The 70146-nt window shown below is 46.5% G+C and overlaps 2 protein-coding genes and 8 gene segments (V, D, J or C); all 10 read right to left on the reverse strand.

The window, feature by feature from the left end:
- Positions 1 to 4982: 4982 nt before the first annotated feature.
- Positions 4983 to 5984, reverse strand: LOC133373465 (immunoglobulin lambda variable 5-37-like). The segment is given in 2 exon segments: positions 4983 to 5371; positions 5909 to 5984. Coding segments are annotated over 2 exon segments (435 nt in total).
- Positions 5985 to 8463: 2479 nt separating this feature from the next.
- On the reverse strand, positions 8464 to 10358 carry LOC133373466 (immunoglobulin lambda variable 5-52-like). The segment is given in 4 exon segments: positions 8464 to 8489; positions 9299 to 9598; positions 9820 to 10152; positions 10277 to 10358. Coding segments are annotated over 4 exon segments (735 nt in total).
- A 1081-nt stretch (positions 10359 to 11439) lies between these two features.
- On the reverse strand, positions 11440 to 15827 carry LOC133373467 (immunoglobulin lambda variable 2-14-like). The segment is given in 3 exon segments: positions 11440 to 11498; positions 15233 to 15541; positions 15675 to 15827. Coding segments are annotated over 3 exon segments (414 nt in total).
- Positions 15828 to 16745: 918 nt separating this feature from the next.
- Positions 16746 to 17348, reverse strand: LOC133373468 (immunoglobulin lambda variable 8-61-like). The segment is given in 2 exon segments: positions 16746 to 17125; positions 17274 to 17348. Coding segments are annotated over 2 exon segments (423 nt in total).
- An 8007-nt stretch (positions 17349 to 25355) lies between these two features.
- LOC133373187 (immunoglobulin lambda variable 8-61-like) lies at positions 25356 to 26033 on the reverse strand. The segment is given in 2 exon segments: positions 25356 to 25813; positions 25962 to 26033. Coding segments are annotated over 2 exon segments (486 nt in total).
- Positions 26034 to 28516: 2483 nt separating this feature from the next.
- On the reverse strand, positions 28517 to 29260 carry LOC133373469 (immunoglobulin lambda variable 3-21-like). The segment is given in 2 exon segments: positions 28517 to 29061; positions 29195 to 29260. Coding segments are annotated over 2 exon segments (591 nt in total).
- A 1038-nt stretch (positions 29261 to 30298) lies between these two features.
- LOC133373470 (immunoglobulin lambda variable 8-61-like) lies at positions 30299 to 30929 on the reverse strand. The segment is given in 2 exon segments: positions 30299 to 30678; positions 30826 to 30929. Coding segments are annotated over 2 exon segments (480 nt in total).
- Positions 30930 to 38421: 7492 nt separating this feature from the next.
- On the reverse strand, positions 38422 to 40254 carry LOC133373302 (immunoglobulin lambda variable 5-45-like). The segment is given in 2 exon segments: positions 38422 to 39476; positions 40152 to 40254. Coding segments are annotated over 2 exon segments (375 nt in total).
- Positions 40255 to 51471: 11217 nt separating this feature from the next.
- On the reverse strand, positions 51472 to 59627 carry CHCHD10 (coiled-coil-helix-coiled-coil-helix domain containing 10). Its single transcript, XM_061602573.1, has 4 exons — positions 59376 to 59627; positions 53281 to 53503; positions 52837 to 52987; positions 51472 to 51759 (listed from the first exon to the last, which is right to left on the reverse strand). Exons 1-4 carry the CDS (start codon positions 59420 to 59422, stop codon positions 51740 to 51742), a joined length of 441 nt encoding a protein of 146 aa, XP_061458557.1. The 5' UTR covers positions 59423 to 59627; the 3' UTR covers positions 51472 to 51739.
- A 2381-nt stretch (positions 59628 to 62008) lies between these two features.
- Positions 62009 to 70146, reverse strand: part of LOC133373182 (phosphatidylethanolamine-binding protein 1-like) — an 8484-nt gene continuing 346 nt past the window's right edge. Inside the window, exons 2-4 of the mRNA XM_061602571.1 lie at positions 66117 to 66226; positions 64716 to 64816; positions 62009 to 63960 (exon numbers count right to left, since the gene is read on the reverse strand). Of these exons, the coding sequence (XP_061458555.1) occupies positions 63743 to 63960; positions 64716 to 64816; positions 66117 to 66226 (429 nt within the window). The 3' untranslated portion in view covers positions 62009 to 63742. The remainder of the gene's footprint in view (positions 63961 to 64715; positions 64817 to 66116; positions 66227 to 70146) is intronic.

Here is a 70146-nt window from a genome sequence, read left to right on the forward strand (position 1 = left end):
TCAGTGAGATACATACTTCGACTGTGTTGGTATAAAGATGAATATAATCCAACCTGGATTATATTCATCTTTATACCAATGCAGTCATAAAATATAATATTTAATATTTTTTTATGGAGGAAGGGGCCCACGACGGCAAAAGTGCCTAGGGCACACGAAAGTCATAATGCGGCCCTGATAGGAGGAGTTGTCTGTGGGTTGTGTTAGACTCAGGGTAGACTAATCCAGGTATAGCTAACTTAAGTTCATTGACTTTGATGGGTTTCCTCTGAGTGTGACTTACTAGAAGACAGCCCTGACGTTTTTGCTCTCTGTTTGAGGTGGATACAGGTGTGTTGAGTTCTGTGGCTACTCCTTGGTGAGGGGGTATCATGATCCACAATCTGGGAACCATGCAATTGTGTGGAAGTGGACCCGGTGGAGGGCTCAGCAAAAATGTCCCATCTCCTTCAGGATGCTGGACGTAGCCTTGCCACCTGCCTCTGATTTAGAGGAAGGGTCTCCCACAGTACCCCTATCTCACCAGCTCTGAAGAAGGCAAAGTCTGAAAAATAAGATGAGGAACCTTTAACAACCAGTTCCTCTTAGGACACCCATTGAAATTAATGAAATTTGGTCATGATCATTAAGTTCAATGAGTCTACTCTGAGTAGAATGGATAACAACAAATAATAACAGGATGACAAACAAAACAGGTGACAAACAATTTAACAAGAAAAATAGAAGCCTACTAAAAACAATTAAAAACATCCCAAAATAACAGAGTACCACCCATTGGACTACAGGGGACACCAACGTATCTAAGGCTTCGGTTGGCTCTAGGTGCTTGCAGAGACGACAGCTTGTAGAGCTGCCTTGGCAGAACTGTGGGAACTTTCCAAGGTCCTGAAAGATTCTTTCTTTGGATTTCTGCCTCAGACTATTGACTCAGACACTTAACAGGACACTGCTGGTTTTCCCCTGTGTGCCTTGAACACTCAGAGAACAGGACAGGGAGAAGCATTCTGTGTATGCCTAGAGATATATCTTCATGACCACAGTATCCATTTTAGGGGCAAGCCAAATGACCCTGAATATCTGCAGAGTGTATTTCCCTCAACACCTAGGAACACAGGACAGACTGGCATCAGCAACTGGCACCATTAGGCAGCTGTCTGCTCTGGACCCCCCTTTAAAAAAAATATCTGGCCCAGTACTCTGAGTAGTGCCAGTTGGTCCACCACTATGCCCCTGACGTGGTGGTGTTCTAGAGCATTCTGGGAAATTAAAATGGTGGTGAGACTCAGCTGCCCAGATCTGCTGAGAGCACTGCCAACAAGCCAGAGGAGGCGGCCCACCAGAGGACAATTCCTCCACCCTCAAACCTGGAGATAGCTCTCAACCACACCTATCCAAACATACTGGAGACACTAGAGTAGACAATGGGAGTACTAGACACTAGAGCCAGTGAGGTATGGTGGTAAGACTAGGACTGGGGAGACTAGGGTTCAAATCCCCACTTAGCTATGAAGCTCACTGGGTAACCTTCGGTGAGTTACTGTCTCTCAGCCTGGCCTTCTTCACAGGGTTGTTATGAGAATAAAATGAGAAAGGGGAGAACCATGTAGACCATCTTGAGCTCCTTGAAGGAAAGATGGAATACGAAATAACTAAATAAAACTAGAATCCAGGGTCATCCCATGAAAGTGAACAGGGTAAGATTCAGGGCACACAAGAGGATGCATGTCTGCACACAGCACATGGTTTAAACTATGGCATTTGCTTCCTAAAAATATAATGATGGCCAGCAACTTAGAGGGCTTCACAAGTAGATTTGTGGAGAATAGGGCTGTTGATGGCCATTAGTCAAGATGACTATACGATACCTCCAGGATCAGAGGCTCCATTCCTCTGAATACCAGTTGCTGGGAAACAACAGCCGGAGAGTGATATTGCCTTCATGCCCTCCTCGTGGGCTTCCCAGGGACATCTGGTTGGCCACTGTCAGAATCAAGATGCTGGACCAGATGGTCCTTTGGTCTAATCTAGCACTGCTCTTCTATACTCAATGCATGGCAAATCTGGATCTGAACATAACGGGTGGTATTCAGGTACTCCTACTCAGAGCAGACCAATGGAAGCAAATAGACATGGCTATCTTAGATTCATTGATTTCTATGGGTCTACTCTAAGTAAGAGTTATTTGAATTCAACCCGCTGTTTATTTCCACTAGTTTTCATCTTTCTTTTTGACAGAAATCCAGTTGTCTATAATAAGCTGCAAAACAGACAGAAATCCCGGGGAAAGCTTTCTCCAGGATGGACACAACAGGGATGAAGAAGACAGTATTTTCATCTTGTGCAATTGTTAAAAGTGCGGGACTCTTGCAGGAGAAAAAAAAAAGGGGGGGGGGCTTCCTGGTGTCCACCACTCATGGCTTCTCCACCATTTGGCAAACATGGTAGCAACTCAAGCATCAGTGGTACAATAGCTCCATCTTGTGGCAGGAAGTATAAATTGGTCTGAGGGCTAAGTAAGGTTGTTGAGCTTTTCAGCTTGAATGAATTCAGTGTCCTTTCAGATCAATAGAGTCTCCCTTGGGAGGAAGCAACAGGGTGCAGCAGACAATATCTGACCTTGGTTTCCAGGTGTCTGAATGAGAGTGACAGGTAATAATAATAATGAAAAGCCTAGATATAGTGAGACGCCCTGAGCTTCCCATGGGCATCTGCTGGCTACTATGAGAACAGGATGTTGGACTAGATGGGCCGCAGGCTCTTCTTATTTTCTTAATTTATCAGGACGGACACTAGCACAGCATTTGCACAAGTTGCAAATACAGTTTGCATCCCTGTTATCTCCATACTGGAGAATGCTTTCCTCGGGATTTCTGTCTGCTTTGCAGCTATTACAGGCAACAGGATTCCTGCCTGAATCCCCTGCTGGGTAAACGAATAACAGTATGCTGGTGCAGCAGCTCCCCACTCATGCCATCTGCCTGATGCTGAGCTGCAGAGGTGAGCCAAACAGACCAGAAGAGGCTGGGAGAGGGAGAGAAAGATTGATGCACAACCAGCCACAGGATAAGAGTTTGGCGGGTGGCACATTTCGAGGGGGCTCCGGGGAGGGAGGGAGCAAGGGCAGAGAAGGAGCAACAGAAAAAGAAAAGAGCATAGAGCTAGGCTAGGGCAAGCTTTGTCACAGAGACCTGTTAGGACACAGTGGGGTATGAGGGAAAAGGCAGGGCTTCTGAGGTTAGCCACCCGAGTGGTAAGTCAAGAGCCACATTCATGCCATACAATTCTGCCACTGTCCTAGCTTCCCCCAAAGGATTCTGGGAAGGATAGTTTGTGAAGGGTGCTGAGAGTTGTTAGGAGACCCCTTCTTCCTCTCACAGAGCTACAATTCCCAGAGTGGTTTAACAAGCAATGCCTCTTCCCAGAGAATTCTTTGTGGGAACTTCGCTGCGACTGTTGAACGTAGAATAAGAGCGAAGTAAATGTAAGCTGTGAACGTGGCCAAGGAGAGGCTACTTACACACACCTGATGATAGAGGGATGGATGGGAAAGGCTGCTTAAATAAAGAGGTCTCTGAAAGGCTCTGAGGAGAGAAGGCTCTAAACTCCTCTGAGAGCTCACCAAGGGCTTTCTGAAAGGAAGAGAACCCCAGGGGCTCTGAAGAAGAATTATTTATTTATTTCGTATACCTACATACTGCTTAATAATAGACCAATCTCTAAGCAGTTTGCAAGGACAATACATGCAGTTTATGAAAGTAACAAATTCCACGTGCAACATAAGCTTTCCCAACTGAATGAATAGGTCTCTATTACTTTGCATTGTTTTTAATATTCATCTGCTGTTTTTTTCTGTCCTCTTCACTGCTTTTAGCTGTTATTGTTATGTTGTGCACATCAACCTGAAGCATGTATGTTGATACAGATAGATTTACATTATCCAAACTTTCCTCCAAGGAAAGTCTATAGGAAGCGCTTCTTTGCTGGTTGGGGTATTTGCGAGAGCCAGCTTATTCTTTTCCACTCATGCGCGCAGCTCTGAGCTGAGCCGGCATTGCAACAGCCCAGCAGCTCTTGAACGGCAATGGATGTTGCAGACCTTCCCACTGGCTCTTCTGCTGCTGGGACCCCATCCACCGGCTTCCCTTGAGTTGGATTGCTCTGTCAGGCAGGCCCAGGGCTACCCAATGAGCTTCATGGCTATGTGGGGATTTGAATCCTGGACTTCCAGGTTCTAGCCCAGCACTCTAGCCACTATGCCCACGAGTACAAATACAGGTAGAGAAATAAATATGTAATGACAACACATTATAATACATTACTACAGTTTAATACAGCCTTTTTCAACCTGTGTGCCTCTAGATGCTGTTGGACCACAACTCCCATCAGCCTCAGCCAGCATTGCCAATGGTCAGGAAAGATGGGAATTGTGGTCCAACAACATCTGGAGGCACACTGGTTGGGAAAGGCTGGTTTAATAGTAGTAGTATTTCTTTTTTTAAAAAAAAAAGTGGCAACTGACTCCTGCACTTTGACTTTTCTTTCTTGTTTATTTCTTTATAAAAGTATTTCTATGCCACCCTCTGCACGCCATCAAAGTGGTGTACAGCAACATTATACACACAAAAAAAACCCTTCGAGACCAAAACAGAACAGTCATTAAAACAATTGGCTACTCAAGAAAACATTAGACTATTGCATTGGCCCCTGGTCAGAATCTCCTGCTGATGCACAGCCCTGTGAGGCAAGCTGTTGGTTGTAGTGGTGGTTGTTACACGCTCTTCACCAGCAGGTCTCAGTTCAAGTTACAACACTTTAAAAATCAGTCTTAAAAACAGGTAAAGCAAATTACATCTCTTACTATACTTTTCCTTGATAATTGCTCTGATATTGAATCAGAAACATACACGTATTAGGATCTTGGTTGGAATTTGGTGTTAGCTTTTTCACAGACAGTTTTAATGACAGCGTGATTTTGCAGTGTGTTAAAGAAAACAGAAGTGAGAGGTTCTTCTCTCAGTTCCCCATAAGGATGGATCACAGTGATACACGTTGTACCTGTTGTCCCAAGTGTTGCAGTAATACTCAGCCTCATCTTCAGCTTGAACTCCTGTGATCACTAGATTCCAGAGGTTCTTGGAAGAATCAGCGGAGACACTGAATCTCTCTGGGACCCCTGAGCCCCTGTTTTGGTCGCTACTGGTGTAGTAGTGGTATACAAATCGTGGGGGGCCCTCTGATTTCTGCTGGAACCATCGCACCCTATCTCTACTGATGCTGTAGTCACTGCTCACAGTGCATGAGAGTTTAACTGTCACTCCTGGGAGTGCGTTGATGAAAGGGGGTTGCGTCACAACTAGCTGAGACTCTGAACCTGCAACAAGATCATAGGCAATGTAACTGACCCCTAAGAATGGACAAATCCATTAATTTCAGCTTCTCATTTTTCTAATCTTAAATTCAGTTCCCCACATTTCTAAAGCAATTTGCTATTTTTGTTTTTTAAGAAATCCTTGTGAAAGCTCACCAGCATTTTAATGCAAATTTCTCCTACGTTTGCATATAGTTTTGGCTAAGATACCCATTTTTGCAAAGCAATTTCCCCTAACATTATGCATTTTATACATTCTGATATCTGCATTTTTCTACACACTTTTACCCAACACATGCAATTTTGTAGACATTGTTTGGTTGGAAAACTGCATTGCAAAAGTTGGAGAAATATGATGCATTTTGAAGGATAACTGTGTTCCAATTTGCATATTTGTTGGAGAAATGTGAGTAATGTAGTTTCTCATTAAAATGCAGACAAAACAGATTTCCCCCCATTCCCACTGACCACCTGGGTGAACATTTAAAAAAGACTTCTTTGTCTCAGAATAAGCCTTCACCTAAGAAAAGGTATCCTCACCTGAAAAAAGCGCCCCGAGGAAGAAAATCACAGGAACCCAAAACATTGTGCCAAAAATGCACAGGACTCAATTCTCTTCCCTGCCTTCCTATGAGCTCTTCTCTTAAATCTTCTCCATGGAGGCAAATTCCTTGACTGGTATGCAAATATTGCTAGTTACTATTGACTCTCTGTATCAGAAGGCTGTCTGAAGTCATAGGATGCCATCATCAGCACAATAAATGGTTGTTGGGAAGGCAGAGCTTAGAAATGGGAAGAGTTGCCGTTTGCAATATACTCAGGGTAGACCCCTTGACATCAATGGGCATGGCTAATTTAAGTCCATTGCTTTTAATGGGCCTCCTCTGAGTATGACTTTCTTGGAGACAACCCTGAATTCAGCAACTGGCACCATTAGGCAGCCATCTGCTCTGGACATCTCCTTAAAAAAAGTCTGGCCCAACACTTTGAGTAGTGCCACTTGGCCCGCCCGGTTAATTTCCCACTATGCCCATCACTTGGGGATGTTCTAGAGCATTGTGGGAAATTACAATGCTGGTGAGACTCAGCTGCCCAGGTCTGCTGAGAGCACTGCCAACAAGCCAGAGGAGGAGGCCCACCACAAGAAAATTCTCCCCCTCCCAAACTTAGAGCTGGTCCTCAACCACACCTATCCAAACATACTGGAGACCCTAAAGTGGATACTGGGGGTACAAAACACTAGAGCCAGTATGGTGTGGTGGTGAGTCTGAGGTTCAAATCCCCACTTACAGTAGCTCTGAAGCTCACTGGGTGACCTTGGGTGAGTTACTGTCTCTCAGCCTAACTTTCTTCACAGGGTTGTTGTGAGAATAAAATCAGAATGGGGAGGATCATGTAGGGCATCTGGAGCTCCTTGAAGGGAAGATGGAACACAAAATAACTAAATAAAAATAGAATCCAGGGTCATCCCATGAAAGTGAATAGGGTAAGATTCAGGGCAGACGAGAGGATGCACTTCTTCACACGGCACATGGTTTAAACTATGGCATTTGCTTCCTAAAAATATAATGATGGCCAGCAATCTAGAGGGCTTGCCAAGGAGATTAGTGGAAAATAGGCCTATCGGCCACTAGTCAATATGACTATAGGATAACTCCAGGTTCAGAGGCACCATTCCTCTGAATACCAGTTGCTGTGAAACAACAGGTGGAGAGTGATACTGCCTTAGGTTCATCAATTTTTGTGGGTCTACTGTGAGTAGGGCTTAGGTGTATACAACCCAGTGCTTATTTCTGCTTTGTTTTCACTAGTTTTCATCTTTCTGGCAGGAATCCTGTGGTCTATAATAGCTGCAAAGCAGAAAGAAATTCCAAGGAAACCTTTCTCCAGTATGGACACAACAGGGATGTTGACTATATTTGTATCTTGGCATTTGCGTCCCAAAAATATAATGATGGCCAGCAACTCAGAGGGCTTCACAAGTAGGTTAGTGGAAAATAGGCCTATCGATGACCACTAGTCAAGATGACTATAGGATACTTCCAGAGAAATGATTCCTCTGAATACCAGCGGCTGGGAAGCAAGAGGTGGAGAGTGATCATGCCCTCCTTGTGGGCTTCCCAAGGACATCTGGTTGGCTACTGTGGGAACCAAGATGCTGGACTAGATGGTCCTTTGGTCTGATCTAGCACAACTCTTTCATAGTCAGTGCATGGCAAATCTGGCTCTGAACATAACAGGAGGTATTCCGTGTTAATCCTACTCACAGTAGACCCATTGAAGTTAATAGACATAGCTAACCTAAGTTCATTGATTTCTATGGGTCCACTCTGAGTAGGACTCAGTTGCATGCAATCCAGTGCTTATTTCCATATTGTTTTCATGAGTTTTCATCTTCCTTTCTGGCAGTAATCCTGTTGTTTATAATAAGCTGCAAAACAGACAGAAATCCTGAGGAAAGCTTTCTCCAGTATGGAGATAACAGGGATGTAGACTGTATTTGCATCTTGTGTAAATGTAAAAGCGCAGGAGTCTTTCCAGTGGAAAAGGGGGGCTCCCTGGTGTCCACCACTCTTGGCTCCCCCACCATTTGGCAAACATGGCAGCAACTCAAACATCAGTGGTACAATAGCTCCATCTTGTGGCAGGAAGTATAAATTTAGTTGAGAGCTAAGCAAGTGCAAGGTTGTCGCAGTTTTCAGCTTGAATGAGCCCGGTGTCCTTTCAGATGAAGAGAGTCTCCCTTGGGAGGAAGCAACAGGGTGCAGCAGACAATATCTGACCTTGGTTTCCAGGTGTCTGAATGAGAGTGACAGTTAATAATAATAATGAAAAGCCTAGATATAGTGAGACCCCGAGGGCTTCCCATGGGATCTGATGGTCACTGTGAGAACAGGATGTTGGACTAGATGGGCCACAGGCTCTTCTGATTTTTTTAATTTACCAGGAAGGACACTAGCACAGCAGTGCCCATCTCACATTCATTTGTGCAGGAAGATCTGCCAGGAGATTGTGATCACAGTCTGTTGACCAATTTCTGCCTAGCATTGCCATCTAGAGAGCTCAGATCCATGGTTTCAGAAGTGCCCAGCAGGCTAATGCAGGTAATGCAGGTGAAAAGCTGGACAGGAAAGATGGAACAAACAGGTCACCTTCTCTGGAGAGTATTACAGCTGCTACATTTTGCTGCTCCCACAGCGTATGTGTACACAAATCTTTATAGCAATAAAATAAATAAAATTGGGTTGCCTTGGCTGTTTGACATAAGAACATAAGAACATAAGAAGAGCCTGCTGGATCAGGCCAGTGGCCCATCTAGTCCAGCATCCTGTTCTCACAGTGGCCAACCAGGTGCCTGGGGGAAGCCCGCAAGCAGGACCCCAGTGCAAGAACACTCTCCCCTCCTGAGGCTTCCGGCAACTGGTTTTCAGAAGCATGCTGCCTCTGACTAGGGTGGCAGAGCACAGCCATCACGGCTAGTAGCCATTGATAGCCCTGTCCTCCATGAATTTGTCTAATCTTCTTTTAAAGCCATCCAAGCTGGTGGCCATTACTGCATCTTGTGGGAGCAAATTCCATAGTTTAACTATGTGCTGAGTAAAGAAGTACTTCCTTTTGTCTGTCCTGAATCTTCCAACATTCAGCTTCTTTGAATGTCCACAAGTTCTAGTATTATGAGAGAGGGAGAAGAACTTTTCTCTATCCACTTTCTCAATGCCATGCATAATTTTATACACTTCTATCATGTCTCCTCTGACCCGCCTTTTCTCTAAACTAAAAAGTCCCAAATGCTGCAACCTTTCCTCGTAAGGGAGTCGCTCCATTTCATGTTAGATCCACCTGCTGATGTATGACCCAATAAGGCATTGAGGAGTTTATATCTCAATACCCCCTCAGACTGGGCCACCATGGAACATGCTACCATTGTACCATCACATGGCACAGGGATAATCAGCCTCATCTTCAGCTTGAAGTCCTGGATCACTAAATTCCAGAGGTACTTGGAGGAGACAGGGGCGATGCTGAATCTCTCTGGGACTCCTGAGCCCCTGCCGTGGTCACTGACGGTGTAACAGTGATATAAAAAGTGGGCATCACCCAATTTCTGCTGCCTGACCCCATAGCTGATGAAGCTGTCTCCATCAGGCAAGGTGCAGGAGAGATGGACTGTCTCGCCCAGAGGAAGCAATGCTGAGGACCTCTGGGTCAGCGCTGGTTGGAAAGAAGAACCTGCAAAAAGAGAGAAACCAAGAGAGAGAGAGAGAGATGTACTTGTGCTTCTAGAAAAGGGCCACAGAAACCCTTCATTCCCCTTCATGTCTTTCCCAGCTCTGTGATTTAAACAGTGGTGGGCACACAGACCAAAGTCATTTCTTCAAGCATTCCTCTTTCAGCACTCTGGGGAGGAAGAGAGCAGGTTTTTGCTTCAGTTCCTCATCAGCCTGCACCACCGTGGGACGTCCCACTAGTGCCGTCCCACGCGTTGCAGTAATAATCAGCCTCGTCTTCAGCTCGAACTCCTGTGATCACTAAATTCCAGAGGTTTTTGGAGGAATCAGGGGAGACGCTGAATCTCTCTGGGACCCCTGAGCCTCTGCCTTCACTGCCACTGCTGTAATAGTGGTACAGAAATCGTGGGACGCCACCCGATTTCTGCTGGTACCATCTGACTCTGTAGCTGCTGCTGCTGTATCCAGCGGACAAGGTGCAAGAGAGATGCACTGTCTCACCTGGGGAAAATGAGGCGGAGGGCTTCTGAGTCAGCACTGGCTGCGAGGAGGAACCTAGAAAGCAAAAGAGAGATAAAGAAACTTACTTGCACTAATAGAAAACCACAAGAGAAACGTTTTGACCCCTGCTGAATCTCAGCGCAACATTTGCTCCAGAGAGTCTGGCTGGTTCTGTTACCTGAAGGTTGAGTGAGGAACAAGAGAAGAGCCAGGTACGGCCAGGCCATGGGGAGGGATCCAGGCACACTCTGCATATTGAGGCAAAGGGGGTCTCTGCCAGGGACTCCATGATTTGCTCTTTAAAGCAGAGGAATGCAACTCCTCCACCAATCACCTCCCACCAGGTCCCTCCGCCCTTGCAGAGAGACTCCATATATGGAGATGAAAGAGGGCACGAGCATCAGTTTCCCCAAGGCAAATAGAGAGGGATGGAGTTAAGAAGAGTTTGTCAGAATCAAAGCCCTTATGTTGGAAGGGACAAGCTCATTATTCCCCCCTTGGCGCAAGCAAACAGTACAACAGCAATCCAGCCCCCCACACCCCCAAAAAGGAATGCAACTAATTGTTTAACATGTTTTTTTAATAATGTTTTTAACCCTTTTTTAAAGGTTTTTTTATGTTTTTAATGCTGTTTTGTTTGAATGTATTTTAAGATCTGTTTTTATAATGTTTTAGAGTGTTTTAGTGCTTTGTTTGCCGCCCTGGGCTCCTGCTGGGAGGAAGGGCAGGATACAAATTAAATAAATAAATAAAATAAAATAAACTAGGGCTGCAATCTTGTGCACATTTACATTATAGTCGGCCTCACTGAAATCAATGGGTCTCAGTCCAAAGGAAGCGCATAAAAGATTGAGTTGAACAGGCCCAATCCTGTGCACGTTTACTCATCCCACCGGACAGAGAGGAATATGGGATTTCCGAGACCTGTTTTGCACTGGGCTATACAGTTTGCTACAGCCCATAAAGCTGAAGATGGCCATTTAGTGCGCATGCAGCTGAACAGCACTTTTCCAGGGACTTTTATTAATTTTTCCTATTCATAGAAGGGTTGTCTTGGCATTCGGCCTGTGTGTTTGTGTAAATGTGTTCATCAGGCAGGCAGAAACGGGAGGTCCTTCAGTAGCTCTGCGTGAAAATGTGACAGAAGCACGTGGATCAATCGGGAGCATGTCATGAATACTTGACATTTTGTTTTATTTACAATACGTTTAGGCTGCTTTCCTGGGCAAATGTCCATGCAAAACTCCCGACAATCAAACACAATGAAAGATGCAAAGAACCCTACAAAGGACTTCCACCTGGTCAGTCTCGTTGTGCCGTTCAAAATTCGGACAGAAACAATCAGGACAGAAAATGTTCCTTCTCCATGTTTGCAATGAAGCAGTCTCTGCGGCCCCCTCCTGACGGGGAGGAGAAATTGTGACTCAAAGGCCCTAACAGAGCGATCCAACACAGGGGAAGCCGGGGGAAGGGTTGCCAGCGGAGGAGGAACCAGTGGGAAGCTCCGGGACAGCCATTTCCCATTCTGGAGCTGCTGGATTGGCAGAACGTTGGCTCCACCAGGAGCTGTGCGCGCAAACAAGAAAGAAAAAGACGGCTCTCAGAAACACCCCTACTGGAGAGTAAGCGCTCCCCATCGACTGCCATTGGAATTATTTTCTTTTTCTGACCTTTTTTGCAGTATAAGAGCCAGTGTGGTGTAGCGGTTAAGGTGCTGGACTACGACCTGGGAGACCAGGGTTCGAATCCCCACACAGCCACAAAGCTCCCTATTTTTAGGCTGCTTTCCTGGGCAAATGCCCATCCAAAGCACCTGATGATCAAACACAATGACAGATACAAAGAACACTATAAAGAACTTTCATCTGATTGGTCCCGTTGTGCTGAATGAAATTATTGCAGAGACTATCAGGACAGAAAATGTTCCTTTTCAATAATTGTATTGCAGCAGTCTCGGTGGCCCCTCCTGACATATGAAGGGCAGAGATTGTGAATCAAAGGCACTCAGCCAGCAGTAGTGACAACCTCACGTGACCCATAAGTAACTAACAAGGGGGAATGATGGAAACATCCGCCTACTACTACTGAGCACATCCTGATCTGGGAATCAGCATCTCTGCCATAGTTCATCTTTCCTAAAATGCACTTGCATCTGGTCTAAACTCCCAAGCCTCACTTTCCTGAAACCAGCTCTTTGATCTGAACTTCCCTGGAGGCACCTTGGGTGTGGAATGTATTTTCTGCGGGGCTGACGGGTACATGGTCCTGCTTTACAAAAGGAAAAACTGGAAATGGGCTGCCTTCAAGTCGATTCCGACTTATGGTGACCCTATGAATAAGGTTTTCATGGTAAGCGGTATTCAGTGGGGGTTTCCCATTGCCTTCCTCTGAGGCTGAGAAGCAGTGACTGGCCCAAGGTCACCCAGTGAGCTTCATGGCTGTGTGGGGATTCAAACCCTGGTCTCCCAGGTCGTAGTCCAACACTCTAACCACTATGCCACACTGGCTCTGTGGGACTTCAAATGGCTTTTCCGTCTCTTCCAGTTTTATCCATTGAAGGATTGGCTCAAAACAGCTGCAGACACAGATCATTTTAGATTCTTTTCACTCATTCGTATTTCACCCACCGTGGGGAGGAAGAGGCAAGGTTGTTGTCTCAGTTCCCCATAAGATTTTACCACCGTGAAACGTTCTCCTATTGCCATCCCACTGAAGACAGTAATAAACAGCCTCGTCTTCAGCCTGGACGTTCGTGATGGTCAAATATCCCACGTTCCTGGAGTCAGAAGCAGTGAACCGATCTGGGATCCCTTCTCCCCTGCTGCCCCCAACATAATGGACATAGCGGGGGCTTTCTCCAGATCTCTGTTGATACCAGGACATTGAGTAATAGCTATCAATGGCAGTGCAGGAGATTTTGGCTGTTTCCCCTGACGAAACAGACTCGGAGGCAGGCTGAACCAAAGGTGACTGAGAATTCAAACCTTTTTGGGGGGGGGAGGAACCAGAAGCAAATACTATGACTTGGATACATTTTCTGTGCTCTCACATATCCCCCAAACACTATGTTTCCATGATAAATATAAATAGCTTTCCATCTGGATATGTGACATGCGATCATCTCCACACCCTTACCTGAGCATTAAATGAAAGGGCAAGGATAGACAGAGACCAAGCCATGGTGAGATCTCCAAGGGAGTTTGACATTCTGAAAAAATCTTCCCCCCTCCTCTCTTAAATCCACCAGAGCCAAAGAGTTGCCCCTTCATGCAAATGTGTTTGGCGATCACTGACCCCCTCTACTAGGACTTCATGTTCCTTCAGGGTATTATGGGACATTGAAGCTTAGGACCGCAGGACAAATTTGCATAAGAGACATTTTTAAAAGCAGTAGGGCTGGCCCTCATTCGGTCAGGAAGAGACTGATGGCATAACTCAATGCGGGAAACGGTGATGCAGGGATAATAAGTGTTTTCAAAAGGGATCCTGGGAATGCCTTTCTTAAAGTGTGGAACATGTCACTGGTGAACATTCCTAACATGGGATGGATCCACAGGGGACTATGAAGAAAGGAAGCAAGGCAATTCTCCACTTCTGAGCCCGTTTCAACCAAGGAGTTACATAGGTCAAAAGGCTCTCATTCTCTAGTTCAGAAGAAGGCCATCCACCCACCGGTTTTGCACAAGCTGAGCTGTACACTCAGGGCAGCCCAGACAATATTGTTCTGCAAAGAATGGTATTGATGGGTCCAGATCCTCTGGACATGCTTATACCTCTCTTCTTCCATTTCTCTGCATTGCTCTTCTGTTGTACTAACTTTGAGGCTGGTTCATTCTGTGGGGTTATTTTCTGATTTTAAAGTAGATGGTGTCTATTTCAATTGTGACACTTTTGTAGCCTGCCTGGGCATATTTGGGAAACAGCAGTCTATAAGCACAAGTAGTAAATAAAATAAATTAATCATGGAATCATAGATTGGTGGAAGGGGCCTATAAGGCCATCGAGTCCAACCCGCTGCTCAATGCAGGAATCCAAGAAGAACCCCCATAAGGAGCCATCATGTGTATCCAGGGTGGGCAACTTTAGGCCCAGGGGCCAAATGCAGCCCTCCAGACCCAACTGTCTGGCTCTTGGAACTCTACCCAGGCCACACCCCTCCCTGGCCCTGCTTTGCACCTCGAGGGTTTCTGCATGGCTGAAAAGTGTCCTTAGACCTTGATAATGCCTCTCGCTTGCCTGAAGGGAGGATGAAGAGAGGTGTGTTAGTGTTCTTTGAAACTACCATACTGTTCCATTGAGTGTTCCATTGGGTTTTGCCTCTGGCCCCGGCACGGAGCTCTCAGAAGGTCACCCAGAAGAAATTTCCAAACAAATGAATTCTTCAGGCATCCCACCTTCAAATATGTTATGCACATTTCTTCACTGATTTTTGAACGGTCTTTCTCCAACAGGCCAAGGGAACCTGTGGTGCTGCAGATATCACTGGACATCAGTTCCCACCGTCCCCTTGGGCATGTTGGCTGGGATTTATGGAAACTGGAGTCCAGCAACATCTGACGGGCCAGAGGTTCCCAGCCCTGTGATATAAGACTAGCAAACTTCACATTAATGCAGAATGTATTGGGATTTTTAAAAAGCCACGTTCAATATCTGTAATGATGTGGTCTCTGCTGCCCCCTCCTGACATAAGAGAGGCAGAGACTGTGAATCAAAGGCACTCAGCCTGCAACAGTGGCAAGCTCAGGAATCCATCGGAAACTCATTAACAGGGCAATGACAGGAACAGCCACCTCCAACTGCTCAGCACAGCCGGATCTGGGGATCAGCACGTGGCATCTCTGCCGTGTTTGATATAAAGTCCAAGGCTCTTTGAGCCACCAGTACACTTGCACTCTGAGTCATTGAACTTTCCATGTGTCACTCTGTGGACTGGATTGGTGGCCAATGGTCCTGCTTTGCAGAAGGAGGTGGGAATTCAAGAGGCTTTTCTGGCTCTTCCAGCTCTGTCCATTGTAAGGTTGACCAGAGAACAGCTGCAGAGACAAAGCATATGAAGTTCTTTTCTGTCGATCACGTTCCTCACTCTGGGGAGGAAGAGGCAAGGTTTTTGTCTCAGTTCCCCATAAGGTTTTACCACCGTGTAAGGTGCTGCCACTGCTGTCAAATCTACTGCAGTAATAATCAGCCTCGTCTTCAGCCTGGACATTGGTGATGGTTAAATAACCAGTATTCCCAGAGCGGGTGGCAGTGAACCGGTTAGGGATCCCGGGTCCCCTGCTGCTGCAAGCATCACAGTGCACAAAGCGAGGGGCTTGTCCAGATCTCTGTTGATACCAGGGAATGGCATAATTGCTGTTACCAGCAGTGCAGGAGATTTTAGACGTTTGTCCTGGGGACACCGACTCAGAGGCAGGCTGAATCCCAGTTGCCTGGGAACTGACACCTTTTGAAAAACAGGAGAAGCAAACACTAGGTTACATTTGCAGTTCTCTCACATATCTTCAAAGCACGCTGTTCCTGTGATAGATAGTCTTCTTATTGGCCTCTGTAACATAAGATCACATCCACATGCTTACCTGAGCAGTAAATGAAAAGAGCGAGGATGAACAGAGATGGGGCCATGGTGAAGCCTCTAAAGGAGTCTGACTTTGAAGGAATCTCTCTCACTCCTCTTCTAACGACAGTTAGATTTATATCCCGCCCTTCCTCCCCGTAGGAGTCCAACCTTCCTTACTCCTCTTTTAAATCTCCCAGAGCCAAAGTGTTGCCTCTTCATGCAAATGTGTTCTGTGATCATTGATCCTCTTGCCTAGATCCTCATGTGCTTGCAAAGCATTATGGGGTTTCCAAGCACAGGACAAATTTGCATAAAGGTCCTTTTGTAAAGCAGTTGGACAGGCCCTTGCTTCGGCCTGGATGGGAGCGAGGCAATGATGTCACATTCAAAGGGGTAAAGGCTGGTGCACAGAAGGGATCCTGGAAACATTTTTTTTCTTTAGTGTGGAACACGTCACACATCCACACCTCTCTCCATCCAGACAAGCCACTGGGATTATCAGGGAGACGGTGTGTGGCCTGCAGAGAGTTCCGAGGGCCAGACAGAAAGTCCTGAAGGGCCACATTTGCCTTGTCCTCCCTCGGACCAGAGATTCCATACCCCTGACCTAGGGGTTAATTAATACATTGCAATATTGGGGAACCTCTTACAGTATTTTGGGGTCCACCTAATAATGTAATATATGATGGGGACTAAGGTGTATTTGGAAACCCAGTTTTCAAATAGGTACCCTTGTTCCAAATCAGTCCTGGATCAATAAGCTATAGCTCAGTGATATAATATCCACCCAGCTCACATCCCAGGTTCAATCCCGGCATCCCGAGAAACGGCTGGGAGAGAACCCAGTCTGAAATCCTGACAGGCCACAGCCAGTCAGTGCAGAGATTACTGAGCTTGATGGACCAATGGTTCTTGCAAACAAGTTGGAATGAATGTTCAGTAAAAAACAGGCATTGTCTAAGCATCCTGCAAAATTTGTGCAAGCAAATCAGGATGAATACTCAACAAACCGATCAACTGAAATTGACTTCAGCCTTTATCTGGGGCTTCATTTATAACACACACACAAAACAAGGCTAAGAGAGGTGTTTCAGCTTCTGTTAACGTACAGAGATAACAGAGGGGAGGTTTTTGTCTCACTTCCCCATCTGAATGAACCACTGTGGAACTGACTCCCAGTCCACACAGCACAGTAATAAACAGCTTCATCTTCCAATAGGGCCCCCGTGATGGTCAGGGACATCACATTCCCTGATCGAGACCCAGAGAAACGGGCTGGAACATCAGACGGCCGGGTGCTGGTGGTGTAGATCAACGTCCGGGGTTTACTCTCAGGTTTTTTCTGGACCCACCAAGGATAGTTGCCATCGCCAATGTTTCCACTGTTGAATCTGCAAGACATAGTGACCGTCCCACCCGGAGCCACAAATTCCGGGTCCTTCAGGGTCTGTAGCTGCTGGACACTAAGACCTGGAAGGGAAGAAGGCAGGAAACTGCTTAGGAGAGGGATTGACTGTGGAGCAATAGCAAATATTGTGCTAAGCACAAGATTTTAGAGCACAGAAGACGCCTGTCTTGGTTTCTAGTCAGAGTTGTCTGCTCAGTGAATTTCCCTCACCTATGGAGACCAGGACTGTGAAGAGAAGCAGGTCCCAGGCCATTGTGGAGGAATCTGCTGGGCAACTTTTTCTAAAAGTAGCAGGATATCCCGTTGGCATCCCCCAGCCTCTCTTAAATCCCCAGAGATGGAGGGAGCAGCCCCTTCATGCAAATGGGTAACTTCTTCACTTCTCTCTCTCACTCAAGGACCAACAGAGCAAGCACAGAAAAAGCAGCTGCAACCTGCTGGTCATGGCATGTTTAGGGGCCTGGGAGTCTGAGAAGGAAGAAGCAACAGAAAGTATTTTATTTTATTGCTCCCTCCTTGCATTCAGCCACAGGCAATCTAGTATTCATCATTCTGGTATCCCCTTGTCCATAAATCATGGGATGAACTGGTCTGTTCTTAGCCCAGGGCATTCCGAAAATCCTGGCGAGGTTCATGGAATTGACCTTCCACAAACATTGCAGGTCACACCATCTCTGGAGGCCGCACAAAGACTGTGTTAGCTAAAACCAAACAATCCCCAGGGCCGCAAGATTTGAATTCAATTCAACTTGGATTCAATGAAAGCGATTAGGCTTGAGCCCCCAAACCTGTTTTTGTTCCAGAGGTAGCACCAGGCTATATGAAGCCATGGTGGAGAAAGCTGTTCATCTGAACATGTTTGAAGTACATTTTCCCTAACCAACCATATGTCGCTTCAAATGCATCAAGGGACAGAGAAGATGGCTCCTGACACAAAAACATCCCTCCCAGGGTTCAGCCCCTGCACCTCCCCTTTGAGAAGCACCACCTGGGTGCTAATAAGAATTTGCCCATCGCTCAGTGGCCAGCATTGGCAGGTTACAAGCCAGAGATTCCTCCATTACCTTGCTACCTACTGCTGGGTCAGGAGACAGAGATCCTCCCCCTTGCTTCCTCCTAGTCCCATCATTACCCACTTCCCCCTCCCCACCTGGCACCTGCAACATGAGATGCCCAGGGTCCTTCCACAACCCACGTATTCTACCTTTTCTGGCTCTGAAGAAATGGAAACTGAGCATGAAAGACATGGGAAGAGGAGGTTCTGATTGTGACATTGGGCAGATGACCCTTCAAAAGTGAAGGAAAAAGCACGGATTTTCCATAGTGAATGCCCATTGCAGAATCATCCATAGAGCAGACTTAAAACACTCTAAAGGCATCTTAGGGTCCTGGCTGTCTCCCTAGAAATCCGGCATGGGAGCAGTGGTCTATGGATTTCTACTGGATTCTATATGCGTTGTGCCTCCACCTGTGCTCATCCTGGCTGATGTTGAAGCCACGGAGTTTGCATCTGGCCACAGACTTCAGATGGAATGAGGGAAGAGGTAGCAGTCAGCCAAATGGGGCTCTTTTAGTCAGGGCTGGATTAATCTGAGGAGGGCCCCTAGGCTGATTGGCGTCTGGGCCCCCCATCCCCACTCTTCACCTACCTTTCCCTTGTTCTTTTGCAGCATGCGCAGGTTTGCCATCAATCAAGATGGCGGCCGAGGTTTCCCTAAGGAGCTGAAGCATCTGCCGCCATCTTTGCTGATGGCAGCAACGTGCTACACTCATGCATGCCATCAGCCAAGATGGCGGCAGAGGCTTCAGCCCCTTAAGGAAACCTTGGCCGCCATATTTATTGATGGCAAATCTGAGCGTCGCAAAAAATAACGGAAAGGTATTTAAAGCGGGGGGGATAGCGGGAGGATGGTGGTCCATGGATGCTTCCAAGGATCGCAGAAGGAGAGCGGAGGGCCCCCTGTAGCTCCAGGGGGCCTCGGGCCAGTGCCCCAGGGCCCCCCAAGAGCTCCGGGCCCCTAGGCTTCAGCCTACTAAGCCTAATGGATAATCCGGCCCTGCTTTTAGTTGCTATGCAGAGATTAGTCCTTCTGCAAACCAACTCTCCTACCCTCTCCTCCACCTCTTGTAGACAGAGAAGGCTACGGTTCACAGTAGCAAATTGTGCATGCATTTTTTGTTGTTGTTTCGGATTGCTTTCTTTACGGCAATCTTATGCCACCTCATAACTCAAGCAGCATACATAAAAATGGTTAAAATAACAGAAAGAAAAAAATGCACTTGCAATGTGAAACACGTCACAGCACAGATTAAGCAATACATTACAAACGGGCAACGTTTTGGACTCCGTCAAGGCAGCTCTGAAAGTGCAACAGCGACATCAACTGGCCACTGATGAAATGTATCAGGGATGCCTCAGAAGAGGCAGAGGAAGGACTTTTGTCCTCGGTGCCACATCCAGTGGTGTTTTTGCCGAATAAAGAGGAGGGGCCCCAGATGCAGCCAGCTCTGGTTTATCTCATTGCACACACACAAACTGCCTCTTGCTTGCAATTTACGGAGAAAAAAATAAAGAAATGTATGTAAGGGCAATGCTCTTTGGAAAATAAGGAGTAACAGGTGATTTGTAAAGACTAGAGATGGACCATAGAGAAGGAGATGGCTAGAGAAATCTCTACAGACCACAGTTTGCCAGGAAAGCTATTGCACAAGCTGTGTGATAGGCCAAGTGACATTTTCTAGCTCTAAAGAAATGGAAACTGAACAGTGAAGACATGGGAAGAGGAGGTTCTGATTGTGACATTGGGCAGCTGACCCTTAAAAAGTGAAGGAAAAAGCATGGCTTTTCCGTAGTGAATGCCCATTGCAGAATCATCCATAGCAGACTTAAAACTCTGTAAACGCATCTTAGAGTGCTGGCTGTCTCCCTAGAGATCTGGCACGGGAACAGTGGTCTGGGGCTCTCTGCTAGACTCTTTACGCATTGTGCCTCCACCTATGTTCACCTGTAGATGTGTAAATAAACGCAAGTTATTACACAATGCCAATAAACCCTCAGTATCTTCCTTCCAAAGGAAACCAAACTTGGCTAAGGAACCTTTCACCACTCAGCGAAACGGGGCGAGCGTAACAATATATCTGACGGCTCCTCCATTGCTTTAAAAGGGGTTCCTTCCAGAACTAGTGACAACAGGCTCAGCTTAAAATATCATTTTCAACGATCACATTTTGAATTTAATGCAGGGGAGAGCAATGGCCGTGACTGTAACGCAAGTGGGGCTGGAGGGAAATTGCCAGGAGTGCTCGAACAGCCTCTACCTCTTTGTCTGCCAATTGCAACTAGTGCCCAACTTCTGCAAGGAGGTTTTTGTCTCACTTCCCCATCAACTCCATCGCTGTGTAATACATGTAGTTGCCCTCGTAAGACAAGCAGTAGTGGTCAGCCTCGTCTTCAGATTGCAGACTGGAGATGGCGAAGGTGACGGCGTTGGCAGATTTGTCAACAGAACCCGAAAATCATGAGGGGGTTCCAGAGGTTCTAGTGCCGAACCAGTAGATTAATAAGTTGGGGGCTCTGCCAGGCTTCTGTTGATACCAGGCGACATTGTAGGTGGCGATGCTGCCACTGCTCCTCCGGCAAGAGATCCAGACCGTTTCTCCGAGAGATGCCGATGCCGAGTTTGGCTGAGTCAGTCTAAACTGAGCGAAAGTCCCTGAGAGGAAGACAAAGGGGAGGAGAGAGGCCTTTGCCAGTGAGAGTTTTGTCCCACGCAAGGGAGAGGCGAGAGAGGAATGTTTGCGGGAGAGAGCAATATTGTCGAATGTGGATCAGTAGGAGAAAAAAGGAAGGAATACAGGAAGATGCCTCATCCTAAGTCAGACCATTGATCCGTTCGGCTTGGTACTGCCTACACTAAGGACAGCCAATGTGCTGTCCTCGAGATGTATTGGACACCAACTCCCATCGACCCCAGCCAGCATGGCCAATGATTAAGGAGTATGGGAGTGGTAGTCCAATAACATCTGATGGGTGCCATGTTGGCTAAAGCTGGTCCGCCCTGACCAGCAGTGGCTACCCAGTAGAACCATATTCCAGGTCCACCAGGAGAGGCCAAGGATTGAACCTTGGACCTTGCAACGTAGGTTGATCTGCCACTGAGCTGCACCCCTTCCCCCAGAAAGAGAAAACAAACACTCTCCATTACCAAGGTAGTAAGAGAAGAGGATGAGGAAGAGAGGAGTCCCGGCCATGGCAGAGGAATGAGAGAAAGCTGGCTTCCTGAGGCAACACTTTCTCTGAGCAGAATGCTGCCAGCCTCCTTTAAGCCCACAGAGCTGGGAACATGGAAACACATTCAAATAGGTCCCTGCTTATTAACTGGTTCATAGGAAGCTGCCTTTTACTAAGTCAGATCATCGGTTCATCTAGTATTGCCTGCACTGACCGGCAGTGGCTCTCTAGGGTTTCAGGCAGGGGGTATCTCCCAAACCTATCTGGAGATGCTGAGGACTGAACTGGGACTTTCTGCATGCAAGGAAAATGCTCTGCCACTGATGATGTTTTCGTGTTTTGTTTGCCGCCCTGGGCTCCTACCGGGAGGAAGGATGGGATATAAATTCAATTAATTAGTTAATTGTTGTTGTTGTTGTTAATAATGATAATAATAATAATAATGATTCATTTTCTTTATGTTCTCTTATTCATATTTATGCCCACATTCCCCTAAAATATGCATTTTTGTAAACATGGCCTGGTTGGAGAATTAGAGCTTGGAAAAGTTACTTTTTTGAACTACAACTCCCATCAGCCCCAGCCAGCATGGCCACTGGATTGGGCTGATGGGAGTTGTAGTTCAAAAAAGTAACTTTTCCAAGCTCTGCCCAAAATTCAGATAAAAGCAATTTTTCAAAGGATGGCCGTGTTTCATTACTTACATTGTTTTGGAAAGTGCAAAATTTCTAAATTTACCTTTAAATGCCAACTGAATCAATTTTTCCCCCTATCCAGGTATGAGGTTACACCAAGGTCTGCTGGGAAGTATCAGCATGACAATGGGCCTGTCCCTGACCTCACAAGAACCGGCTTTCATCAAGGTGTCTCCTTTTCTGAATCTTCATTTCAGGTCTAAATCCCATCCGCTTAGCTGCCAATTGCGGTCTCAGCAGTGGTGATATTAATTCATTTAAAGAAACATGGGAAGCTGCCTTATTCTGACTCAGGCCATTGGTCCATCTCACTCAGTATTGTCTAAGTTGACTGGCAAGGCTCTCCAGGGTTCCAGAAGGGGTTCTCTCCCAGCCATACCGGGAGATGCCATTGGGGATTGAACCTGGGACCTTCTGCATGTAAAGCAGATGCCCTACCGCTGAGCCATGGCCCTTCCCTTGAAAGGGAGGTATCCTTAGACGATAATGTGATTGTTTCACTTATTCAAAAATTTGTTAAGCCAGCCCTGCTGTGTTTAGGTGGCCCTTCATTCTCTTGAGTGGGGCCCTGCGCTCCTGCCCTAAAGTCCTGCTCTGATGGCACCACTTTATCTCATGCACTAGATTAGGAACAGAGGCATTTCACCTTCCGCAAACATAGAGAGGGGTTGAGAGAGGAAGCTGGGAGGGTTTTTGTCTTACTTCCCCATCTGACTCATTCACTGTGTCAAACACTCCCAACCCACACAGCACAGTAATAATCGGCTTCATCTTCCACCAGGGCTCCTGTGATGGTCAGGGACATCGTGTTCCCTGATCTAGACCCGGAGAAACGGGCCGGGATGCCGGAGTTTCTGCTGCTGGTCCAGTAAATCAACAACCGCGGTGGATTCCCCAGTTTGTGTTGGACCCAAAAAGGGTAATTGCTGTCAGTGATGGTTCCGCTACTGAATCTGCAAGACAAGGTGACAGTCCCACCTGGAAGCACGACCTCTGAAGGCTTTATGGACTGCAGTTGCTGCGTGCTGGGACCTGAAAGAGAATACCGTAGGAGTAAAACATATTAAACTCTTTGATGCAGAGGAGCAACACCAGATATTTGAGTGGCTGGGGATTAAGCTGATGAAACCATTTGGACTTTGTTTCTGGGAAGATAAGCCCCTTTCTTTCACTCCACGGATTTGTCTTACCAATGGAGGCCAGGATTATGAAGAGAAGAAGGCCCCAGGCCATTGTGGGGAAACAGAACATCTTCCGAAAGCAAAGGGATCTCAGACTGGCCTCTTCTGTGTCTCTCTTAAAACCCCAGAGGCAAGAGAAGCCACCCCCTCATGCAAACACCTTGCTTTTTCAGGGACAGGAGGGCTACAAAAGTAGCAAAGGGTCCTCTGTTGGCCAAAACGCCACACCTCCGAGCTTGCGGCCCAGCAAGGTCTGCACCAGTCACATATTCCTTGCAGCCCCGTCATGCAAATGCCGTGCTCTTTAACTACTGCTTCCATGGAGAGAGTGTCTGCAAAGCAATTAAAGGGAAAGCAACTGTGTCCTCTTAGCAAACCATCAAGTCTCCGGGCTCAGGACCTGAAGGGCAATGTATTTATTTATTGCATTTCTATCCCCCCTTTCCTCCAAGGAGCTCAAGGTGGCATACAAACATGGTTCTCCCCCTCCTCATTTAATCCCCACAACAACCCTGTGAGGTAGGTTAGGCTGAGAAGCAGTGCACTCACTGTCCCAGGTCACCCAGTGAGCTTAATGGCAGAGTGGAGGTTTTGAACCCTGGTCTCCCAGGTCCCAGTTCAACACTCTAACCATTACACTGCACTGGCTCTCAAGCAAGCACACTGGCAAGTAAGGAGTGTATTGGTTAGGCAAATCCCGTCAGCCCCCAGCTTGTGACTTGGAGCTTGAAAGCGAGCCTGAACTCAGCTGATTTTCAGACCTGAGTGCCTCCAGGTAACCTGCTTTCCATCTTAAGAACACCAGAAGAGGCCGGCTAAATCAGGCCAAAGGCCCGTCTAGTCCAGCAATCTGTTCTCAGAGTGGCCAACCAGATTTATTTATTTATTTATTTATTTATTTATTTTATTTCATTTATATACCGCCCTAAACCTGACGGCTCTCTGGGCGGTGTACACCAGAGATAAAAACAGTACAATATATAACTACAATAACACAATAAAGTCAAAAACCAAAAGCAAACAAATAGCAACAAAAGCAAACAGCATCATAATACAACAAAAAAAAGTACAGTTAAAATACACTTTAAAAACAGATTAAAATACACTTTAAAATGCCTGGGAGAATAAAAAGGTTTTCACCTGACGCCGAAAAGATAGCAGCGTCATAGATAGATGCTTCTGGGAAGCCCCCAGGCAGGACAGGAGCACAACAGCAACCTCTCGGGACTCCGTTTAGGAAGCCCCTTTTAGACATTGAGCTCTTCCTGAGCGGTAAGTAAGAAGAACACACACCACTTGGTGGCAACAACTCAGAGATTCTTAATTGGTTTTCAATCTGCTGCTCAATTATTATTCGGGAGGATGGGGTGGCAAGGCCATTGCACTTTATCCCACATATTCCTCCTGTCCTACCAACTTTTCTCTTGTCTCCAGTCTGCACAACTGTCAAAGATACAGAAGACCTCTGGGAGGCCGGGCCTAGCAACCAAGAGGTCTTCTGTATCTTTACAAGTTGTACAGAAGGAAGGGAGAATTCCACCTTGTGGTTTTTCCCATTACAGGGTTGCAAGAACACCTGCACTTGGCTCACTTTCTCTTCTCCTAAAGATACAGGATCAGTCCCAGGCCCTGAACCTGGCAACCCTAGTTAGGATGCTTCCAGTCTGTTGCAATTGTGGGGTGGGATTCAATCACATACCGGATAGTCCAGACTGCCCAATTAAAACTGATTTGGAGCTCTTGCACAACAAACTTGCTTCCTCCAAAATCAGACTTTGTGCAGTAAGGAAAGTTTAACATTTTCTCGGCACAATGGTCACATAGGGCAGAAACACATATAGGGCAGTTCTGGTGGTTCCAATGTGTCTCCAGATCTCTCTTCTGAAAATGGGGGCACACGATGCTAGTCAAACCCCAATCCTTTTTAATGTAAAACCTGGTGGGAGCAGCTTGAATGTTTTTTTTTTTAATTCAGCTTCACAGGGATGTTGCACCTGATTGGCAGATCAACCCATTCCCCCTCCAGGTGTGGCAAATGGAAATGCTTTGTTCCGGCAACTAGTGTGTTTACAGCCATAGGCTCCCTGCAAACAAATCAGAATGAATACTCAGTAAACAGCAGGCATTGTCTAAGCTTCCTTCAAATTTCTGCAAGAAAATCAGGATGAATACTCAACAAACAGGTCAACGTATACTGACTTCAGAATTTTTCTGGGGCTTCATTCATAACACACACACAAAAAAGGATAAAAGAGGCAGTTCGGCTTCTGTTAAGGTACAGAGAGAACAAGGGAGGGGAGGTTTTTGTCTCACTTCCCCATCTGAATGAACCACTGTGGGTCTGACTCCCAGTCCACACAGCACAGTAATAAACAGCTTCATCTTCCAATAGGGCCCCCGTGATGGTCAGGGACATCACATTCCCTGATCGAGACCCAGAGAAACGGGCTGGAACATCAGACGGCCGGGTGCTGGTGGTGTAGATCAACATCCGGGGTTTACTCTCAGGTTTTTTCTGGACCCACCAAGGATAGTTGCCATCGCCAATGTTTCCACTGTTGAATCTGCAAGACATAGTGACCGTCCCACCCGGAGCCACAAATTCCGGGTCCTTCAGGGTCTGTAGCTGCTGGACACTAAGACCTGGAAGGGAAGAAGGCAGGAAACTGCTTAGTAGAGGGATTGACAGTGCAGCAACAGCAAATATTGTGCTAAGCACAAGATTTTGGAGCACAGAAGATGCCTGTCTTGGTTTCTAGTCAGATTTGTCCGCTCAGTGGATTTCCCTCACCTATGGAGACCAGGACTGTGAAGAGAAGCAGGTCCCAGGCCATTGTGGAGGAATCTGCTGGGCAACTTTTTCTAAAAGTAACAGGATATCCCATTGGCATCCCCCAGCCTCTCTTAAATCCCCAGAGATGGAGGGAGCAGCCCCTTCATGCAAATGTGCAACTTCTTCACTTCTCTCTCTCGCTCAAGGACCAGCAGAACAAGCACAGAAAAAGCAGCTGCAACCTGCTGGTCATGGCATGTTTAGGGGCCTGGGAGTCTGCGAAGTAAGAAGCAACAGAAAGTATTTTATTTTATTGCTCCCTCCTTGCATTCAGCCACAGGCACTCTAGTATTCATCATTCCAGTATCCCCTTGTCCATAAATCATGGGGTGGATTAGTCTGTTCTTAGCAGGGCATTCTGAAAATCCTGCATTGAGGACTACATCTCCAAAGGTGGAGAATTACATTTTTTGTATGTTTGTTGGTATAATGAGAGAAATATAATTTTCTAGGTTCGATTCTCCGTAGAAACAGTAGCAGCACAAATAAGAACACCAACAAAAATACAAAAATGTAATTCTCCATCTTTGGAGATGGCAGGTGTTGCCGCCACTCACCATATGCTCAGAGGCACGTATTACCAAATTCTTCCAAGCTACACAGGAAGTGGATTGGACTGCGAAAGACCAACCCAAATTGTGTTTGCATTTTTACAAATTTATAGGGCAGTACAATATCTCAGAGAGAAGGTCAGGTCTCTTGCTTTCCTGGTGCATTCACTATACCTGCTCCATTTCCCTGCATTTGAAAGTTTGACAGAAATATCTGTTGGCTATAGGTATGTTCTTAAACCGCAAGGTTTTTGTTTTTTTTAACCTATTAGTGAATTTCTCTGCTTTTAGATCCGGGAGGTAAGAACTGGGATCCTGTGCAAGTTTGCTGACAATGGATTGATGATTTGCATGCTGATTGAGTTCAATGGGATTTACTCCTCCTCAATCATACTAAGCATAGGTGAAACTGACCACAGGGGAGGAGGAAAAGAGGGAGGGAGGGATGAGGGCTAGAGTAGGCAGGGGAGAAGGAAGAAGAGGGGAGGAGAGGAAGAAGGAAGGAAGGAGGAGGGGAGAGGAGAGGGGAAGGAGGGGAGGGGAGAGGGAGAGGGGGTAGGAGGAGAGGAGAGAGGGGGAGGGAAAGGCAGCAATCGTTTGCCTGCTTATTGAGTTCAGTGGGATTTACTCCCATGCAATCATACTTAGGATAGGTAAAATTGACCATGGGAGATGAGGAGAAATGGGAGGAGAGAGGAGAGAGATGGAGGAGGGCAGGGGGAAGAAGGGGCAAAGGAAGGGGGAAGGGGCAAGAGGGAGGGGATGGGGGTAGGAGGAGGGGAGGGCAGGTTTGATCATGTGCATGCTTTTGAGTTCAATGGGATTTACTCCTATACAATCATGCCTAGGGTAGGTGAAACTGATCTGGGAAGGGGCCTGAGAGGGGGAGAAGGGAAAAGGAGAAAGAAGGGAAGAATAGGGGGAGGGGGAGGAGGGGAGGAGATTGGGTGGGTGGGCACTGGGCAGAGGGAGAGCCCCTTTCCTTTCCAATGGGAAAACATTGTGAACAATGCTGCTGTTCAATGCAGGAATCCAACTATAGATTCATAGAGGAGTAGAGTTGGAAGGGGCTGTAAAGCCATCAAGTCCAACCCGCTGCTCAATGCTGGAATCCAAGAAGAAACCCATAAGGAGCCATCATGTGTATCCAGGGTGGGCAACTTCAGGCCCAGGGGCCAAATGCAGCCCTCCAGACCCCACTGTCTGGCCCTTGGAACTCTCCCCAGGCCACACCCCTCACTGGCCCTGCTTTGCACCCCGAGGGTTTTTGCCTGGCTGAAAAGTGTCCTTAGATATTGCCTCTCGCTTGCCTGGGGAAAGATGAAGAGAGGTGAGTGAGTGTTCATTGAAACTACCATACTGTTCCATTGGGTGTTCCATTTGGTTTTGCCTCTGGCCCCGGCACGGAGCTCTCAGAAGGTCACCCAGAAGAAATGGCCAAAGAATGAATTCTTCAGGCATCCCACCTTCAAATATGTTATGCACATTTCTTCAGTGATATTTGAAAGGTCTTTCTCCAACCTGTGGCCCTGTAGATGTCATTAGACATCAGTTCCCACCATCCCTGACCATTGGGCTTGCTGGCTGGGATTTATGGAAACTGGAGTCCAGCAACATCTGACGGGCCAGAGGTTCCCAGCCCTGTGATATAAGACTAGCAAACTTCACATTAATGCAGAATGTATTGGGATTTTTAAAAAGCCACGTTCAATATCTGTAATGATGTGGTCTCTGCTGCCCCCTCCTGACATAAGAGAGGCAGAGACTGTGAATCAAAGGCACTCGGCCTGCAACAGTGGCAAGCTCAGGAATCCATCGGAAACTCATTAAAAGGGCAATGACAGGAACAGCCACCTCCAACTGCTCAGCACAGCCGGATCTGGGGATCAGCACGTGGCATCTCTGCCGTGTTTGATATAAAGTCCAAGGCTCTTTGAGCCACCAGTAAACTTGCACTCTGAGTCATTGAACTTTCCATGTGTCACTCTGTGGACTGGATTGGTGGCCAATGGTCCTGCTTTGCAGAAGGAGGTGGGAATTCAAGAGGCTTTTCTGGCTCTTCCAGCTCTGTCCATTGTAAGGTTGACCAGAGAACAGCTGCAGAGACGAAGCATATGAAGTTCTTTTCTGTCGATCACGTTCCTCACTCTGGGGAGGAAGAGGCAAGGTTTTTGTCTCAGTTCCCCATAAGGTTTTACCACCGTGTAAGGTGCTGCCACTGCTGTCCCATCTACTGCAGTAATAATCAGCCTCGTCTTCAGCCTGGACATTGGTGATGGTTAAATAACCAGTATTCCCAGAGCGGGTGGCAGTGAACCGGTTAGGGATCCCGGGTCCCCTGCTGCTGCAAGCATCACAGTGCACAAAGCGAGGGGCTTGTCCAGATCTCTGTTGATACCAGGGAATGGCATAATTGCTGTTACCAGCAGTGCAGGAGATTTTAGACGTTTGTCCTGGGGACACCGACTCAGAGGCAGGCTGAATCCCAGTTGCCTGGGAACTGACACCTTTTGAAAAACAGGAGAAGCAAACACTAGGTTACATTTGCAGTTCTCTCACATATCTTCAAAGCACGCTGTTCCTGTGATAGATAGTCTTCTTATTGGCCTCTGTAACATAAGATCACATCCACATGCTTACCTGAGCAGTAAATGAAAAGAGCGAGGATGAACAGAGATGGGGCCATGGTGAAGCCTCTAAAAGACATTTTGAAGCAATCTCTTTCTCCTCTTTTAAATCCCCCAGAGCCAAAGAGTTGCCTCTTCATGCAAATGTGCTCTGTGATCATTGATCATGTTGCCTAGAACTTCATGTGCTTGCAAAGCATTATGGGGAATCCAAGCACAGGACAAATTTGTATAAAGGTCCTTTTTCAAAGCAGTTGGACAGGCCCTTGCTTCGGCCTGGATGGGAGCGAGGCAATGATGGCACAATTCAAAGGGGTAAAGGTTGGTGCTCAAAAGGGATCCAGGGAATTTTTTTTCGTTAGTGTGGAACACGTCACACATCCACACCTCTCTCCATCCAGACAAGCCACTGGGATTATCAGGGTTTAGGGACACATTTGAGCCAGGCAAAAAACACTCAAAGGATGTGAATCAGGCACAGGAAGGGGTATGGTCAAGGGGAGGGTGTGGCCTGGGGAGAGTTCTGAGGGCCAGCCAGAAGGTCCTGAATGGCCACATTTGCCGCCGCCTCCCTCGGACCGGAGATTCCATATCCCTGACCTATGGGTTGACTAATACATTGCAATATTGGTGAACCTCTTACAGTATTTTGGGGTCCACCTAAGAATGTAATATGTGATGGGGACTAATGTGTATTTGGAAACCCAGTTATCAGATAGGTGCCCTTGTTCCAAATCTCAGTTTGGTGTAGTACATAAGAGAATCAGTCCTGGATCATGGAGCCATAGCTCAGTGGTAGAACATCTGCCCAGCTCACATAAGGTCCCAGGTTCAATCCTAGCATCTCAAGAAAGGGCTGGGAGAGAACCCAGTCCGAAATCCTGACAGGCCGCAGCCAGTCAGTGCAGAGATTACTGAGCTTGATGGACCAATGGTTCTTGCAAACAAGTTGGAATGAATGTTCAGTAAAAAGCAGGCATTTTCTAAGATTCCTGCAAGGTTTCTGCAAGCAAATCAGGATGAATACTCAACGAACAGGTCAACTTAAATTGACCTCAGCATTTGTCTGGGGCTTCATTCACGACACGCAGAAAAAAATGAGGCTATAAGAGGCAGTTCAGCTTCTGTTAATGTACAGAGAGAACAGAGGGGAGGTTTTTGTCTCACTTCCCCATCTGAATGAACCACTGTGGAACTGACTCCCAGTCCACACAGCACAGTAATAAACAGCTTCATCTTCCAATAGGGCCCCCGTGATGGTCAGGGACATCACATTCCCTGATCGAGACCCAGAGAAACGGGCTGGAACATCAGACGGCCGGGTGCTGGTGGTGTAGATCAACGTCCGGGGTTTACTCTCAGGTTTTTTCTGGACCCACAAAGGATAGTTGCCATCGCCGATGTTTCCACTGTTGAATCTGCAAGACATTGTGACCATCCCACCCGGAGCCACAAATTCCGGGTCCTTCAGGGTCTGTAGCTGCTGAACACTAAAACCTGGAAGAGAAAAAGCAGGGAACTGCTTAGTAGAGGGATTGACTGTGGAGCAATAGCAAATATTGTGCTAAGCACAAGATTTTAGAGCACAGAAGACGCCTGTCTTGGCTTCTAGTCAGAGTTGTCCGCTCAGTGGAATTCCCTCACCTATAGAGACCAGGACTGTGAAGAGAAGCAGGTCCCAGGCCATTGTGGAGGAATCTGCTGGGCAACTTTTTCTAAAAGTAACAGGATATCCCATTGGCATCCCCCAGCCTCTCTTAAATCCCCAGAGATGGAGGGAGCAGCCCCTTCATGCAAATGTGCAACTTCTTCACTTCTCTCTCTCGCTCAAGGACCAGCAGAGCAAGCACAGAAAAAGCAGCTGCAACCTGCTGGTCATGGCATGTTTAGGGGCCTGGGAGTCTGCGAAGGAAGAATCTGGATTCGGTGCCAAAGCTCAGCAACGGAAGGCATTTTAATATATCGCTCCCTCCTTGCATTCAGACATGAAAAAAATGGAAATGGACAGCCTTCAAGTCCATTCCGACTTATTGCAACCCTACAAATAGGGTTTTTCATGGTAAGCAGTATTCAGATGTGGTTTACCATTGCCTTCCTCTGAACATTCAGCCATACAGTCTGGTATTCATCATTCTGGTATCCCCCTTGTCCATAAATCATGGGATGGACTGGTCTGTTCTTAGCCCAGGGCATTCCGAAAATCCTGGCGAGGTTCATGGAATCAACCTTCCACAAACATTGCATCTCTGGAGGGCGCACAAAGGCTGTGTTAGCGAAAAGCAAACAATCCCCAGGGCCGCAAGATGTGAATTCAATTCAACTTGAATTCAATGAAAGCGATTAGGCTTGAGCCCCCAAACCTGTTTTTGTTCCAAAGGTAGCACCAGGCTATATGAAGCCATGGTGCAGAAAGCTGTTCATCCATGGCTTGCAGTAGCGCACGCCAGTCGAGGACAGTAGTGGGGCGTGAAAGACACATGGGGGAACACAGTGGGGCAATGCACATTTATGGAAAGGGGAGCACCAAACCACCTTAAGGACCCTTCCAGACTTTCTTTTATCATGCATTCATGATTATTTGTGCTCATGGTGCCATCGGGTGGTCATACGTGATCCTCCTTTCAACCCTGTTTGCACCTGCAAGTCTCGGAGCACTCCGAGCACGGTGACCTTTGGTACAGGAATACTCAAACATGTCCCTTTCCCATCTTTGAAAATGCGGAGGGTCTGTTTCACTGAGCATTGGGACAAATCACATTGCAGCATCAATGACTATAGTGCAGAGACATGAACTAATATAAATATATATTATATGTCTTGCAGAAAATGTTGCTTCCTATTTGCATCTTAACCCATGATTCCATACAGCAGGGGTGGGTAACTGCATACAGCTAGTGGGCCAGATGCTTCCTTCCCCCACCTTCTGAGGGCCAATTTTGACAGGTGGGTAGGACTGCCCACCTATCAATCACCTGATATCATTATGACTTCAGGTGACAACTTGAAAGGGACTCAAAGTTTGTTTTGTAGGCCGTTTCAATACAAAGTACTTGGAAATGGACTTCAAAGGCAATGTGGATCAGCACTGAGAGACATCACTTTTTCTTTCTTTTTCGCTCTTTAAGTCAAGGGGTTGAGCAATACACCGGTTGCCTCTCCCCTCTCCCCTTGCTTCTGCATCTCTCTTTCAGGCCCAGAGACTTTTTGTTTCAGTTCCATATCTGAATGCATCATGGTGTAATGTGTCTTCATGCCACACTGCACAATAATAATATCCTTCATTGTCCGCCTCAGCCCTGGCAATGTTTAGTTTTATAGTGTTACCATACGGAGCTGCAGAGATACGACCAGGAACCCCAGAGGCTCTTTCAGTGGTCTTGAAGATTAGTAGCTGAGGAGCCTTTTCTGGTTTCTGTAGATACCAGGATGGGTTGGTGGAACTGATAAACTCCACACCATGTAGAGTGTAGGAAATGGTTGCTGTCTCTCCCAGACCTATCGAAGCTGGACTGCATACCTGAGTCAGCTCAACCTGTGAGCTGTAGCCTAGAATGAATGGGAACAAATCATTCACGCTGAAGGTTGTCAACTGCAATAGGGGACACAGCTTTTTTGCCTTTAATGATAAAGGAACAATGGGGAGTATTTCTGAGGAGTGTTTGGTCCTTCAAGGGGCAAAAGTTCAACATCCTCATCATGATTCATCCCCCACCTTGAATCCAGCGTTGCTGAGGAAATCTTTTGTCAGTGCAAGAATTTCTGCTTATGCAATGGGACTTTCCCCCCTCTTCTCCCCCCTCCATGCCACGCACCCCATACCCTCCCCAAATCTTCTCCAGAAGGCTTGAAGAACCCCTAGAACAGATTTAGGGGTTGCGCAGGGGGAGGAGAGGGGAGAAAGTTCTGTCGCACAAGCAGAAATCCTTGTGCTGATGGAACAATTCCCTTCACACTTTGTTGGATTCCATTCTTGTTGGAGAACCGTTCTTCACAACCCTGTGCCAAATTTATGCTAGTGACTGAAGGTTCAAAGCAACAGAATCACCAGGCACATAAACTGGGAGCCATTGCAGTGGAAACAATCCCAGCTTCAAAAGAACAATATCACCAGCTGCTCCAGTGAAACCTGTTCCCAACTTCTCACCAATGCAAGAAGCCAAGAGGACAAAAAGAAGGATGTTCACGGCCATGGTGGAGAAGATAGACTAGCAGCTGACTGAGATCCTCCAAGTCTCTTCCTTTAAATCATCCCAAAGCCGGAGAAAAGTCTCACCCATATGCAAATTGGCAGTTCCTCCCACTTCCTAGAGGTGATCTCTTTGCTGAGGGCACATTTAAGGTTTCCTGGGCATGGTTTGCAAAGGCCCTGTGCCTTTCATGGCTGCATCTCAGGCAGAAATCAGCAGATTAACCTTCCCCAGCCCTCAGCATCATAACAGAAAGAACTTTGCAGCTAGATTTCTACCTGTTATTTCGCTGCTTGGGTGCAGGGCAATTTCCACTTAAATACATTCAATATGCATTATTGTTTGTGTTTTTAAGAAAAGACCTTGAGCTCTATATGAGTGCCTCTTGCTTCTGCGCCTCTCTTTCAGGACCAGAGTGGGTTTTTTTGTGTAAACACTGGTTGGTTGGAGAACTGCATCGTGACATTCTGACAAGTGCGGATTTCAAAAGATGGCTGTGTTTGAGTTCTCATACTGTTTTCAAAAGCGCGAATTCAGCCATAAATGAGAACTGAATTCCTTCCCCATCCTTAATGTTCAGTCTGGAAGCTGCAGCTCGTGTAAGATGCCACCCCCAAGACTGTTAGTATTTATTTGTTTCAGTGAATTGCTTCTCATGAGGCACCCATCCCAAAGCAACTTCCTTTTAAAAATAAATAAATTGAAAACTGATGTCAAAACGTGAAGAACTGAACTTAAGATTGGAAAAACGAGGAACTGAGAAAAATCGGAATTGACAGATTCACCCGTCCTTATCTGTCAGATATGACTGAAGAGAACGAGAAGAGCCTGGCTGCTAGACCAGGCCAGTGGCCCATCTAGTCCAGCATCATGTTCTCACAATGGCCAACCAGATAACTATAGGAAGCCCATGAGCAACTTGTGATTCCCAGCAAGTAATATCCAGAGATGTACTGTCTCTGATAGTTAAGGCAGAACATAGCATAAGAACATAAGAAGAACATGCTGGATCAGGCCAATGGTCCACCCAGCCAGATGCCCATGTGAAGCCTGCAAGCAGTGTGTTATATCTTCCTGCCAGTCAATAGAAATAACAGTGTCTTGGAGGGCTGCTAATTAAAGCTGGAAGATTAATTGTAGCTATAGGCCCCTTCCAACTCTACTAGTGATTCTATGCATGTGTTTTATACCTCTTTTCCACTTACCGTCATTAACCTTCAGGAAGAATCTAAAAACATTCCTGGTTTCCCAAGTGCTTAACAGCCAAGTAGGGACATTTTGAGATCAATCTGTCTCAAGAGTTATATGAAAAGCATATTACTTGTTTAATGTGCAGATATGTTTTGTGTTCTGTTCTGTTCCAGAAATTTGCATGAACATATTTCAGACAGTAAAATAGTGGCAAATTCAGACGTGCAGGATCCCTTCATAATAGTCATAGTCGCAGCCAGACACACACACCCTTATTTTGCTGCTGGAACTTGAGAATGAGATCCTTGTTAACACCTTATCCCACAACAACCAACATCTCTATGAGCCAATCAGCATGAAAGGGGAGAGTGTTAGCTTCTGAGAAGAGTCTTCTCAATGGCTGACTCACCTCCTTTCACTCTGATTGGCTCCAAACAGCAGGAAGGACAAGGACACATATTAGAAGACTCTTCTCAGTGGCTTCCACACTCCCCTTTCATACTGATTGGCTCGTAGGATGCTGGAGACATAGGGACCCTGCTGGGATCCTGCTCCCACAACAGTAAAGGGTCTAAGACATCCTGAGGCCCCAGACAACTACACCCCTGATTTCAGAGTTTTCTTAAAGTCCATTTTGCTGCAATACTGCTAGTTTATTAAATTGTAGATGTCAGGTAGGTTATAGAATCACTGTTGACCCACAGCCTACTCCACTCCTACGGAACCCGTAGCCTGCCAGATGATGTTGTACTCCAAATCCCATCCATCCTAGCCAGCATGGCCAATGGTCAGGGGTGGTGGCAGATGTAGTCCAGCAACATTAAGAGGCCCACAAGCTCCCCACCTCAAGAATAATGAATGGCTAAGAATGTATTTGCATTAATTGTCCCAGTCAGATCCATGTGCCAATCATTCAGTGTCAGGCATGACAGGGCCCTTGGGCATCAGTCTTCCCCAGGCCTTGGCACCGTAGCCCAACCCCCCATACAGGTGGCATGGGGTTAATAAGCCCACGTGTGTGCTCGTGCAGAGCTTGGAAAAGTTACTTTTTTGAACTACAACTCCCATCAGCCCCAGCCAGCATGCTGGCTGGGACTGATGGGAGTTGTAGTTCAAAAAAGTAACTTTTCCAAGCTCTGCTCTCGTGTCATGTGAATGATGTGCATGCATAACGTGCATGCCGACAATCAACCAAGATGAGGACAGGGGCATTAGCCCCTTAGGAAAGCTCCTACCGCCCCCTTGGGTGATGGCAGGCATGCGTGCACAGCGCGTACGGCATTCACACTTATGGGAGAGGTGGGTGGGGTGTGCATACAGGCTTATTGAAGCCCGTGCTGTCTGCATTGGGTGTGTGTGCCTTCATGATCCATAGCAGGGTCAGCTTGCAAGACCCAATGCTGACATGGATCACAGAATGGGAACTCCATTCCCTCACCCTAAAGAGAGGCCCTTCAGGGGGCCCTCTGGGCTGCAGGGGCCCTTGGCCAGGGCCCAACCTATCTGCCCTCTGGTGCCAGCCCTGAGTGAGAAGGATATTTCTGTACTGGGAAGCAACCGGTTTTGTTTGTTTATTCCTAGAAGCCACCACATTAGTTTCCCAGAATTCTCCACAAACCATGTCACTAGGGTAGGGTTGGGGAACTTATGACCCTCCAGATGCCCATGGACTTCAATTCCCATCACCCCTGACCATTAATAATGCTGGCTGGGGTTGATGGGAACTGACATCTGGAGGGCCACAGGATCTCTTAGGGCTTTTGAGGGAGTTGGGGGAAGTGGCTGCTATCATGACCTGCTGTTTTGTCCTCTGCATGCTCAGGCATGATGTCAACATCCAAGGCATTGTGTATTCCCGCCTTTAAACGAAAACAGCAAATAAGAATGGCCAGAACTGAGAAGACTGCTAACAGGAGCTGGAAGAGTGATTGTCTGTAGCCCAAGAATTCCACAAGTGCATTCCATATATGTTTGATTTAAAAAAAAAAGTCAGGGGCTTGAGCAATATACCAGGTGCCTCTCTCTCTTCTGGCTTCTGCACCTCTCTTTCAGGCCCAGAGGGTTTTTGTTTCAGTTCCATATCCGACTGCATCACAGTGTGATTTGCTTTCATGCCACACTGCACAGTAATAATCTCCTTCATCATCTGCCTCCACCCTGGTGACGGTTAGCTTTGCAGTACTGCCATATGTCTCTCCAGAGAAACGCTCAGGGATCCCAGAGGCTCTTTCCCTAGACTTGGAAATCAGGAGATGAGGAGCTTTCCCTGGCCTCTGCAGATACCAAGATGGGAAAGTGGTACTGATAAACTCCACACCTTGCAGAGTACACGATATGGTTGCCGAATCTCCTGGGGCCAATGAGACTGGACCGTTCGTCTGAGTCAACGCCACCTGAGAACTGAGGCCTGGAAAGAACAAGATGGAAACCAAGCAATCGCAGCACCCCTGCTGAAGGTTGCCCGCTACAATGGGGGATAGGGCTCTTCCCCCCTCAATCACAGAAGGAGGAATTTTCTGAGGGGGACTTTCTACTTTGAGAGAGCAGAAGCTCAAAAGTCTCATATTAAAGGTATAGGAATCATGCTCCACTTTGCATCTACTAATGCTGGGGGGAACTGAGGCACCATGCTTCACAGTTCATTGCCAAAATCATAGAAACGGACTACACGTCCGAAACAACATCACCAGCCACTGAAATTGGGAGGCACTGCGGGTGAAATCCTCCCAGATTCTCACCTGTGCAGAAAGTCAAGAGGACAAAGAAAAGGAGGTTGATGGCCATGATGGAGAGCACTGCCTAGCAGCTCAGCTGATATACAGACTCTCCAGGTCTCCTCATTTAAACCATCCCAAGGCCTGAGAAAGTATCCTTTATGCAAATCTGCACTTCCTCTTACTTCTTGGAAATGGCCTCTTAATTGAGGGAGCATTTGAGGTTTCTGGGCATGATTTACAAAGGCTCTATGTTATTCACAGTGGCTTCACAGGCAGGGATTAAGAGAGGAATGTGATTCCGTTCACACGCCAAGGTGAATCTACTAAATCCGCACTTCCCAAAATAATAGATGAATTGCAATGCAGCCGTTCTTCAAAATGTGCACCTCTCCAAATTTTACAGGGCAGGTCTCCAGCTGAGTAATGTGTGCCAAAATGCAAATACTAGGGTCAAGAGAGCATAAAAAGGCGTAGATTAGTGACATACAAAAATACATTCTGTTAGGAAAAACTGCTTGTAAAAATGTATGTATTGGGCAAGACTGCATACAAGAAAATTTGTACGTTAGTATAAATTTGCACTAAAATGCTGATGAGGGCTTTTTTAAAAAAAATATCACAAACGTGGAAAATGGGGAGAACTGAACTTTATATTGGAATAATGAGAAACTGAAAATTACACCTTTGGCCATCCCTATTCACAGGCAGGTAAGCAACAGATTAGTCTTATTCTGCCCTGCCTTTGCTGCCGTCCATCACAGTGATGGGAAGAGCTTCACAGGTAGATTTCTGCCTCTTGTGCATCCACTTTGGCGCACAGAGGTTTTACTCCATAAAAAGTGGCAATCTTTATATTGCACTTGTTTTCTTGTTTTCAGAAAGAGCAGCCTTTTGTTCCTGGATTAACCCCATCACTTAAAGGACTTGACCTCTGCATTGTGCAGGGTCTTTTTGTGTATCCTCACCTGCTGTAGATGCAGAGCAACCCTGACACCTACTGGCCGTATCATGTACTACCACACTCGTTTGATACATGCCCTTTAAGGCAGGGGTTCTTAACCTAGGGTCCATGGATGGGTTTCACGGGGTCTGTGAATCAGGCACAAATAGAAAATCAGTTTCCAATGGAATAAAAGAAATGGTACTTATTTATTTATGGGGATCCATAGTTCTCATCAGATTCTCAAAGGGGTTTGTAAACCCAAAAAAGGTGAAGAGCCACTGTTCTAAGGGCAGACCCACACCATGTATTTAAGACACACCCAATGCACATTTAAAGCACGTGATATCCCCAAAGAATCACATGAACTGTAGCTTCTTGAGGTTGCTGGGAATGTGTAGCTCTGTGCAGAGGAAACCACAGTGCCCAGGATTCCTTGGGGGAAGTCATGATAGGGTTGCCAGGTTCAGGGCCTGAGACTGATCCTGTATCTTTAGGAGAAGAGAAAGTCAGCCAAGTGCAGGTGTTCTTGCAACGCTGTAATGGGGAAAACCACAAGGTGGAATTCTCCCTTCCCTCTGCACAACTTTTAAAGGTGCAGAAGACCTCTTGGTTGCCAGGCCCGGCCTCCAAGAGGTCTCAAAAAGTAAGGGGTCTATGAGTCCCAGCGCCTCTGGATGATGCACCCCTGCTCACAGAGTGACTGTGTTATTAGTCAATCCAAGTAGGAACTGAAACAATGTGTTTGTGGTTGGGAGTGTTCTTGTTCACTGAGCTCTTGAAATAGAATCTGCACTCTGCAGGCTGAAGCATCTTCATGCGATCTTAAGCTAGATGCATCTGCTAGTTTGCCTGCCTCGTCAGCTGTGCCGACATCCTCCCTAAGGCGATGGGATGGAGTTTTGGTCTTGGAGCTCCCGTACATTGAAGCGCTGTGTTACTCTCCTCCTTTTGATGTCACACAGTAATAGAGGCCGTCGTCCTCTGCCTGGACCCCAGAGATGGTTAGATAGCAGGTGCTGCTGTTGGCATCTTTGGAAGCAGAGAAGCGATCAGAGACGCCAGCGGCTTTATTTTGGCTAGATTCGTCTTTGTAGTGCAAGAGGGGTTTAGGGGAGGCCTGAAGTCTGCTCCGGAGCCAGACGATGGTGTAAGTTGCAATGCTGTTGCTGGAAAGGGTGCAAGATAGCCGAGCGACACTTCCTGGGGGCGCCAGTATAGAGGTAGGCTGGATCAGCGTGGCTTCTGTGTTGCCTGTAGCTAGAAGACCCAAACATACCACACAGACGTCAACAGGCTACTTTCTCATGCATATCAGCCCAGAACTTTTAAGAAACTCTGAGTTCATTTTTAATCATTGTCATCTACAGATACAGAGCATAGAGATGGGCTTCTAAGCAAACCTGTGATTCCTTTCCACTCCCAGGAGAAGCAAACAAGTGATAAACCAATTAAACAATTCCAATACAGACAGACTGGGTTAAGAAATCTACTCCAAAGGCTTGCTGAAGGAAGAAGATCTTCAGCAGGCGCTGACAAGGCAACAGAGATGGCACCTGTGAGATATTTAACAGGAGGGAGTTCCTAAGGATACGTGCCACAACACTCAAGGCCTGTAATCCTATAGTGTACAGAACTGACATCGTGATAAGAAGGTATCTGCAGGAGGCCGTCTCCTGAAGAGTGCAGAAATCAGTGGCACAAGTTGGCCATGATTCTTACGTTTCATTGAAATCAAACTGAAGTCTGGATCCAGCCCAATGTCTCCATACACAAAGCAGTGAGGTGACAGCATAAATTGTGCCCTGCGCAGCCACAGAACAAATTGACAATCCCAACCCGTGATTAGCTTTGTATGTGGCAAGATGAGACCACCCAAAATACATTGAGGCTTGTATCCAGATATGTCTATAGATTCTAGAAGATTGCCAGTACCTGTTAAGAAAATCCCCAGAAACCAGAGACCTGATGGTGCTAGCAGAACCATGGTCTAGCTGAGTTTATGGAGCAACCAGCCTAGTGCAACTCTGGGCTTCAGTTCCTAATATAGCCCCAGGGGCTACTGAAATATGTAAACATTTAAACTCCAAAACGTCATAGGCGGGGCTGAGCCGGATGCAAATGAGGACCCAAGGCTGTGGGTGTACAAAAGTTAGGGAGCTGCCTTCTTTTACTGAGTTAGACTATTGGTCTATCTATTGTTTACACTGACTGGCAGCAGCTCTCAGGCAAGAAGCATTCCCAGCCCTACCTGGAGGTGCCAAGGATTGAACTTGGGACCTTCTGCATGCAAAGCAGACGCTCTATCATTGAGCTACAGCCCTTTCCCCTAGAAGAGAACAGTTGGAAACAGAACTAATGAGGTTGACAAGGCAAAGACGACAGACATAAATCCTCTTCTGGCTGATGCAATTTCACCTTTCAAAGGGTGGAAGACACTCTGGGGGCAGGGTGGAGATGGGGAAGATATGGGCAGACTCAAAGCCTTTTTTAAAAGAAGGAAAGAAGGGCCTTTTCCAGATGACCTGTTTATTGAGCATTCATACTGATTTGTTGGCAAAAAGCTTATGAGGAGGTGAGACTATGTCTGGCCTTTACTGAGCGCGCATTCTGGATTCATTGCAGGGAGATTATATGACAGTGAGCATTCATCCTCATTGGTGGTCATACTCTACCTGCAAAACACTATTTGGGGACATTTAGGAACTCTAAAAACACACACTGCCAGGGAACTCAAAACCTATTTCTGGGGACTGGGGATAACATGTAATCATGTGGCCAAGGATGATGGGAGTTGTAGTCCAACAACATCTGGGGACCGAAGGTTGAAGAACAGTGTCCTTCCCCAAAAACACTAATTTGGGGTTTCACACAAAGTGGGCATTACCACACACACACACACACACACACACACACACACACACACACACACACACACACACACACACACAAAGAACACTCATATAACCTGCCTGCAAACAAATCAGAGAAAATGCTCAATAAAGATAGGATAGAATCTAGCACTAAACATTCTGCAAGCAAATCAAGATGAACACTCTGGAGCAGCCCTATGCCTAACAATAACCTTCCGTTTGTCAAAAAGCCATCTCCTTAAAGTAACTCTTAAAGCTACATTCTCCATGTCTCCAAGTGGCCCCTATCTGCCTGTTACATTTACCCAGTTGCAGTCAATTTTATATTATATTTTGAATATTGCTATTATTTATTAATTTATATAGCACTTCATGCCTGAACAGGTATCTTAGTGGTCCAAAGTATAAAAACCAGCTACGCAAAACATTACAATATAAACTCCCATAATCGAAATGCATGTTAAAACCACTCAGCGATTAAAACAGGAGATTCTGGTGGAGAGAATGCCTCTGGAGGATATATTTGATTCAGTTTGGATTTCAATACCAACCCATCTAATTTGCAGTTTCTAGGACAATACACAAATCGAAGCACACTTCCTTCATAATTGGCATTTTTCTGAATTTGGCAATGCAGTTCTCCTGCCAAGGAATGTGTACAAAAAAAGCACATACTAAGGTAGGTGAAACCAGCATATATAAATGCATTTTATTAAGGAAAAATGCTTGCAGAAATGTGTATATTAGGCAAAAAAGCATACAAATGTGCATTTTAGCAGGGAGTCATACTAAAATGCCAATGAACTATCATGAGGACATTTTATTTTTTTAATGGCAAACTGGAAATGCGGAGATTGAACTTAGGACTTGAAAAGTGAAAAACAGTGTAATCGAAACTGAGAGATCTGCCCAGCCCTGTGCCTGTGTCAACAGGTGCATCTTCAAAAGCTGGCGGGATGTCAGTACATGATTGCTCATAGTCAAATAAAGAGCAATTTATATCCCTTGATGGCCAGGGTGGGATTGAAAGGGGGGGTGCATTGATAAGCAGTTTAGGAAATAATGCATGACAAGCAGAACATGAGCACACACTAGGAAGAGGAGCAAAGGACTAACATAGCAAATGCGGTGCCCTTCCAGATGCTGTTAAGACTACATCTCCCATCATCCCTCACCGTTGTTTGCTGGGGCTGATGGGAACTGTAGTTCACCAACATCTGGAGGGGCCTGCATCTGCTGTCCCCAGAGCTTGGAAAAGTTACTTTTTTGAACTACAACTCCCATCAGCCCCAGCCAGCACATGCTGGCTGGGGCTGAGCCTGTCCCTGGCTTCTAGGATACTGAGAAGCAAAGCACCAAGATTGCAATGAAAATATTTTCTCTCTGCTATGCAGGTAAAGAGAACAACAAATGCATATACTGGGATGGGTGAGGATTTCGATTCAGTTCGCATTTCAAGCCAAATTTATCAAATTCGCAATTTCCAAAACGGTATGAGAACCGAAACACAGCTATCCCTTGAAATTCTCACTTATTACAATTTTGGGATGCAGTTCGTCAACTGAACAACATTTGCAAAAATGCATATATTAGGGAAAAGTGTGCATAAAAATGAATACATGAATGAAAATAACATGCAAAAATGAGAAATGGCTTGCAAAAATGTGTACCTTTGTCAAAACTGCTTACAAAAATGTGTTTATTTGGAGGAATTCACACTAAAATGGTGACAAATTTTCATGAGGATTTTTTTTTTAAAAAAATTGCACATCGCTGTAGAAATGGGGAGAACTGAATTTAACCTTGGAAAAATGAGGAACTATGCACATAACACACATATCTGGTTTTAAGGATCAACTGGAGCTGGAAGCAAGAAACTAGCTATGAACCCAGTAGGTTGGGCTGCAGCCCTCCAGACATTGCTAGACTACAACTCATCCCTGACCAGTAGTATAGTGGCAAATTCAGAAGTGCAGGGTCCCTTCGTGTTAGTCACAGCCAAGCCCCCCACCTTATTTTGCTGCTGGGTTGAGAATGAGATCCTTGTTAATGCCTTCTCCCACAATGACAGATGTCCCTAGGAGCATGAAAGCGGAGAGTGTTAGCTTCTGCGAAGAATCTTCTCAGTGGCTGACTCACCTCCTTGCACTGTGATTGGCTCCAACAGCAGGAAAGGACAAGGAGACATGTTAGAAGACTCTGCTCAGTGGCTGACACACTCCCCTTTCATGCTGATTGTCTCATAGGATACTGGAGACATAAGGACCCTGCTCCCCAAAAAGTAAGAGGTCTAAGACCCCCTGAGACCCTGGATGACTACACCCCGTCCCTGACCATTGGCCATACTGGCCAGGGGCTGATGGGTGTTGGAGTTCAACAACATCTGCTGGGCCACAGGTTCCCCAGTAGATGAATAGGAGCTGCTCCCACCCAAAATATAAAAGATCTTTTGTTTTGTTACAATGCGAGAGAAATTAATCTGTCATTTGTGTAGGAGGTGAGGGCCTCCTGTATATACCACCTTATCAGGAGGTCTATTCCACACAACGTAGGAAATGGAACTTTAGTGTGGCGGCACCTACCCTGTGGAATTCCCTACCCTTAAATATTAGACAGGCTCCATCTGTGTTACCTTTTCGGCGCCTATTAAAGATCTCCCTCTTTCAACAAGCTTTTTAAGTTGAGACTTATCCCAGTCTGCTTCTGTGCTGGAATTGCTTTTGAATATGTTTTTTAAACTTTTTTAAAAAAACAATATGTTTTTAACCTTTTTAAAGATTTTTTGAAAGCTTTTTAAAAACATTTTTAAAGATGTTCTGTTTTAATGTATTTTAAAGTCTGTTTTTATGATGTTTTAAAGTGTTTTTAGAGCTTTTGTTTGCCGCCCTGGGCTCCTGCTGGGAGGAAGGGCGGGATATAAATCAAATAAATAAATAAATAAATAATAAACTTGTGCTTTCCTGTACATATGGAAGATCTTCTCACAGAGAGGAACCCAGAGATTTGGTAAAGTGGTGGCGTTTTTAGTGTGGTTGGTAAATACTGCATGGCGTTAATGTCACATTGAAGTTATCAAGCACTAATGTAATTTGTCTCCTCAGTCTGGAGTTCAGCGTTGCAAGCCCGAGAAGGGGGTAATGCTGAGATCTGCCCGTTTAAAAAAAGATTGAAATGGATCTAATCATAAATGAGCAACCATTAGCATTTTGCAGTGTGTTTCGACAGACAGCAATAACCCCTGACTATTTACAGCACTTATTGTGAATCTTTAAATGCTTTCTAAAGAGTTCGAGGCTGGAATGAGTTTAAGGGGCTGTGACTGTTTATTGCCACGGTTCTGCCTTCTTGGAGAGCTACACCCATCCTGGCATATTTCCAGGAAAGTGAAACAGATCACATGTTTTGTTTTAACTTAAGGCCGTTTTTCAGGAATTGCAACTGGAAAGCATGGCTGGAAGTGACTCTGACCAGAAACTCTGCGATGAAATTATTTGTTCCATATGTTGTGAATATTTCACAAACCCAGTGATCATCGACTGCGGGCATAGTTTCTGCAACGCCTGCTTCCTCCACCTTTGGGGAGACTCTGACACAGAAGGGTCCTGCCCTCGATGCAAGAAGACTTTTTGGGAAGGCAGCTACAGGTCGAATCATCAGCTAGCAAAGCTTGTAGAAAATGCCACGAAATGTAAAACAGAAAAAAAAGCAGAAGATCAAGGAAGACCTTGCCATAAGAAGTTCCTGAAACTCTCCTGCAAAGATTATCCGATTGCTCATACGGAACAGGTTCCCAGACAGAATAAGGTAGGAAATTAGCAGGGCGGGGAGGCGCAAAGAGGGGAAATTAATTTGGTTTTCTTTTTTATGTAAGCCGCCTTGAAAAGAAAGGCAGGGTGTAAATGTAATAAATGAATAAATAAACAAAGAAAATAAATAAGATTTGTACAGTTAGGAACGAGAGGGTGAGATATAAGAATGTAAGAAGAGCCTGGCTACTGGATCAGGCCAGCGGCCCATCTAGTCCAGCATCCTGTTCTCATTTGGCCAACTGGATGCCTTTGGGAAGCCTGCGAGCAGGACCTGAGCTCACGGGCACTCTCTCCTTCTGCGGCTTCCAGCAACTGGCATTCAGAAGCATGCTGCCTCTGACAGTGGTGATACAACATAGTCATCGTGGCTAGTAGCCTTATCCTTTATGAGTCTGTCTAATCCTCTTTTAAAGCCCTCCAAGTTGGTGGCCATCAGTGCCTCCTGAGGGAGGGAGTTCCACAGCTTAAACTACGTGCTGCATGAAGAAGCCCTTTCTTTCGCCTGTCCTGAATCTTCCAACAGCCAGCTTCATTGGATGTCCACAAGTTCTAGCATTACGAGAGAAGAAGGGAAACTTTTCTCTGTCCACTTTCCCCATGCCATGCATCATCTTATATACTTCTATCACGTCACCTCTGACTCGCCTTTTCTCTAAACTGAAAAGCCCCAAATGCTGCAACCTTCCCTCACAGGGGAGTCGCTCCATCCCCTTGATTGTTTTGGTGCACACATCCTTGTTAGCTTCCAAAGAGAAGAGGTGCCCTGTCTACCAAACTCATTTCCCTTACCAATGGGCACCAGGATTGCGGCGAGAAGCAGGCGCCACGCCATTATGCGGAGGTGCAGAGAATATTCCTAAAAGCAAAAAAAGAGCTCTTTCCTTGGCATCCTCCCAGAACCTCTTAAACCCCCAGAGGTCAAGAGAACAGCCCTTGTATGCAAATACCTTGGCCTCTAATTAGTGTTGCCGGGCTCAGGAAGGCAACAGCATCACTGAAAAAGAAAGCAGATGTACCCCCTTGTGGCTCAAAACACAAAACCTTTTCTAGAGCATCAGTGTGTGCTTGCTTGCTTGCTGATGGAGCAAGATTGTGGCTGCAGTTCTCTCTCTCTCTCACACACACACACACACACACACCTGGTGCCCATTGGGACTGGTGGGGCGAAAGGCAAGGAGCCCACTGTAGGCGGAGCCAGAGCCAATGACAGGCAGAGCCAACTCTTTCCAGTTTTGTCTCCATCCTCCTCTCTGCCGACTTCCACAAGGGCAACACTGAGACTAAGGAGGAGGAAGCTGGCAGGCAGGGCCGCTCCCTAGACTGGATGTAAGCAGGCAGGTGGGGGCTGGCTGAGGGCACACTGAAGTTGGTGAACAGCGCCCCATTTGCCCAAATGGACCAATCTGGACTACACACGCACACGCACAGGTGCCTGGAGCAGCATGCTCTGTGCATACATACCGCCTGTGGGGAAAGACTGTTGTCTCCTTTATTCCTTCTTTAGCACGAACAGCTTCAAGGCAGGCAGGCATTGCACAGTTTAAACTTTTTGCGGTATGGTGATACATGAGTGGGGCCATGTCTGGACAGTTGTGCAGCTGGTAAAGGCAGCTGAGAATGGCCCATTAGGGTGAATGGGGCAGTCCTCACGGAAATTCATCAGCATTTTGGTGTAAATTTCTCCTAATATACATATTTTTCCCATGCATGTTTCCCTAACACATTTTTGCAAAGCAATTCTCCATAATACACTGAAGACTTTCCTCTTTCAAGAAGCCTTTTAAATAGAGACCTTATCCTGGTCTGCATTTGTGCTGGAATTACTTTTTAAAGATTTTTTAAAGCTTTTTTCAAAAAGATGTTTTAATATGTTTTAGTTTTTAAGATGGTTTAGAATGTTTTTAGTGCTTCTGTTTGCTGCCTTGGGCTCCTTCTAGGACAAAGGGCATGATATAAATTTATTTATTTATTTAATTAAATAAATATATTTTTTTTGCATGTTATTTTCACAAATATAGGCACTTATATGCATATTTTATACTAGTATAGATATTTTTGTACACGTCTCTTGGATGGAGAGCTATACTGCAAAATTCAGACCACTGGGAATTTAAAAGGAGGGTTGTATCCTGGTTTGTGTGTTGTGAATTTGGTGAGTTTGTCTTTAATGTACTGGCCTCTGATGTGCTGGAGTGATGATGTTATCAGGGATGACACTGAGATGAAAAGTAGCATTGTTATGTACACAGAGCATTGAATATTTAGGTTATTCTCACCCGAAATATCTGAATGTTGACACGCTCTTAGATCTGTTATGATTGTTCTTAGCTTGTCATGGTTGGAATCGGTTTCACCAAGACTGTGTTTTTGTATTTTATCCATCACATTTTACCTTATAGGACAGCTGATTGTCATAATCACCAGACATTGTGAAGTCATTGAACTCTGTCCAAACTGGAAAAATGGGCCAACATCTGCCCCTAATGGCTACATATGGAATAGCAGCTATTATATATATCGCAGCTCCATGTAACACAATGATGGCAAGATTATAAAAAGGAAAGTAAAAAGAGCTAAATGGTATCATTTGATCTGAAGAAATCTAAAGAATGCTCAAGATGCAGTTCAGTTTCATGGCATCATATATGCCCGTTGGAAAAAAAAGTTTTACACAACCGCCCCATTTATTTCATTCTACCCTCTATCATGTCCTCCTCTTGCCTTTTTTCTAATGTTTAGAAAGAGCCAATGTGGTGTAGTGGTTAAGGTGTTGGACTATGACCTGGGAGACCAGGGTTCAAATCCCCACACAGCCCTGAAGCTCACTGGGTGACCTTGAGCCAGTCACTACCTCTCAGCCTCATGAAAACCCTAGTCATAGGGTCGCCCATAAGTCGGAATCGACTTGCAGTACATTTACATTTAGAAAATTTAAAATCTAAACTAAAAAGCTCCAGCCTTTGCTCATAGGGGAGTTTCTCCAGCCCCTTGCTCATTTCGGTTGCCCTTTCCCACATCTTTTCCAGCTCTACAATATCCTATTTGAGGTGGGGTGACCAGAACTGTGCTCAGCATTCTCAGTGGAGGCTAGCCCATTAGGGCAACCTCAGTCTACCTTCAGGCAGTCCCCACTTGTCCTCTTTCTTACAACCCCTCCAGGGGGCTGGCAGCACTACCTCTCTGCTCTCCCTTCCTCCTCAGTGTTGCCCTTGTAGAACTCAGCAGGGAAGAGAATGGAGACTAAACTAGACTGTCCTTTACTCTGGCTCCATCTACTGTCACGCTACCGACCTTCTGCCCTAACAGTCCCAGTGGGCACTAGCACCTCTGGATTCAAACCTTCACTTGATGCCCCAGTCATCAAATTACCATCATCATCACCACCACCATCATCATCCACTTTCTCCACGCCATGCATGATCTTCTCTCTCTTTTTAATTATTGGGTTACTAGCTTAGTAGATAGTGGGAATGCTGTGGATGTATTTTACCTTGATTTCAACAAAGTGTTTGGCAAAGTTCCCCGTGTTGTTCTTGTCAGGAAGCTGGTCCAATTCAAGCTCTGAAGAACTCAATAGAGGATGGGGAACAAAGGTAGAATCCGTTGGCTCTGCCTGTCAAAGGCTCTGACTCCACTAGTGTGGGGGTCTCTGCCTTCCACCCCATCAGTCCCGATGGGCACCAGCCACCCCGGAGTATTCTAGGCATTGCTGGACCATGGATTTGTAAAACAGCATTATATTTGTAGTTTTATTTTCAATCCCTTCCCTAATTATCCCTTAACATGGAATTTGCCATTTTCACAATTAGCCGGTGATGTCCAAGACACTTTTCGTTATTATTTGTATGGGCAAGATCCAGAGATGCTAGTTTACACAAGCACTGCCTTCACAGATGCCTGTCCCCAGCCACAAGCAATATAGAAGAGCCTCCCGCTTTCATGGTCTTCATACCGGGCTGCCAGATCTCCGAACAAACCGCCATCTGCAAAAGGCTTTCCTACCAAACTCCAATCCCTTATTTATTTATTTTGCTTTTCTTTTTTTAGAATCTGCATTTAGTGGACTTCTTGTTTTTTTTTAACCAGACTGATCTCAACTAACCAGCTGCATCCAAGTCTAACTGACTTCACCCGATGCTCATAACCTTCAGGGTATTATGCAACTTGCCAAGATCTAAAATAAGACAGGGGAGCAGTCATGCCGCCGAGCAGATCGCATTTCCTTTCCCCCGTCTGTCTCAAGAAGCCAAGAGTTTACAAGCAGCGCTGCGTAATGAAACATTTGCTCTGCTGGGTCAACAGTGAGTTTACAATCACCGCATTGCTAAGGAAGGGTTTTACAGCCAGAGACATTTGGTGAAAGAAACCCAGCCCTGACTCTGCAGTATTTTTCCCCCGAGTCATGCATGCCATTTCAAAGAACTGCTGGCTCAGGCGGAAGATCCGTTCCAGCCTGTCACCAGCAAAAGATCGGGATTAGTAACAGGTAGTGCAGCGTATTGGTCAGGACAGGGGTGTGTGACCTTTTTTTCAGCCCCAGGGCCATATTCCCTTCTGGGAAACCTTGCAGGGGCTGAATGCCAGGGGTGGGTGGGCTGCGGACAGAAGCAAAAGCAGGTAGAAGAACCAAGGTGAATGTTACCTTTGCCCCCCTAGGCTCCTACTGGGAGGAAGGGCGGGATATAAATCCAATAAATAAAATAATAAATACCTTTGTACATTGGGCTAGTTTCTGCACACATTCACACATCTCTCTCTGTATCCTTCATCCAGGCAGGCAAGAGTCATGATCAGAGTTCAAGGACACATTTCAGACAGGCAAAAACACTCAGGATAGGAAGCCGGGCCAGTGAGGGGAGAGCACCGAGGGCCAGGTAGAGAGGGTTAGAGGGCCATATTCAGCCCCCAGGCCTGATGTTGCTCACCACTGGGTTAGACTGTCAGACAAAGACTGGGGAGATTGAAATTGTGACTCAGCCATGAAGCTCCGCTGGCTGACCTTGGGCCAGTCACTCTCTGTCAGCTTAATCCAGTGTTCTTCAGCCTTGGGTTGTGGGGCTACAACTCCCATGATCCCTTGACCAGTGGCCAAGGTGGCTAGGGATGATTGGAATTGCAGTCCAAGAACATCTGAAGAACCAAGGTTGAAGAACACTGGATTAATCGAACTCACAGGGTTGTGGTGAGGATGGAAAACAGGAGAATTATGTGTGCCACCTTGGTGGAAAGATGCAATGTAGATGTAACAAGCTACAGAAGCTGTAATCTCTGCAGAAGGAAAGGGGCTGGCTTCAGATTTGCATGGTGCACTGCAATTGTGAGCCCTGCTGGGTCAGGCCAGTGGCCCATCTAGTCCAGCATCCTGTTCTCACAGTGGCCAATCCAGATGCCCCAATGGGAAGCCCATGAGCAGGCCTTGAGTGCAACAGCAACCCTCCCCACCTGCAATTCCCAGCAGCTGGTATCCAGAGCCATACTGCCTCCGGCAGTGGTCAAGCATAGCCATCGTGGCTAGCAGCCACTGATATCCTTCATGAATCCATCCAACTCTCCTTGAAAGCCACCCTAGTTGGTGGTTATTTCTGCACCCTGTGAGATGGGAGGGAAGGGCCTTAAGCTCAGCAGAAGAGTATGCAGGAAGTCCCAGATTCAATCCTCAGCATCTTCAGGTACAGGTAGGAAAGAGTCCTGCCTGAAATCCTGGACAGCTGCTGCCAGTCAGTGTAGACAGTACTGAGCTTGGTCTGACTTGGTATAAGGCAAGCCTGCTTAGGATTCAGTCCTAAGGGAGATTCCTAATGACACGGCAGTAAGCTCCACTGGACACCAGTGGGGCATACTTCCAAGTAAACACAGAATTGCACCATTGCAGACTGGGCCCTTCCCATCACATGTAGTCAGAAAGAAGCGGGTCCTTTGTCCAGAGACAGTCAACATGGTACTCTCCAGATGTTAATAAACTACCACCCACTACTGAGCCAAGATTGGTATGAATTTACAAAGGCCTGGTCTACTTAGGTCCAGAGTACCTAAGGGAATACCTGAACCCTTATATCTCAGCCTGATCACTGAGATTATCTGCTGGAGCATCATTGGTCATCCCAAGTTGGCGAGGCTCATCTGACAACTAGTAAAACTCAAGCCTTTATTGTCACTGGCCCAGTCCTGTGGAATACTCTGCCAACACAGATTCAGCAGGCACCTTCCGCTCCGATCGTTATACGCCTGCTGAAAATCTTTGTATGTCACCAGGCTTACGCAGGCAACTGAGACACTATCTTCTGGCAATAGTTAATGATTGCCGATTGTACATTTTTATATGTTTTAATTCCATGTTTATATATGTTGTAAACGGCTTCATTTTTTTTTTAATGAAGACCAATATCAAAATATTTTTATAGATAAATAAATCAGCCCCAGCAAGCACAATCCACAGTTAGGCACGATGGGAGTTGTAGTCCGACAACATCTGGAGGACACCACATTAGCTACTCCTGGGTCCCATCACATTAAAGTAAACTGAGGTGTGTACGTTGTGCTTTGATCAATGGAAACGTACAGACAAGTTCTAGGTTAAAATAAAACCATCTCCTTTTATTGCACAATTCTTTGCACGAAGTCAAGTGGTGCCTGGATTCTAAAAGCTACTCTCTCAAGAACGTCAGCTAGAATTCTCCCTGCTCGCTGACGGACGACTGAGAACAGCACTAAAGAGGTTTAGCATTGATCAGGTTGGATCCCTTGCCCCTGTCATTCACTGGTCACTAGCCCTTCCAGTCCCCTCGGATTTACGGCTCTCTTCACGTTCTTATGATTTTGTTGCATTAGTGCAAAGATTTCCTCACAAGAGGGAAGCAACACCTGGAAAAAGAAAGAATAGGGTCCGTCTTAGCAGAGAGCAAATAGTCACTGCCATTGTCTCCTAGTCACTATGGGGAAGGGTCGTCGCTCAGCGGCACAGCACCAGCTTTGCACACAGAAGGTCCCCGGTTCAATCCCGGCATCTCTAGGTAGGGCTGGGAGAGAGACTCCTTGCCTGAAGCCCTGGAATGCCGCAGCTTCCGATCTTTGGGGAGGAGCCACAGCTCAATGGTAGAGCCCTTGCTTTGCATGCAGAAGGTCCCAGGTTCAAGCCCCGGCATCTCCAGGTAGGGCTAGGAAAGACTTCTACGTCTATAACGGAAGAGCCATCGCTCAGCGGCAGAACATCTGCTTTGCACGCCCAGGTTCAATCCCCTGACAGCTTTTCCAAGGAGGGACGGGAAACACCCTCGCCCGAAATCCTGGAGAGCCACTGCTGGTCAGTGTAGACAGTACTGAAGCAGATGGACCAACGTGCCTGACTCAGTAGCAGGGTTCTAGTAGAAGGAAGCTGATAGGCAGTGTCACCCGTTAGGGCAACTGGGGCACTGCCCCACCAGTCACTGATTGCCTTCAGCCAGCCCTCCACTTGCCCATCTCCTTACTTGCAACACATCTAGGAGATGGCCCTGGCTGTCAGCTTCCTCTTCCTTGTGTTGCCCATTGTAGAACTCAGCAGGGAGGAGAATGGGAACAAAACTAGAATGAGTTGTCTCCATCCATCATTGGCTTTGGCTCCACCTACTGTTGGGCTCCCTGCCTTCCGCCCCACCACTCCCTATGGGCACCAGCCACCACTGGCCAGTGATACCCTCTGGACTAGTTTTAAGTATGAAGGCAGTCAAGTGCGGGCTGGCTGAGGGCAACCAGAGGTTGGTGGGACACTGTCCCATTTGCCATATTGGGCCAGCCTCCGCTGGTTGGACTAAATGATGGGAGTCCCTGTTTACGATCCTATGCTCTTCCACAGCTTCATTAAATTTCAACAGAGTGACAAGGTTCGTGGCCATCTCTCAAACCTCAGCCGAGGGCCAGCTTATGGGAGGCTCCCTTTCGCCTCCACCCCGAAATGCTCACCGTTGTTATACTTGCACTGCTTCAGGGCCTCATTGAAGCCCTCGCACAAGGTCAAGTCGCTCTGGTTTGTAGCGCAGTCAAGGAACTGCTTCATCTCGTAGTGGCAGGGCCCGTACTTGGATTGCTGATAGGCTGGCTGCTGCCTGGACTCCTTCAGATACAAAGAGAGAAGGAATCGTCACAGGTATATAAACTAACATAGCCGGGACAGCCACTTTTCTTGCGCCAAGTCAATCAAGTCAAGCCGGCACCAACTGGGAAGCGGAGAAGGACAATGCAATTTTCTCGCCTGTTGTTTTTTCGAAGACAGATTCCTTCTTTCGTGTGTGTGGTTTGCAGACAGCAAACCTAAATCCTTGTCTTTATTTTTGCATTTATATCCCACTCTACCTCCCAGAAGGAGCCCGGTGTGGCAAGCAAGCAATTCGGCAAATACAGCCTCACCTGGACAGCACTGCTAGCTGGTTTTGCTGGCTCGGAGCTGCTCTCGCCGCTGAATGCCCCAGTGAGGGCGCTGCCAACCACGTGGCCCACGGCGGAGCCCACAGCCACTCCTGCCGCTGTGGTAGCCATCTGGGCCATCAAGCCAGGCTGCTGGGGCTGAGCTGGACTGGCCATCGCTGAAGGGGGAGGGTGAGCCGGGGGATGAGCATGAGATGGTGCTGGGCTGCAGAGAGAGAGAGAGAGAGAACACAAATCAAAACCTTCCCCCCCAAAATGGTGCCTTCTAGTCTTGGACTATGACTCCCATCAGCCCAAATCAGCAAGGCCACTGTTCAAGGATGATGCCAGTTTCACTCCCAAGTGTCTGGAGAGGATCAGGTGAGGGAAGGCTAACGCAGAGAGTCTCCTGTACACCACAACAATGTGAATCAAAACCTTTCACCCGATTTACGCTTCTGCATCGGTAGAGATGCTGAACGAAGCTGCAATAAAATGCACTTGCTTAAGTCTCCACCCTCCTCTCGAGTTCCTCCTCTTTCCCTCAGCTGTTTTGGGAAAGGCCGTAGCTCAGCAACATGCAGAAGTTCCCCGGTTCAATCCCCAGCATCTCCAGGTGGGACTGGGAGAAACCCCAGCCTGAAATCTTGGAGAACCGCTGTTAGCCAGTGAAGTCAATACCGAGTTAGATGAACCAAAAGCCAAACTCAAGGCAGCTGGCCTATGTTCGGATGTTTTGCACAAAAAAGATTTTAGGTTCAAACCTCAATTAAAAAAAAAAAAAAAACACCCCCAGGTTCAACCGCCTCCTTCTGCCTCCGTCGCTTGCTCCAAAATCTCTGAAATATTAAAAAAGATCTTTCGCTGCCTATCCAGCTGCACCACTCTAGATGGATCACAGCCCACTACTGATGCCAGAAGCAGAAGGTTACAAGACAACCTTTTTGTTTACTTATAACCCATCAGGTACCAGCGTTCACTTTCTTTCAAAACATTCAAAAGGCTGACGTTAACAGGAACACTAATTCCAACGGGGTCACGTTGGGATGCTTAGAGGCCTTTGCCACCTACTGCAATGGCATGCAAATACCACACACACAGCAGATTTCTATCCACGACTTGATTTTATGCTGTTGTCAACTGTTTTAATGATGTGAACTGCCCTGGGACCTTTGGGTAAAGGGCAGGCAATAACAACAACAAGACTTCCCCTGCTCACCATCCCAAATCCTTGCAGAGTTACAAATATTGTTTGGGGTTTCCCCAAACCACACCACCGAGTTACAATATTATTATTATTTGATTTATATCCTGCCCTTCCTCCCAGCTGGAGCCCAGGGCGGCAAACAAAAGCACTAAAAACATTAAAACATCATAAAAACAAAAACACATTAAAACAAAACATCTTTCAAAAACGTTACTTAAAAAAAAAAGCTATCAAAACATTTTCTAAGATTAAAAACAGCTGGTATAGCACAGTGGGGAGGGGAGCCTGGCTGGGAGTCCAGAGTCTGTGAGTTCAAATCCCCGCTCGTGTCTCCTGGGCGTCAAGGGCCAGCTAAAGATCACCCCCACAGGGAGTGGCTCAGGGGTGACGTGCCCTGCCACCTGTGCAGCCGTGGGCAAGCGGCATAGTCCCAAGGAGCCCAGTTGCCCCCTGGCTCGCAGTTGCAAAGGGGCTGGCTTGTGCAGCTGTGGCAAGCTGAGCAGGCCTAGCCAACTGGGGAGGACTAGCCTCGGAGGGAGGCAATGGTCAATCCCCTCTGAATACCGCTTATCATGAAAACCCTATTCATAGGGTAGCCATAAGTCGGGATCGACTTGAAGGCAGTCCATTTTTCCAAGATTAATTTTTTTTAAAAAGGTGGTTTAAGAACATATTAAAAAGCAGTTCCTGCACAGATGCATTATAGGCAAAGGTACACAGGAAGGTGCCTTATACTGAATCAGACCATTGGTCCATCTAGCTCAGTGTTGTCCACACTGGCTGGCAGGGACTCTCCAGGGTTTCAGGCAGGGGACAGCCCCAGCTTTACCTGGAGATGCCAGGGGTTGAAGGTGGGACCTTTTGCAAGCAAATCAAATGCTCTGCCACTGAGCTGCGGCCCTTCCCCTGGGCAGTCAAAGAGGACTACGAAACATCCAGAATCTGAGGTCAACCTATGCAATCACCCTATATTTTGCTCATAGGCCAACGCAGCTAATTTGGTTTTGGAGTCATTTGGACAACACCAAATTCATGTTCGGTATTATAAAAATACACACAGAAATAGGAACTAATTTGGTTGGTCCTATTTCTTAGAGTTGTAAAAATACAAGCAGCAGAAAGAGAATGTAAACCAGTCCCACCTTTCTCTATATAAATAACAACAGACACAATCCTTTAGGTAAAAGAAAATAATGTTTACTCATGAATTCTTCATATGTACAGAAACATAGGTTCTAGCTTAGAAGAAAGAAAAATAGTCTCAGTCCATCTTAGTCTTTAGTATGGATGCACTCAGAGAGAGCACCTTGCCATGCGGCCTCTCTCAAAGGTGGATAGATCAGCAATGGAGAATATTTAAAAATCCCCCAGGACAAAGGAGGAGGAAGTCAGGTAAGTAACCCCCACCCATTAGGAAGTTACATCATGGTAAAACAGGTACATGGGATATTCCCCCAAATATCCCTTAAAGGAACATGCAACATTTGCCTACTCCAACAATTCAGCCATGCAAGAGTAAGACCTAAACTGCAATGAGAGGTTTTTATACCACCCACAGACTGGAGTTTATTCTCCAAGGATACATTCCCTCCAATCTGCTGCTTATCTTTATTTACGAGTTTCAGAATCTATGTCACTCTGTGTTCAGAGGATGTAACTGAGCAGAGTACTGAAGGAGGTAATAAAATATAATGCAAATCGTAAGTAAATAAAGCTGTCTAATTCAGAACATGAGGGTCCCGCTGGATCAGGACAAAAACCCACCTGGTCCAGCACACTGCTGTCACAGTGGGCAACCTGACGCTCCAGTGGGAAGCCCACAAGCCGGCCCCGAGGGCAACAGCAACTCTCCCCACCTGTGATTCCCTGCCACAGGTATTCAGACACTGAACACTCACAATACTGGAGGCTGTATATAGCCATCATGAGTTACCAGTCACTGATAGACTTATCCTCCATGAGTTTGTCTAATCTCCTTTTAAAGCCGTCTGAGTTAGCCATTGCTACATCTTGTGACAGCAACAATGAACATCCATTTAAAAAAAAAATCTAGTGCAAACCACCTTCCATTTTTTTAAAGCTCAGTAGATGGCCTAAAATTATTTTCAAGCTTTACTAATATAAAGGTTCACATATAACCAACAAGCCTGGAAATCTCTGTTGTCATGGAAGGGTTTGCAGGGCATAAAAGGCATATTATTAGGTTCCACATAACTTTGCTATGAAAGTCCTCCATTGATCTCACAGGAAACATCTTAATTTCTGTCTATCAGTTATCATTTGGAGAAGGGCCATAGCTCAGCGGCAGAACATCTGTCTTGCATGCAGAAGGTTCCCGGTTCAGTCCAAAGCATCTCTGTATAGGGCTGGGATAAACTCCCTGCCTGAAACTCTGGGGAGCTTCTGCCAGTCAGTGTAGACAATACTGAGCTAGGCAGACCAATGGTCTGACCTGGTATAAGGCAGCTTCCTATGCAAGCCCTGGGGATGGGTCGTAGCTCAGTGGCAGAGCTTCTGCCTTGCATGCAGAAGGCTCCAGATTCAATCCCCCCGATGGCATCTCTAGGTAGGGCTGGGAGAGACCCCTGACTGAAATCCTGGAGAGTCACTGCCAGTCCGTGTTGACAGTACTGAGCTAAGAGGAGCAATGGTCTGACTCAGTACCTTGCACCTGTCATTAAGTGAAAGAGGTCAGCCGTGCAACACCTGGCAGTCATACGGGCCGTAGCTCAGTGGCAGAGCATCTGCCTTGCATGCAGAAGGCCCCAGGTTCAATCCCCCCGATGGCATTTCTAGGTAGGGCTGGGAGAGACCCCTGACCGAAACCCAGGACAGCCCCTGCCAGTCAGTGTAGGCAATACTGAGCTAGATAGTCCAACAGTCTGACTCTGTGTAAGTCAGCTTCCCATGTTCCTGTACCCTCACCTCTTAGAATACAATCCCCTCAAGGCACTTTCATGCCTTCAAGGAGCAACAAAAAGAATATAGGAGGTGAGTGGGAAAATCTAACAACGTGATTACCAGGGAAAGCAGAGATTGTGGAAACATACCTTTAGAATGTTCCAGAAAGGGCACTCTGCAAAGTCAACCCCCCCACACACACACACTTTTTAAAAAGAAAGAAAGATCATTATTGCCAACAGGCCAGTTGTTATCTCTTAGCCTAACCTACCTAACAGGGTTGTTGTGAGAAAACAAAATGGAGAGGAGAGGAGACAGGTCACCCTGAGGCATTTAGAGAGAACGATTATAACAGTAATAAAATAAATACAGAAATAAATAAATGTGAATTGCCTCTGAGCATATTTTATTTGCTATTGCATTTATACCCCATCTTTCCTCCAGGCAGCTCAAGGTGGTAGTGCATGATTCTCCTTCTCATTTTATTCTCATAACATCCCTGTGAGGTAGGTTAGGCCGTGTGACAGCGGGTAGCCCAAGGTCACCCAGCAAGCTTCATGTCTGAGTGGAGATTTGAACCCTGTTCTTCCAAGCCCTAGTCCAAAAGTCAAACCACTATGCCACACTGCCTCTGTATCTACCAATGGATTTTGCTTCCCTCTTTTGCTGCTGCAGTTACCAGGGAAGGGAGAGACTACAAAATGTAACTATAGAATGTTCCAGAAGGGGCACTCTGCAGAGACGAAAAACAAAGCATCCACTTTTTTTAAAAAAAGAAATATCATTGTTGCGAATAAGCCAGCTGTTATCTCTTAGCCTAACCTACGTAATAGGGTTGCTGTGAGAGAAAAACGGAAGGGAAAGGAAGTCACCTTGAGATACTTCGAGCAGAAAAAGGCTATACAAGTAATAAAATTAATAAATATGAATTGCCTCAGGGTGCATTTTATTTGTTATTGCATTTATATTCCTCCAGTGAGCTCAAGGCAGTAGTATACGCTTCTCCCCCTCCCATTTTTATCCTCTCAACAGCCCTGTGAGGTAGGTTAGGCTGAGTGACAGTGAGTAGCCCAAGGTCATCCAGCAATAGGGTTGCCAGGTTCAGGGCCTGAGACTGATCCTGTATCTTTAGGAGAAGAGAAAGTCAGCCAGGTGCAGGTGTTCTTGCAACACTGTAATGGGAAAAACCACAAGGTGGAATTCTCCCTTCCCTCTGCACAACTTTTAAAGATACAGAAGACCTCTTGGTTGCCAGGCCCGGCCTCCAAGTGGTCTTCTGTACTTTTAAAAGTTGTGCAGGGGGGAGAATTCCACCTTGTGGTTTTTCCCATTATAGTGTTGCAAGAACACCTGCACTTGGCTGACTTTCTCTTCTCCTCTAGAATGCTGAGTGTCTGTTAGGAGGTGGGAGATGGAGATTCAGGAGTGGAATGGAATGGGGCATCCTGGAAAGGTCATGGCTGGCTGGAACACTGAACAGGAGCACTCCACGCCGCAACATTTTGTTGCAGGTCCTGCTGGTTCATTCGGTTAACTACCCAAATGAAGGATGCGGGCCTGGCAACCAAGAGGTCTTCTGTATCTTTAAAAGTTGTGCAGGGGGGAGAATTCTACCTTGTGGTTTTTCCCATTATAGTGTTGCAAGAACACCTGCACTTGGCTGACTTCTCCTAAAGATACAGGATCAGTCTCAGGCCATGGACCTGGCAACCCTACCCAGCGAGCTTCATGGCTGACTGGGGATTTGAACCCTGGTCTTCCAAGTCCTAGCCCAAAAGGCAAACCCCTACACCACACTGCCTCTGCCGATGGATTTTCCTTCCCTCCTGGTCCGAGGCAGGGGTCGATTTTTCCAGGCGAGAGAGACAGAGAGAGTGTGACCTCAATAAAAACATCATTTGCCCTTGCAACTAACTCTTGCTTTGGAAACGAGGCACTTTCTAAAAGGGGTGACCTCGCCAGCCTCGCTGCTGAGATCCGGCACGCATACCTCGCCACAGTCGCCCGGGATCCCACGCTCCTGCTGCCCCTGGGCATGCTGACCCTGAATCTGTTGCACCCGCTCCGCTCCGCTCCGCTGCTGCTGCTGCTGCTGCTGCTGCTGCTGCCGCCGCCGCCGCCGCCGCTGGCTTGCTAGCTAAAGGCAAGCCGATTCTCCTTGAACTCGATCGCTGCGCAGCTGGTTTCAAGAACGGAACCCACGTGGCCCTGAAAAGGTTAAACTGCATTCGGAACTAGGCGCAGCCGCGCAGCCAATGAAATCGTTGCCCCTCTTCTTGCCCATGCTCGTTCGGGAGACATTTGCCCCGCCCCTTTACCTGCACGTGATATACCCATGGTGCTAAAAAAAAAAAGGGTAGAGGAGCAATATATTGTAAAACTGTGTTTGTATACGGAATCTTTTTTTTTTATCTATGAGAGTTTTTAACTGTATATAGGGAATTGCTTGTACGTATGAAGTTGTTTTTAATTTTTGTGTGCGTGGTTGATTCACTGCGAAATCGCTGCGAGATTTTTTTTTTATGGGAAGCGATTCACAAAGGGCACCAAATAAATCAATGTGCAGTTTTTACTTTTCTTTTTTAGCTATTAAACGTGCCTGGCCCGGTGGTCACGTTGTTTTCTGCAAAACAAGAAAAACGCCGCAGGGAAAAAAGCCATAGTAATGCAGTCCATTATCTTCATATTAAAGGAGGGGGGACATGACTTACATCAGGACTGCCAGGTAGTCCACATTTAACTTTGCAGATTAAAAGCGGGTCTGCTGAGGCCTGTTTAGATATCCAAAAATCCCTCCCCCAAAAATCATTTTCTTTCTTCCTGTTTTGTTAAAGCTTTTTTATTAGTTTGCTTTTTTCCAGATATCAAAGATAATGCAATACAACAGTTAACATCTGGCTGCAGTTAGGGGCAATCGAAACTACAGTTTCAGGCCACCTCTTCTCCCAAATGTAGCAACTAGGCTACAATCCTAAGCACGCTTACCAGGTAGGAGAGCAATTGTCCCTCTGCAATTTGTAGGACTTACTTCCGAGTAGACATGACACCACACCAAAGCCCTCCTTCAGCTCCATCGACTTGCAGGTGAAGTGCTTTTACAGCAGCAGTTTCAAAGGCTCATACTTCAATCAACAAGCCCCACAGAAAACACAACTGGGGCATTCTGCTTTATTTCCCACCTTTCCTCCGAGGAGCTCAAGGTGACGCACGTGGTTCTCCCCCCCCCCCCTCATTTAATCCTTACAACAACCTTGTGAGGTGGGTTAGGCTGAGTGACAGTGACTGGCCCAAGGTCACCCAGTAAACTTCAGGGCTGAGTAGAGATTCAAACCCTGGTCTCCTAGAGACCCCTTTTCCCCATACAAACTATTCCTAGGGCAGGATTGATTGATAAGCCACTCTGAAAATTGTAGCTCTGTGAAGGGGTCTCCTAACTCTTAGTACCCTTAAACAAACTACATTTCCCAGGATTCTTTGGGGGAAGTTATGATTTTAAAGTGGTATAATAGTGCTTTAAGTGTATGGCATAAATGCAGCCTGATGTGCATGCATGCAAATGTCATGTTGTCCTGACTGTCCTAGCAGATTCCTAGAGGTCCCACCTCATCGCCGAAACCACATGGCAGATATTACTTTCTTTTCTGCCTCCATGTCAGGCACCAAGATTGCTGGTAACTATTACGCAATCAGCAAGAGACACCTTGAAAGCACATAGCCTTGAACTTCTTCAATGGTTCCTATCTGTGCCTATGCAGGTATACCAGTTAAAAAAAGAAAGTCCTTCCGTCTTTGAATGTGTTACTTGTGCTGTCCTCTGCATCCAGCTTCCTCCTGAATGTCTGCATCTTAACAAAGACCAGTCAGAACTACAATAAAATGTTGCAGCATGAAATGCAAGTATGTCATTTTTGATTTCTCTCAATATTTTTCTTGCTGTCTAAAAGTCCTCATGAAAGTCCATTAGCATTTGAGTCCAAATCCCTCCTAATATGCCTATTTTTATACGCAATTGTAGCTAATGTACCCACTTTTGCAATTTTCCTTAATTAAATGCATTTTTGTATGCTGTTTTCACAAATGGGCTCCTTCTGGAAGGGCAGGGACATAAAATTAATAAATGAATTAATATAAGCGTTTATATCCATGCTTTACCCATTATATGCATTTTTGTATAGATTACACAGCTGAAAAACTGCACTACAACATTTGGCTAGGTGCAAATTTTAAAATGTTTCAGTTTGCATAGCTTTGGATAGTGTGAATTAGGCGAGTTCACCTTTAATTGTGAACTGATTTTCTCCATCCCTGCATAGATTTCTGTATGTTCTCCTCGCTGGGCTCCACTCTTCCATTTAGCCTACAAACACACACACTAAATAATTTGCATACTTCTGCAACCTTGGAAACCAGAGTGGGTCTATAGGGGATTTTAAGTAGAAGGGCTTGTCACCCATCCAAAAAGAAATCCCAGAAAACTTTATTGTAATACTCACTGCCAACTATTCTGAAAGAGAAAGTCAGGGCCTCCTCTCATTTCAGAAGCATCAATACTTGCTGGTCCGTCCATCAGGTTTGCCTTTGCAAAGCGTGGGTGGGTAAGAACGGCAATAAAAACAACCACTATCACTTCTAAGCTTTTAATGCAAAGTTCCAAACAAGAACAGCGCACGAATGCACAAACCACAGCCCCTTGTCAACAGAGAGCTGCAAATGCAGGTGACAGTGTGTGTACAGAAAGATCTCCAGCAACATCAAAACACCTGACATAAAGAGGTTAAGTGCAACATTTTGTGGGAGAGGGGAAGCGGAGAAACATTTCCTAATCTATATGTAACATTGACAAAATGAAAGAGAAGGTGGTGAGGAACCTCATCAACAATCCATCGCTAACAAAGAAACGGGCCTTTCTAAGCCTCCTAGGTAGTTGCGAGAAGGTTGAGATCTTTGAGATTCGAAAAGAAAGCGACCTAAGCATTGGACCAGAGCTCAAGGGGAGCTACCTTCCGGTATCACGGCATCCTACCACAAACTACGGAGGCATCTCAGGGGATGGTTTCTCTTTAACCACACACACTCAACCCTATAATGCAGGTGTGGGGGAAACTTTGCCTCTCCAGACGTTGCAGAACTACAACTCCCATCATCCCTGGCCACTGGCCATGCTTGCTGGGGCTGACGGAGATTGTAGTTCCCCACGCCTGCTACAATGCTTGGAAGCATTTCATATGCCGCCACTGCGGTGGGGTGACTGTCAAGGAGCTGGCACTGCCGAGCCCTTGCTGCGGCCCACATTTTGGCAAAGGATCCACCCGTTGCAGTTTAGCGCATCAATTAAAATAGTGCTCGTGGCTTTGTGTTGCAAGAAAAAAGGGACAGCAAGCGGTCCCCACTTAACAAAATTTCACTCCACGCAAATTTCAGAGTTTGTCGGAAATTTAGACTAGCTAAGAAGCTGGATTGTTCCTTGTTACAGGCCCAGGCCAAATGTGTGAATATTTGCAAGTTCAGCCCAATTTTTAATCGGGGGAAGGGAAAGCAATGAAAAAAATAAAAAAGGGGGGTAACTGCCTTTCCTCTTTGTATTTCAAGGATGTGGAGGGAAATTTTGATGACGGCCCTAAACTCACCAGCATGATCCCAGCCCAGTTGTACTGCTAGCCGCCATGTTTAAATCCCCAGAAGCCCCCCAAATTTATGTTACAAAGTAATGTTGCTCTGCAAAATGCCACACGATATTTTTGCAAACCCGCAATCAGGGCTGCAAAAGGGTCATTTTGCGACAGTCATTTTCGCTAACAAATTACCAAGCCTCTGACTGCCCTCCCCCCCTAGACACTATCCTTTCAGTTTTAATCTTGTATATTGACCTTTTTATCTTCTGATATTTTGTTTAATTGTATTTTGTTTTTGTTTTTTTCTGTAGGTTATATATGCTTTGTGATCTTATTATTACGATGTATGTATTTTATTCTATGCTGTTTGCCGCCCTGAGAGCTATTTGCTATGGGCGGGATATAAATGCAACAAAATAAAATAAATAAATATCCAGTGTAGCCAACCATCTTGCCAAACCAACAGGATGTGTCCCCATGTGAGCATCAGGAGCAGCGGGGGGGGTCACTGTTAGTCTTCAAACCAACTTAATACCAACTTACTACTACAGGAGATGGGTGTTCTAGGATAGCCTTCAAGCCTTGGGTCTCCAGATGTTGTTGGACTACCACCACACCCAGCCAGTTTAGCCAACCGTCAGGAATGATGGGCGTTGTAGTCCAACAACATCTGGAGACCCAAGGTTGAAGAACTCTGTTCTAGAGGAAAAAATCAGGTCCTGGGGTGGGGTGGAAGAGGCTGGTTTTATTTCCCAGACAATTGCTCATAGAGCTTGGGCACATAGTCATCCCACTCAGCCTGGTAACAGGTGCCCGCCACAGGAGGCCCCAACTTATACTTCTTACGGAAAGTCATCACTTGGAAATTGCCACGTTTGTCCCCGGAGCGGTTGCCGAGGATGGGTTCTTTGCATTTCAGCTCCTGTGGCTGCTCGTAGATAAGCCACACATAGCGATGGAGGCCTGGAGATCAAACAAAAGTGATCAAGAACCTCCCTTTGCCAGATGCACCCAACCCACAAACATATACAAAGGATCCTGTTTTTAGGAACGTAGGAAGCTGCCTTATACCAAGTCAGAGCACTGGTCCATCCTTTGGGAGAAAAGCACCAACGCATGTCAGAAGCCACCTGAACCAGTGGGTGGTGATAGACAGTGGGCAGTGATAGACAGAAAGGCAACCTATTCTTCCCTCTGCTAATTGCTCCTCTAAGGCGTTTATTGTTTTTGCAAGCTTTGCTCCTCCCTTCTCGTCCTGTCTTTGTTCTTAGTTAATAAGTAGTGGTGGCATGGCTGTTTCAGCATGCATAACTTTACTTCTTTGTATTAATAAACCTTAAGTTCCTTTATTCTTTCAGCTACCAGTTTTAACAGATCAGTTACTTCTGCACTCCACTGCAATATTTATCTACCAAATAGCCTAGTGCCATCTAGCTCAACAATGTCTACAATGAGTGGCAGCAGCTCTCCAGGTTTTCAGACATGGAGCCTATTTCCAGCCCCACCTGGAGATTCCAGAGATTTAATCTGGGAGCTTCTGTACACAAATCAGTGCTCTACCGCTCAGGCTACCCAAATGACAGGTCTGGGTGTTGCCTAAAAGGGGTAACTAAATTGAGTCAAGAGAGTCAACAAATCCTGCCTGAAAGTCACAGTGCCAGCATGAACACATGAAAAAAACAGAAGAACAGCCATCAAGGCCGCCACTGGTTGCCTACCTGTCCCTTTAGGTGGTCCGGATCCAACGTAGTCCGACAGGACACAGCCACTGCTGATATCGTTGCCTTTCATATTGGTCACCAGGTAGTGGTGCCACTCCCTAGAAGACCAAGCAGATATGCCTCAGTTTCCTCAGATTAGATCTTGCAGCAATGCTCAGAATTAGAATCAGGTGTCAGCTTATGTGAAGTCAGGCCTGGGTGATCTCTGACCCACGATGACTCTTGAGCCCAGCTCTGCATTAGCCCCACAAAAAGGACGGCTTTTACCGTATGCTGAAGACACACCTCTTCCCCCCGGCCTTTGACAGTTAAGGTAGTTTGTCTCCTCTCCCAAGGTGGGACAAAGAAGGACGGATCAGGAAATTAAGTCAGCAACCACAGGAATATCAGTCTAGCACCTGAAGGAAGGTCAGCACAGGTCAGGGCTGCATTATAACTTTTGTGGGCCCTAGGCACTTTTGCCTTCGTGGGCCCCTTCCTCCACAATAATATCAATATTAAAAAATATTTTTGGTATAACTTTAAATACTGCAACAATTTAGTTTTTTCTGTTTTAGGCAAAATTTAATAGATTTTTGTGGGCCCTAAAAAAATCATTTTTTTCTGATGTGAGAAAAAAATTAAATGATTTTCTTCAACCCTAAAAGTTTGTTTTCTCCCGATTTTAAAAAAAAATTAAAACATTTCCGTGCGCCCCTAAAAGTATCGTAAGCCCTAGGCACTGTGCCTAATGGATAAGTCGGCCGTGGTTGGGTCAGAAAGTCTAGGAAGCACGGAGGTTCCCCTCTCTGTCTCCCCTTCCACAAGAACAGCCTGTTGGACTAGACCAGTGGTCCATTTAATCCAGTGTCCTGTTCTCAAGGCAGCCAACCAGATGTCTGTTATGGGAAGCCCGCAAGCAAGACGTGAGCGCAACAACACTCTCCCCTCCTGCGGTTTCCAGCAACTGGTATTCAGAAGCGTACTGCTTCCAACCGTGGAGGCAGAATGTAGCCCTCCTGAGTAGTAGTCACTGATAAGTCTTATCCTCTATGAATTTGCCTAATCTTTTTTGGAAGCTGTCCCAGTTGATGGCCATTGCTGCGTCTTCTGGGAGTGAATTCCATAGCTCAGCTATGTGCTATGTTCTTTCTTTTGTCTGTCTTGAATCTCCCAACATTCAGCTTCCCGTGCAAACCCACCAGCCTCTCAATACAAGCTGAGCTGCATCCCAACGTTTCCAACAGTTGTAACCCACCCGGGGCCTTTTGGTGAAAGATGGGCCACCAATCGTCTACAAACACAAAGAAAAAACACTGCGCCTCTTTCCTGCAACTTCTGGTTTTCCTTCCCAGGTCAAACACAGCATGGAAGCTCAAGACCGTTCTGTGCGGCTCAAACTCCAACAACCTCCCTCACCTGAACTTTGGGTTTTTCCTGCTTGGCGCATCCGGGTCAGTAAGCACCAAGGTATAGAGTTTGTCTGGGTCACAGCCATCCCACTCGATGCTCGTCGGCGGATTCTTAACCTGCCAAAACAAAATCCCAAGAAGTTTATAATCCATTAAAAAAGGAAAACAAAAAAGCATAAAAACTCAAAGCCTTCCTCATCATTCATCCATGAAAGATGCCTTTACCTGGTCACATCAGTACTTAAGATGCCAACATTTCTCCCCCGGAGACCTTCTGTGCCTTTGGCAGCTGTGTGACAGGCAGACATTTAAGAGGTAAAGCTTTTCCTTGGTAAGCTTCATATCCATGCAATTAAAAAAAAACCCTGCTCCCTAGATTTCTGCTTGTCAGACAAATGCTTAAATTGCAGAACCCATATCAAGGGAGGGGGAAACAGTGCCCACCCTGGTGCCTTCAAGTTGTATTGGACTACAATGCCTGTCACCCCTAACCACTAGCCATGCTGGCTGGGGCCAACAGGAGCTGTGTCCCAAAACATTTAGACGGTAACCAGGTTGGGGAATGCCGTCCATCGAACCTTAACTATCGACTTGGGTTCCATGCTGCTGTTGACAATGCACAGACAGAGATCACTAAGCTTTCTTGGCAAGGTGTGAAACACAGCCCTGCAGCTGGGTTTCGCCTAGTTGAGGGGTGGGGAAATCTGCAGGCATCCAAATGCTGCCAGATTACCAGTCCTACCATCCCCGATCACAGGCCCTTCTTGGATGGGGCTGATGGGATTCAGAGGGCCACACGTGCCCAACGTTGTCCTAGTACAATGGAAAAGAAGGAGAGATCAGGCTACATTGTATTTGCAGGGATACTGCACTGTTAATTCACTGGGCCCGAGTTCGCCGCTTCTCTCTGGGACAAGGGTTGCAGCTCAGTGCTAAAGCATCTGCTTTGCATGCAGAAGGTCCCTGGTTCTATCCTCGGCATCTCCAAGTAGGGCTGGGAATGTCCCACGCGTGAAACCTTGGAGAGGAGCTGCCACTCACTGTCGAGCCAGATACACCAATGGTCCAACCTGATATAGCGAAGGGCCGTAGCTCAGTGCCAGAGCATATGCTTTGAGTGCAGAAGGTCCCAAGTTTAACCCTCGGCATCTGCTGGTAGGGCTGGGAATACCCCCTGCCTGAAACCCTGCCGCTGCTACTCAGTGTTGGCAATACTGAACTAGATGGACCAACTGTCTCGACTCAGTCTAAGGTAGTTTCCTACGTTCCTAGACATCAAACCAAGAAAAACTGCATAGGCACAGCCACTGAGGCCAAATAAACATGCATTTATTTGATCATGTTTGCAGGCTCACCAGTTCCAAGACCTCAGAAAGAGGTCGTGCATGCCCCCCCCCCCAGATTCAGGATGCCCGCAAAAAAAGCCCATTGGCAGGCCCCCAGCTGTGTGTGTGGGGGGGTCACCTAGCACCTACAAGTCATCATGGGTTCCTATTGGGAGGAACGGCGGGATATAAATCTAATAAATAATAAATAAATTCAGTCCCAACCATCCTGGACCGCTGGCCATGCTGGCTGGGGCCGAAGAGCCCAGCAACACCTGGAAGGTGCCAAGTTAAAGAAGGCTGTCCTTGAGACCGCTCGATCATGGCCGGCAGAACGGAGCAAAGGCCCAAGCTAGACACTGAATTTCAAATTCCCTCGACAGATGAGGAGCTCCGAGGACGAGTCCTTGATGTCCGCCTGGATTTTTCCAGCCTTGGAAATCTCTGCCTCTCTCTCACACACACACTGTAGTCCAATAACATGGGAACTGTAGTCCAACAACATCCAGAGGGGCACAGGTTCTCCATCCCTCCCCGCAGGGCCGGGCAAGAAATTTGATTCAGTTCGCATTTCGAGGCGAATCTATCAAATTCGCACTTTCCGAAACAATACGAGAACCGTAACACAGCCTTCCTTCGAAATTCGCACTTATCCGAATTTTGCAATGCCGTTCTCCCACGAAACGACGCTTGCACAAGTGCGTATGTCGGGGGAAAGTGTGCATAAAAATGCATACATCCGTGAAAAAACAAAGCATGCATTGCACGATGCGAAATGGCTGGCCAAAACGTGCGCACAAGTCAAAACCACCTACAAAAGTGCGTTCATTAGGGGAAATTCACACTGAAGCGCTGGAGAATTTTCAAGAGGATTTTTTCAAACAAAATAGCAAAATACTGCAGAAATGCAGAGAACTGAATTTAAGACTGGGAAAATGAGAAACTGACAGGACCGAAACTGACAGATCTTTCCATCCTTACTTTCCTGACAGCACCACTCCACAGACAGGTCTCTGTCCCAAGAGACTGGAAATTAAATAACATGCAACCCACCCACCCCAAGTGGGAGAGAGGTTTTTGTCTGCTGCCGTGTTTATTTACAAAGAAAGCCAGGCCATCAATGTTGGAAGGAATAAATGAAGTCATGCCTGATTAAAACCGCATCATGCTGCTTTAAATGCATCGCGAAGATGGGGCCACGCCCTTCCTTCCAAACTGGCGCTCCTCGCTTTTATTCAAGAGGCACATCCAAACCCACAGAGATTTGGCAATGCTCCAGGGCTCCGATTCCTTAGCAACACGGAGTAGCTCCAAACAACCCGGGACTTTGCCCCATGCCATCTGCACACCCGCCCCTGCCGGAGAGGCTGCAGAGGTTCTGGTCGCCTCATCTCAAAAAGGATATTATAGAGTTGGAAAAGGTTCAGAAGAGGGCAACAAGAATGATCAAGGGGATGGAGCGACTCCCTTCCGAGGAAAGGTTGCAGCATTTGGGGCTTTTTAGTTTCGAGAAAAGGCGGGTCAGAGGAGACATGATAGAAGTGTATAAAATTATGCATGGCATTGAGAAAGTGGATAGAGAAAAGTTCTTCTCCCTCTCTCATAATACTAGAACTCGTGGACATTCAAAGAAGCTGAATGTTGGAAGATTCAGGACAGACAAAAGGAAGTACTTCTTTACTCAGCGCATAGTTAAACTATGGAATTTGCTCCCACAAGATGCAGTAATGGCCACCAGCTTGGATGGCTTTAAAAGAAGATTAGACAAATTCATGGAGGACAGGGCTATCAATGGCTACTAGCCATGATGGCTGTGCTCTGCCACCCTAGTCAGAGGCAGCATGCTTCAGAAGACCAGTTGCCGGAACAGGATGCTGGACTGGATGGGCCACTGGCCTGATCCAGCAGGCTCTTATGTTCTTATAACAGGCAGTGCTTCTGGGGCAGAGGTGGTGCCCACCCCCCTTCTCTCAAAGCCAATCCGGCACGCGCTCCGGGGATTCCCAGCAGCCGGGCACCAAAGGAGGAGGCGGGGCAGACCAAGGCCTTTGCAGCCTGCTGCAAACCCCAGCCTATCCCTCGACGTCTATTTCAGGCAGATGCCATATTTGCAACGGTTCTCTTTTTTTGGCAAACTGCCTTGTTAGAAAAAGCGAAAACGGATGAACGGCAAATGAAAGAACTCCATTTTTAAATGCATACAGAGATAGACGCACACCCACCGACCCCCTTCGAACTTGGCATCCCCCCCCCCGTCGCACCCTCCTCCTAAAGCGCGCTTATTCTTCCCTGGATGGGGTGAGAGGAAATGCACTCTGCACAGGTTCCAAGTCCAGCTTTTTTTCTTATTTTTCGCATCTGCTCGCAGCGGTTCCCCTGGACTAGAGAGAGGCCTGGCCTCAAACGTGGGCCTTGCCTCCCTGCTTCTGTCGTTGCAAAAGCAAGACGGTTTATTGTCTGTTTTTGCAAAGAGGGAAGGACAGTACTATCTCTTCCCCATAGAACTGGGGGCTAGGAATGGCGACGATCCCGGACAGCGATTGTTCCTATGACATCGAGCAGAGATGATTTTGAAGGTGATCTTCCTGTTGCATATCGGAGAGACGTGCAAAAGCAAGCACCTCTTTTTACCTTTTTTTTTTTTTTGCGGGAGAGTCAGAACTCTGCAGGGCACTGTGCCCATCGTGCAAAGGATCGGGGGAGATTACATTC

This window comes from Rhineura floridana, chromosome 19 (genome assembly GCF_030035675.1).
Source record: "Rhineura floridana isolate rRhiFlo1 chromosome 19, rRhiFlo1.hap2, whole genome shotgun sequence".
Lineage (NCBI taxonomy): Eukaryota > Metazoa > Chordata > Lepidosauria > Squamata > Rhineuridae > Rhineura > Rhineura floridana.

What these genes read in the sequence shown, in the direction of transcription:
- CHCHD10 (XM_061602573.1), bottom strand. Translation starts at nt 59,422, where the DNA reads ATGCCCAGGGGCAGCAGGAGCGTGGGATCCCGGGCGACTGTGGCGAG. An exon ending in CAGCTAGCAGTGCTGTCCAG is followed by an intron (nt 52,988 to 53,280) that starts GTGAGGCTGTAT and finishes TTGTATCTGAAG; the next exon opens with GAGTCCAGGCAGCAGCCAGC. An exon ending in GCAGTGCAAGTATAACAACG is followed by an intron (nt 51,760 to 52,836) that starts GTGAGCATTTCG and finishes TTCTTTTTCCAG; the next exon opens with GTGTTGCTTCCCTCTTGTGA.